The sequence below is a fragment of the Pleurodeles waltl genome, chromosome 3_1, assembly GCF_031143425.1.
Source record: "Pleurodeles waltl isolate 20211129_DDA chromosome 3_1, aPleWal1.hap1.20221129, whole genome shotgun sequence".
In the NCBI taxonomy this organism is placed as follows: domain Eukaryota; kingdom Metazoa; phylum Chordata; class Amphibia; order Caudata; family Salamandridae; genus Pleurodeles; species Pleurodeles waltl.
Genome location: NC_090440.1, coordinates 1,629,262,211 through 1,629,334,299, shown reverse-complemented (window position 1 = coordinate 1,629,334,299; position 72,089 = coordinate 1,629,262,211).

Sequence of the window (72,089 nt, the reverse complement as noted above, 5' to 3'; positions counted from 1 at the left end):
GCTGAATTTAAAAATACAGTTTTCTTTAATTGAATTATATGAATAGACTGTCAACTGTAATAATTCAAATGAGAAATATAGCTACCCATTTGATATTAAACTCAGAATTGCTTTACAACAATAATTAGACCACTAAGAATTGTCACTGCATAGTTCCTTAAAACAAATATCCCTATGGTGTTTACTCCAAATCTAATTTAATAAAAAAATAAAATTGATTGCATTTGAGAGTTGCTTTATGTTGTTGTAGGCCCAGTTATGTGTGCAAAGCTTGAAGAGCTACGTAGGAAGGCTAGCTAATTTCCCCTAACTCGTTTCTTGTATCGAAGTTATAATGTGATTGTAAAAATGTCACTGAGTAGCCATGTAAAATACTAGCTTTTGCTCTCGTAAATGGAGTAAATGACCATCTCTCATACAAGAGGCCACTTAAGCTTGTCAGTGATTTACTCAGTTTGGCTTCCTGTTGCAGTATCCACATAAGCTATCCTGCAGTGGTAACCTCCAAGTCTTTATATTCTTGATCTATTTCTAGTTTCACAGCCCACAGAAACCAGCTACTATGAGAACTTAAGTGTCTGAATATATGCATCTGCCTTTTCATCTTCAGTTCATCAGTGATACCATTGATATGTTTTCTGGGCTTCCTTCCAGGACACAGCCTGGATTTGGGTTTTCTAAACCATCAGGCAGTAATGACTTAGGGCTGATCTAGATCTTGATGGATAAGTTACTGCGTCACAATAGTGACGGATTTCATGTCAGCCGAAATCTAAATACCATTATATCCTATGGGATTTATATTTTGGGGGACAGGATATCCATCATTGTTGTGACTGAGTAACTCCTCTGCCGAGGTCTAAATCAGACCCTTAGTCTATATACCAGCCTTAGACAGTAAAACCTGATGGATTATAACCAACCCACAAATATTTGAACATTACTTGAGTAAACTGAGCACCAGGTTAAAATCAGTCTTGTGAGATTTCACAGGAATAGTTAGAGAACCAAAGCCATCTTTCTTAATGGATAAGCATACACAAGAATACAGAAAACCAAGAATATATTTTCAAGATTAATTAAAATCAAAAGCATATATTAGTGCACACAATATGGATAGTAACTATTATGAAATTAATTAAGATAGTAGTAAGGATACATATCAGGAGGCTGAGTAATAAAAATATTGTAACATTTTGATGGTATCATAAATCTTAATACCAATATATCCAACCCCACCTTTCTCACGGTTAAACTAAACTTAGCATCAAATGATGCCTACTTCGAGTTCTATAGATGGTTCACACATGCACACCTTTTCTGAACAATAGAAGCAATGTTCACCAAAGAAACAGCAGCTGTTGTCCCCACCTGCAGGTCGGCAGATAAGCTGCTTGAAGTCTGGATGCGCATTCCCTGTAGCCTTTAACAAGGAAAGGTGAATATGGCTTTATATGAACTTCAGTCTTGAATCCTTGGTACCAAGTTGCTTTCCATCTCATTACATTCTGTTCTAAGTTAAGTACATTGCCTGAGCATTGTTGAACATTTCCAATAGAAAAATAAAATGCAATAAAACCCTTGCAACTTTGTGATGACTTACGTTCTATGAAATCTTACTTATTGTTTATAAACAATAGGTGAGAAGCCAAGATATCAATTTCTATGAAGCCTTGTTCATTGTGTAAAAACAATCACTGGAAATAAAATACAAACCATACAGAAAAAAACGGAATATATATTCAAGCAGATTGAATCATCAAGTTAAAAAAATGTGCACTTATAGTTGTACATATATAATTCAAAATGGGAAACCTAAAAGAGAAAATAAGAGGGAGAGAGGGCGGAGCAAGATGGCGGAGCAAGATGGCGGCATAGACACAGGCTCGTAGACCTCTGGCCGGCCGCTAGAACAGGGCCCTAGAACATCCTGCGTGTTCCTAGAAATGACGTCTGAGTAATTTGGGCTCCCCATTCATCAGTGACTGTGTGACCTCTCGGACCTATATTAGGAGCCACTCACCACTTCTCCCGAACTCACGGACGGATTAAAGAACCGATGCAGCCTAATCTCATGGTGCTGTGCGTGCACTCCCTAGGTTGGGGATCCTGTCCGGAGGTGCTACTCCTTGAGGGAGAACCGGGAAGTGGTGTCAGCCTACTGCTGCGGGCCCGCTGGATGGGCCCCCACCCAGGATGACTCCATATGTGAGCCCTCACCCCTGCTGCTCACAGAGGCTTTTTGAGAGGTCTGGGTCAGCCTAGGCTTGTGGAGGTGAGGAGGGATTGCCAGGCCTCGAATGGTGCTCTGTGGCAGACGTTATTTCCACCCTCTCCTCATGTCACTTGCTTGGCTGTCACTTGCTTGAAGCAGGCATCGAGCGGGGCGGAGAGACCATGTTCCCACATCGGCCATACATTTCCTGAGTGGAGTATCACCTTGTGGGGTCACGCTAGGATCAATTGGGCCTTGTGCTGAACCTCAGGTCTGGTGGTGGTGTGGGGCCTGGCAGCACTGTGAGGAGTGGGGCCCCTGGCTGCATCACATTCCTGTCCTTGGGGCAGAGATAGTGGAGTTACATGAGCGCTACCTGGTGAGTGACTGGAAGTGACTGCTGGGGGAGGGCCCTGACTGTTTTTGTAATTGTTATAGAATTTATATAGCGCTTACTACCCCTGACGAGGCATTGAAGCACTTTTCAGCAAGTAGCACACTACTCCAGAACCCAAGAGGAATTAATGGTGGATTAGTATAGGGAAATATGATGTCAGTTTTAGTATTTTATGAGTTAATTTGAGCAGAGGATATTTGAGTTTATTAGTTGGATTGACTAGAGTAATGGAGGGATAGAGGAGGGAAGAATCCAGAACTGTTAATTGGGAGTTTGTAGTAATAGGATGAGGCTTGGGAAGAGTAAAGGAGAGATGGAGGAGGGAAGAGTCTGTGGAAAGGGTTAGGGAGATCATAGTAGAAGGAGGGGTTTTGGATGAGTCAAAGGTGAGATAAATGAGGGAGAATTTAGTAGGGTTGTTTGGGAGATAATGGTAGTAAAGTGAGGTTTGGGTGAGCTAGATGTGGAAGAGGCAGGAAGAGCTTAGACAGGGTTATTTTTGGAGATGAAAGTGGTAGAATGGGTTTGGGATGAGTCAGAGTGGGGATGGAAGATAGATTGATAGTGACATATCATATGGTGATGGGTAGACAAAGTAAAGTTTAAAAGAGAGTAAATTTATATTATTTTTATTTATTATAATTTTATTTACTTATATATACTTTTTTTATGATTATTTTATTTTTCTTCAATTTATTTATACATTATGATTGTTATTTGTTTTACTTTAATTTACTTATTTATAATTTGAATTTTATTTATAGATTTTATTTTATTTACTTTTATTTATTTACACACATATACACACACACACATACACAAAAAAAAAAATATATATATACACACATATATATATATATATATACACATGCATATTTAATCATGAGTAAATATACATTTGTTAAACAGGTTCAAAGAGTATGTGTGTAATTAATTGTTATGACATAGTAGCGATACATATTTCCTAAAGAACTATACATATCTAGAATATACAGATATTCAGATTAAAAATATTTATCAACACAGGCATATGTAGTCCATTGCTGTTTGAATATAGTGATTATGAAGTAAAGAGCCAACTCTTGAGTAGTCTACTGAAGACAAGATAGTTATCCTTGGATCTTATATTTGGGGGTAATGAATTTAATAGGTTGGGTGCTTGAACAGAGAAGGATGTACCACCCATAGACTTTTCATTGTATGGGGGTGTTCTAAGGTGGGGTGCCAATCTCGAGCGGGGGTTTCTTTGTTGAATGTATTTGTGTTTTTTGTTTATGATAAAAAGTGTTCCTGTTCCATGTATAGCTTTGTGGGTGATACAAAGCAGCTTGAAGGTGGATCGTCTGGCAATGGGTAACCAGTGTAGTGCTCTCAAGGCAGGGGAGATGTGGGCTTGTGGCTTTACATGTAATAGTAGCCTTGCAGCAGAGTTTTGAATACGTTGTAGTTTTTTCATAATAGATAGAGATGATCCATGGTAGAGGCCATTGTCATAATCCAGTTTGGATAGTACAAGAGAGATAGTAGCCTGCACCTTGTATAGAAATCCGAACTGGGGGAAGATGCGTAGTAGAGTCTTCAAGGTGATGAAGCTTGTTAGTGCTAATTTGTCCACTTGGGCATTCATTGTTAATTTGGAGTCCATGGTAATTCCAAGGTTTTTAACTTCCTTGGATAATTGATGAGTTGGTCTGAGATTGTCAGGCCAGGCACACAGTGGGCCATCATTTTTCCAGTCACCACATATGAGTCTTTCCGTTTTGGAGGCATTTAGTTTGAGATGGCTCCACGTCATCCACTGATCAACAGCTCTGAGGCAACTGAAGATTTGTGAGTTTTCAATGTCTTTGGGGGCATTCCAATTTAAGTAGTATTTATGTGTCATCTGCATAGTTGTGCGTTGAAAATTATTGATCAGTTCTGGTAATAATATCATGTAGATGTTGAAAAGCAAAGGTGAGATGATTTATCCTTGGGGGACCCCTGCTTTTGTGAGGTAGGGTTTGGAGGAGAAGGAGGGAGAAGAGATAGTACTAGTTCTGTTTTGAAGGTAGGATGTAATCCAGTCGAGAGCAGTCCCTTCTATGCTGGCTTAAGGAGTCTTTGAATTAGGGTGTCATGGTCAACAGTATCAAAGGCAGCCGAGAGGTCCAAGAGAAGTAGTGCAGCAACTCCATTGCGGTCGACTGTGTTTTTAAGATCATCCCAGATTGCTATGACTGCTCATTCAGTGCCTCTTCCTGGGCAGAATCCAGGTTGGTAGTCTTAAAGTATGGAATTGTCTTCAATGAATTGTGACATCGGGGCGAATGCTCCTCTTTCTATATGTTTGCCCAGGAAAGGTCCATTTGTGATTGGTCTGTAGTTGGGGGGGTCCTGCGGGTCTAGGTTTGTTTTCTTTAATAACGGACATATGTATGCCTATTTCAGGTCTTCAGGAAAAGTTCCCATAGTTAAGGAGTTGTTGATAATTCTTCTTACAGGTGTGGCAGCAGAAGCAGATAAAAGAATGTTCTTGAAGATGTGTGGTGGACAAGGGTCAGAAGGGCTACTGGAAGGCCTACTTGCTTTGACCAAATCCATTAATTCACATTGTGATATTTGTTTGAAGGACTGTAGAGGCCTGGTTGGTTTATTCTTAGAGGAGATTTTAGGAAGGGGGTTGGTGCTGATGGTTTTCTTCTGTTTTAAATAGGAGTCCAATGTGTCTACCTTGGTTGTGTAATGAGTGACCAGTTTGTTTGTGAAACTTTGAGTAGTGGGATTACTTTTCTCATGGAGGAGGGCCCCCACTGCCTTTTCTTAGCCCGGTGGGTCCACGCTGGTCCCCCTCCTGGATTACTAGTGGGTAGTGTGCACTTGGACCTAGAGCAGTGCCCTGAATTCCTCTGGGGCAAAAAGAGGTCTTGATCTCCCCGGGGGTCCCATTATGGCTAAGGTCGAACCGAGTAAGCAAGTGCAATCCAACAAGATAGATAATTATACTCACCCAGTCACCTCATAGGCAACAATGGGGCCGGTGGATACAGTGGTGGTGGACTTCGGTCTACGCTGTGCTGTTATTCGGAATATGTCTGAACGGGTCATTGTAATGGAAGGGCAAGTGGCTGAGCTCCAACAGCAAGTTAATGCAGAGGGGAGGTCACATAGAAATAATTCACGCTTCATCGGATTCCTGGAGTTGCAGGTCACAGGAGTCATCCTCGATACTTTGTTTGCAGTTACAGCGGTTCCTGGAGCAGTCTGCGGTTGATCTGGCGGTCAGAAGCTGAAGCAGAGGATGCAGAGAATTCCTGTAGTAGTTTTGCAAGCTGAATCTGAAGAGACACCCACAGGAGAGACCCTAAATAGCCCTGAGAGGGGGATTGGCTACCTATCCATGTATGCACCTATCAGGAGGGGTCTCTGACGTCACCTGCTGGCACTGGCCACTCAGAGATCTCCAGAGTGTCCCCACACCTTGGAAAACAAGATGGCTGATGCCAGGGACACAATGGAGGAGCTCTGGGTACCACCCCTGGGGTGGTGATGGACAGGGGAGTGGTCGTTCCCCTTTCCTTTGTCCAGTTTTGTGCGAGAGCAGGGACTTGGGTCCCTGAACTGGTGTAGACTGGCTTATGCAAGGAGGGCAGCATCTGTGCCCTTCAAAGCATTTCCAGAGGCTCTGGGAGGCTACCCCTCCCAAGCCTGTAACACCTATTTCCAAATAGAGAGGGTGCAAGACCCTCCTCCCAAAGGAAATACATTGTTCTGCCTTCCTGGGGCTGAGCTGCTTAGACCCCAGGAGGGCAGAAACCTGACTGTGAGGTGGCAGCAGCTGTAGCTGCAGTGCAAGCCTCAGAGCTGGTTTGGCAGTACAGGGTCCATGGTGGAGCCCCCAGGGTGCATGGGATTGGCCCCTCAATAACAGATTTGGAATGGGGGGACAATTCCATGATCTTAGACACCTCACATGGCCATATTTGGAGTTACTATTGCGGAGCTACATATAGGTATCGACCTATATGTAGTGCACGCGTGTAATGGTATCCCTACACTCACGAAGTCCGGGAAATTGGCCCTGGACAGCGTGGGGGCACCTTTGCTAGTGCAAGGGTGCCCTGACACTTAGTAACTTTGCACCGAGCCTTCAGTAAATGAAGGTTAGACATATAGGTGACTTATAAGTTACTCAAGTACAGTGAAAATGGCTGTGAAATAGTGTGTGCACGATTTCACTCAGGCTGCAATGGCAATCCTGAAGAAAGGTTTGTCTGAGCTCCTTATGGGTGGCAAAAGAAATGCTGCAGCCCATAAGGATCTCCTGAAACCCCAATGCCCTGTGTACCTACGTACCATATACTAGGGACTTATAAGGTGGTCCAGTGTGCCTATTGGAACTGGAATATGAAGTCACTAAACTATAGTGACTAATTTGGAAGTGGAGAGAGCATAAGAATTGGAGTTCTGATTAGCAGAACTTCAGTGACACAGTTAATCACTACTGACAACACACACATAGGCCACAAACTATGAGCACTGGGGTCCTGGCTAGCAGGATCCCAGTGAGACAGTACAGCACACTGACACACACTCATAAGCAGGCCAAAAGTGGGGGTAACCATGCTAGAAAGAGGCTACTTTCTCACAACTACCAGCTACGTTTTATCAGAAATACGCCAACTGCCTTGCATCTTGACTTTCATTGGTGTATCAGGAAGCCCTGCAGAGAGGGACTTTGCCTTGTTTGATGAAGGAAGCCATTACAGTCCTAAAGACCAAGGCCAGTAAAGACGCTACCGAGGTCTCTTCATACCATTATCTCTGATCAATGTGGATACAAAGATTCAGTAAAAGTTTGGTCACTAGGCTCTTAGGGCCAGATCTAGGAAAAAAACAAATTACGACTTGCAATTTGCGAGTCCGTGCGACTCGCACATTGCAACTCGCAATTTGGTATGCAGAAAGGTGTCTCAGACACCTTCAGCAACTCGCAATGGGGTCGAAAAGACCCACCTCATTAATATTAATGAGGTGGGTCGCATTTTGCGACCCTATTGCGAGTATGGGCACTCACGGGGATGGTGGCCTGCTGGAGTCAGCAGACCACCATGTCCGTGACTGCTTTTTAATAAAGCAGTTTTTTTTTTTCTATCTGCAGCCCGTTTTCCTTAAAGGAAAACGAGCTGCACTTAGAAAAAAAACGAAACCTTTTGTTTCGGTATTTTTCAGAGCAGGCAGTGGTCCATAGGACCACTACATGCTCTAAAAAATTATTTTTGTTTCCATTCACAAAGGGGAAGGGGTCCCATGGGGACCCCTTCCCGTTTGCGACTGGGTTACCATCCACTTCAAGTGGATGGTAACTGCGATTTCATTTGCGACCGCGATTGAATAGCATTGCGAGTCGCAAATAGGAAGGGAACACCCCTTCCTATTTGCGAGTCGGAAATGCATTTTGCGAGTCGGATCCGACTCCCAAAATGTATTTCTGAATAGCAAAGAGGCTTTTGCGCCTGACAAACGGGGATTTTCGCTGTTTGCGAGGCGCAAACCCTTTGCTACATCTGGCCCCTAGTCTATTATTATCTTAGGCATTGGTCCATGAGCTTTCATTCCTCGCAGGAACACACTATGTAATTTGCACATGTTGTCCTTAGTGCTCCATGCGCCAGAAGTCCTTGATTCCCTTGAATGGGAATATCTTTGGCATGTCTTATGCAGCCTAGAAATGGGTGAAGGGTTATCAACTGGGTTCAGCTGCTCTACCATGAGACAGTGGTACAGGTGAGGGTTGGCTGGGCAGTTTCCACAAAATTTCACCTTCAGCGCGGGACTAGGCAGGGTTGCTCCCTACCCCCATCACTGTTTGTGCTAGCTATGGAAACCCTGCCCTACCGACTGCGCTCGGTGAAGCAAGGTTGGGGGTGTGTCAGTAGGCAGCAACATGCATGTGGTTTCACAATACGCAGATGACGCACTGATTTACTTGCTTCAACCAGAGTATTCTGTCACTATCCTACTAGCGTTACTGGAGTAGTACAGGATGATTTCTGGCCTTCCTGTTAATAAAGCAAAATTTAAACTATTAACTTTGGGAATAGTGGGCAAGACTAGTTCTTCTATGCTCCCGGAGCGCCCCGTACAGTGGGGAACTATGGGAACCTCATATCTAGGTATCCACTTAGACCGATCTTTGGAGGGTTTTCTCTCCTTGAACATGGGACGCGTCTTGGAAGGCCTGCACTCCTCAATTAAATTTTGGAACACCCTGCCCTTATCCTTAATGGGCAAAGTGGCTCTTGTCAAAATGGTGGTCCTCTCACAGTGTTTATATGTTTTCTAGGGTGTGCTTTTCAATATTCCCAAATGATATTTTCAGGACGTGATAGGCTCCTGCTGGAATTGATATGGGTTTCTGGTAGGAAGCATGTGAGCTAGCTGTCTTACGTAGGCCATGGAACCGGGTGGGTTAGAACTGCCAGACTTAGGGGGTCATTACAACATTGGCGGTAAAAGCCGCTTATCGCCGTGCAGAAGACCGCCAACACACTGACACAGCCATGGAATTCCGCCACAGCTATTATAACCCACACCTCGGAATCCGACAAAATTTAGACACCCACACAAGTCCGCCACACCAAAAGTCAGTGATAAACTGGTGATAACAAAACCTCCACCGTTACGCCAACAGGAATACGCCCACACTATCACGACCCACGAATTCACGCGGCGGTCTTTCAACCGCGGTATTCCATTGGCGGTACACACCGCCGCGCTCAAAATACACACACATTTACAAAACACAACCACATTGGACAAATCGAAATACACACACCTGATGCACATACACACACCACTCCCACACACTCAATACAATATAAAACACCCACCCACATCACTCACAAACCCCTACGACAACAATTGTGACAGAAGGCCAGAGAGAGACCACCATAAACAACACTAGCATCCACAGGCACTCAACACCATCACTCACACAACATCCACGCACCTCACACAACACACCCCTAAATATCACCCCACACATCACAACACACACCACCCCACACATCACTCACACCACCCCATGGCACCGCAAAGACACCCCAGGAGGAGCTCCGGGTCATGGTGGAGGAAATCATCCGGGTAGAGCCACAGCTATTCGGATCACAGGTGCAGCACACCACCATAGCTAGGAAGATGGAGCTATGGCGCAGAATCGTGGACAGGGTCAACACAGTGGGACAGCATCCAAGAACACGGGTTGACATCAGGAAGAGGTGGAATGACCTACGGGGGAAGGTGCGTTCCGTGGTCTCAAGACACCAGATTGCGGTTCAGAGGACTGGCAGCGGACCCCCACCTCCTCCCCCACAACTAACAACATGGGAGGAGCAAGTCTTGGCAATACTGCATCCTGAGGGCCTCACAGGAGTAGCTGGAGGAATGGACTCTGGTAAGTCAAATCTTAACTACTTCATCCTCCACCCTACCTGCATGCTATCACATACCCCCACCCTCGCCCTCACCCCCATCACCCCAACTCCTCACACATGTCCCACTAACACAAACCACACATCTCAAACCCAAGCCCTACATGCAACACCAAAGCATGGGCACCCATCACCAAAGCATGTCCACTGCACATACCCATACACCCCCCCTAGACCATTATCACACAAGGTCCCACACAAGAATGGAAGCACTGGGGTACAGGGTGACCCACCCATTGCACACCATGGCACATACAGATGAAATAATCATGCCTTTACACCCCTGCAGGACCCCTGCTCAACGTCACCGGACAGGAGGGTCCAGACATGTCCACTCCACCCACAGAAGAGATCCACAGTGATGACAGCAGCTCTGTCCAACTGGATCTAGATTACCAGCCCGGCCCATCTGGGACATCGGGACAGTCGGTTCCCCTCACACTGGCACAGGCCACTACAGAGCTTCCCCCCTCTGGAAACACCAGCACACCACCCACCCAGCAGGCCCATCCCTCTGTCCCCAGGACACGTCAAACAGCAGTGTGTCCACCACTACAGGGAACCCAGACAAATCCACCAACCCAACAACACCGGGGACTTGGGGGCAGTGGTAGTGAGCACACGGTTCAGGGGACAGAGGCCCAGGCACACAGGGGAACTGGGAGGGCTGCTGTGCGACAGGGGGAGGACAGGCCCAGGGGACCCACTCTCCACAAGGCCCTCTCCAACATCATGGGAGCCTACCACCATTCCCAGGAGACGATGGCAATGGTACTGGCCAAGTTTCAGGAGACCCAGCGGCTGAAGGAGGAACAGTATTTGGCATCAGGGAGGAACTCAAGTCCATCAATTCCACCCTGGGCACCATTGTAGGGGTGCTGAAGAAACTCGTCAACACCAGGAGGTACACTGTGGCACAACAAGGGGCCCCTGACACTAGCCTGGATGATGAACTGCCCACCACCTCCGCCGGCACTAGTGGACAGGAGGCACCGCCACAGGACCACCACACCAGCACCCCACCCCTGCAGATGGAGAACCACCCCGCAAATGGTCCCTGAGATCCAGGACAAAGACAGAGAACAATGCCAAGACCCCTGCCAAGAAATGAGACCACCCTGATTGTCATCCTTCTGTCCCACTTTGTCACCCTGTCCATACTTAAACTGCCCTAGCTCCACTTCCTATGCCCCTTTGGACAATGCACCTGTGAGACTAATAGACTGGACTCTGCCATGGACATTCCTCCACCATTACCCCTGACCAATTTACAACCACCTCCACTATTTAGCACTTCAATAAACACCCTTAAATCACAAAACAATCTGGAGTCAGTCTGTGCTTTCGAAACTGTGTATTTGCAATAACTGTGGAAAAATGCTATATCCAATGTATTGTCAACATAACTATGTCACACAGCTCTAGTCCATGCGGAAACAAAGCAGAGGTCACACAGTGGGACCCACGTCTGTGAAATTGAAAGGGAAAGTGACAAATCAGGGTCCATACACTGGGTGAAAATGACAGACAGATGAGAGTTAGAAGAATTAAATCAGATGTAGCAGGCAGTGTTGTCTTCTTACCTGTGTCTCACTGGAAGTATTGCTGGATCACCGTGTTCCTGTTGTCTATGTCCTCTTCTTCTGCTTCCTCGTCTTCACTGTCCACAGGCTCCACAGCTGCCACAACACCTCCATCTGGACCATCCTCCTGCAGAAAAGGCACCTATCGTTGCAAAGCCAAGTTGTGAAGCATACAGCAGGCCACGATGATCTGGCACACCTTCTTTGGTGAGTAGAATAGGGAACCACCTGTCATATGGAGGCACCGGAACCTGGCCTTCAGGAGGCCAAAGGTCCTCTCTATAATCCTCCTAATTCGCCCATGGGCCTCATTGTAGCGTTCCTCTGCCCTTGTCCTGGGATTCCTCACTGGGGCCAGTAGCCATCACAGGTTGGGGTAACCAGAGCCACCTGCAAATGTCGAGGGACAACTGTTAGACACACACTAACTCTTAGGGACATCCCCAGACACCTAGTCACACTGTATGGGGTCCATGTCCTCACCTAATAGCCACACACGGTGCCTCTGGAGTTGCCCAATCACATAAGGAATGCTGCTATTCCGCAGAATGTAAGCGTCATGCACTGAGCCAGGAAACTTGCCATTTACATGGGAGATGTACTGGTAGGCCAAACACACTATCTGCACATTCATAGAATGGTAACTCTTCCGGTTTCTGTACACCTGTGCACTCCTGCGGGGGACCAAGGCCACACGTGTCCCATCAATGGCACCTATGATGTTGGGATATGTCCCAGGGCATAGAAGTCACCTTTCACTGTAGGCAAATCCTCCACCTGAGGAAAAACAATGTAGCTGCGCATGTGTTTCAGCAGGGCAGACAACACTCTGGACAACACGTTGGAGAACATAGGCTGGGACATCCCTGATGCAATGGCCACTGTTGTTTGAAAAGACCCACTTACCAGGAAATGGAGAACTGACAGGACCTGCACTAGAGGGGGGATTCCTGTGGGATGGCGGATAGCTGACATCAGGTCTAGCTCCAACTGGGCACACAGTTCCAGGATTGTGGTACGATCAAGTCTGTATGTGACAATTACATGTCGCTCCTCCATTGTCGACAGGTCCACCAGAGGTCTGTACACCGGAGGATGCCTCCATCTCCTCACCTGCCCCAGCGGACATGCTCTATGGAGGAGAACAGCGAGCAGAGAGTCAACCAACACTGAGGTACGTAAACACAACTTTATTCTAAAATGTTTGAAAATCGATATATGGCTATATTAGTGTTTAAGCAAGGCCTAGATATGTGTGACGCAGTAAAAATTAATGCCATGTGGCCCCCTGAAATGGCGGCTGCCTGACCTGTAATGTGGGACAAGAGGATATGAGGTAACTGCGCTGGCGTTGTACACCATCGCGGTAGGCCGTCGAAGACCACGGCGCAATCCTGCATTGGTTAACATTGGACCCTATGGGTCCCAGCAGCCAATGACGATGTACGCCGGCGGTGATGGTACGCACCGCCGAGGACGTGACTGCCATTTTCTCTCTGTTCACTCACCTGATCTTCGACAGGAGAGGACCTACACTGCAAGTGCTGCTGTGAACTCAGTCTGGAAGAGACAATGGCTCATGTGTCTGGGGAAAGTGCCCCTGCCTTCAGCACGGAGGAGTTGGAGAAACTAGTGGATGGGGTCCTCCCCCAGTACACGCTACTCTATGGTCCTCCAGACAAACAGGTAAGTACACTGTGAGTATGCCGAATGGGCGATGCCTCTGTGGAGTGGTGTTGATGAAAGATAGGGGGGGGAGAATGAGGCGTGCATGATACGACGGTGAGTGCATGTGCGTCATGGCCAGGGTAGGGATGCGGGCCAATGACTGCGACGGTGCGGACAGTTATATTTTCTCCTTTTCCCCTGTACTATTCCTGTAGGTCAGCGCCCACCAGAAGAAGGATATTTGGCGTGCCATCGCAAGGAAGTCCGGACCCTGGGGGTCCACCACAGACGGAGCACCCACCGCCGTAAAAGATGGGAGGACATTCGCCGCTGGAGCAAGAAGACGGCGGAGGCCCAGCTGGGGATGGCCTCCCAATGTGGGAGGGGTGCCTGTCGCACCATGACCCCCCTGATGTTCCGGATCCTCGCGGTGGCCTATCCGGAGTTGGATGGGCGCTTGAGGGCATCACAGCAGCCACAAGGGGGTGAGTACACTCTCATTCTGCTGATTCACCGTGCATTGTAGGTGTCTGGGTGGGGGAGGTGGGCTGTGGGTTCCCCTAGGCCAGGGTGAGTTTAGTAGGCAAGGTTGCTTCTTAAGGCAGGCCCTGTGGCACTCCACCCCACCTGTGTTCAGAGCCAACTACACCTAGTCAGGCTCCTGTGACTTCCATGTGTGCAGCAATCGGGCATAGGCCTTGTACCCCATGTCCCTGTGATTAATTAGGGAACTCTAAGTGCACGGCGTAGTGCAGGGGGCTTCTGTGTCTGTAGTGTCCACCAATGGTAGCGGTATTGCATGCACTCAACATGTCTTTCTTCTGTCCCCCCCCCCTTTTTGTGGTCTCCCTGTTCTTGTGTGCATTAGCATCATCAGGCAGAGGAGCAGTGCCACCGGAGCAGGAGGGAGCTGCATCCCACATGGCCCTGGAGGGCGACACAACGGAGTCAGAAGCCACCAGTGGGACAGAGGGCGAGGGGAGCTCCACGGCAGGGACAGGAGCTGAGATCAGCGACACGGATTCCTCCTCTGATGGGAGCTCCCTTGCTGTGGCAGGCCCCTCTGTGCCACCCGCATCAACAGGTACAGCCGCCACCCCCCTACCAGCACCGCCTCCCAGCAGCCCCTCAGCGTGTGCCCCGTGGCCACTCACCCAGGAGGGTGGGCATCTCCTTCGCCCCAGGCACCTCAGTGAGGAGGCCATTGACCTCCTCAGGTCCCTCACTGTTGGGCAGTCTACCATTGTGAATGCTATCCAGGGTGTAGAGAGGCAGTTGCAACAGACCAATGCATACCTGGAGGGCATTCATTCTGGTGGGGCAGCCCAACAGCGAGCTTTTCAGACTCTGGCCTCAGCACTGATGGCAGCCATTGTCCCTGTGTCCAGCCTCCCCCCTCCAACTTCCTCCACCCAGAACCAAACCCCTGTACCTCAGCCTATCCCAAGCACACCATCAGGCCAGCATGCACACACCTCAACACACAAGGGAAGCTCAGGCAAACATAAGCATCACACATCCCAGAGGCACTCACGCAAGCATCATACACATACAGACATACCAACATCCACTGCCTCCACTGTGTCCCCCTCCTCCACGTCTCCCTCCTCCCTCCCAGTCTTGTCTCCACTCACACCTGCATGCACTACATCTTCAGCCACTACCTCCATCACCTGTACACCCACCACCACACCCCGCTCACGTGCAGTCACCACCCCACTACCATTCACACATCCCCTGTGTCCTCTCCCAGTGTGTCTGTGAGCCCACCTCCCAAGGTACACAAACGCAGCCACACACCCACCCAACAGCCATCCACCTCATGACAGCCTCCAGCCCATGCACCTTCACCCAAAGTCAGCAAATGTACACCTCCTACAACCACTACCTCTTCCTCCACTTCCAAACCCCCTCCATCTACCCATCCCAGTGTGTCCAAAAAACTTTTTGTGTCCAAGCTTGACCTCTTCCCCTCACCTCCCCCACCCCTTCAGCCGCCTAGGGCACACCTTTCCAGGTCCCAACCCAGCACCTCAGCTACAACGTCTGCAGGAACAGTGGTGCCAGTAGTAACCGGCTTCTGGAGTGCGCCAAACAGCAGGGTAGCCAGTGTGCCAATGAGCCAGACCACGGACAGTCCCCCACCTCAAAAGCACAAAAAGTTGGCCACTGCCCGGCAGGATAGAGGCAAAACATCTACCACCAAAGCCTCTCCCAGGGGTACAGTTGGGAGTGGGAAGACTGCTGCGCCACCATCCAAGGTGGGGAAGGGGCACAGAAAAACAGGCAAGTCGGCGAAAACCTGCACGGCGGACAAGACCGCCACCAGCACCATTTCATAGGACACCGCCACCACCAGCACCACTGCCAAGGACACCTCCGCCACAAGCACCGCTGAACAGGACACCGCCGCCACCAGCACCGCTGCCAAGGACACCGCCGCCACAAGCACCGCTGCACAGGACACCACCGCCGCCAGCACCGCTGCCAAGGACACCGCCGCCACAAGCACCGCTGAACAGGACACCGCCGCCACAAGCACCGCTGAACAGGACACCGCCGCCACCAGCACGCTGCCAAGCACACCGCCGCCACAAGCAACGCTGAACAGGACACCGCCGCCACAAGCACCGCTTCACAGAACGCCACCAGCACCGCTGCCAAGGACACCGCCGCCACAAGCACCGCTGAACAGGACACCGCTGCCACAAGCCCGCTGAACAGGACACCGCCGCCACCAGCACCGCTGCCAAGGACACCGCCACCACAAGCACTGCTGAACAGGACACCGCCGCCACCAGCACCGCTGCCAAGGACACCGCCGCCACAAGCACCGCTGAACAGGACACCGCCGCCACAAGCACCGCTTCACAGAACACCGCCGCCACCAGCACCGCTGCCAAGGGCATCGCCACCACCAGCACCGCTGCACAGGACACACCGCTGCCACAAGCACCGCTGCCAAGGACACCGCCACCACAAGCACCGCTGAACAGGACACCGCCGCCACCAGCACCGCTGCCAAGGACACCGCCGCCACAAGCACCGCTGAACAGGACACCGCCGCCACCAGCACTGCAGGCCAATGAGCGCCAAAGCCTCCGATGCTACTGAGGCCGCCACAAGCAGGATGAATCACTCTGGGCACAAGGCCCCCTCCAGAACCAGTGGTGTATCACATCCACTACGTCAGTCCTTGGCAGGATGAAGCACTCTGGGCACAAAGCCCCCTCCAGAACCAGTGGAGTATCACATCCACTACCTCAGTCCTTGGCAGGATGAAGCACTCTGGGCACAAAGCCCCCTCCAGAACCAGTGGAGTATCACATCCACTACCTCAGTCCTTGGCAGGATGAAGCACTCTGGGCACAAAGCCCCCTCCAGAACCAGTGGAGTATCACATCCATTACATCAGTCCTTGGCAGGATGAAGCACTCTGGGGACAAAGCCCCCTCCAGAACCAGTGAAGTATCACATCCACTCCCTCTGTCCTTGGCAGGATGAAGCTCTCTGGGCACAAAGCCCCCTCCAGAACCAGTGGAGTATCACATCCACTACCTCAGTCCTTGGCAGGATGAAGCACTCTGGGCACAAAGCCCCCTCCAGAACCAGTGGAGTAAGGCATCCACTTGAGAGACTGTAGCTTGGCACTCCCCAGGATGGAGCAGTGGGCAAACCACCCACTGTAAAGACTTATGAGACTGTGGCTTGGCACTCCCCAGGATGGAGCAGTGGGCAAACCACCCACTTGAGAGACTTGTGAGACTGTGGCTTTGCACTCCCCAGAATGGAGCAGTGGGCAACCCACCCACTAGAAAGACTTGTGAGACTGTGGCTTTGCACTCCCCAGGATAAAGCAGTGGGCAACCCACCCACTGTAAAGACTTGAGAGACTGTGGGTTTGCACTCCCCAGGATAAAGCAGTGGGCAACCCACCCACTGGAAAGACTTGTGAGTCTGTGGCTTTGCACTCCCCAGGATAAAGCAGTGGGCAACCCACCCACTGGAAAGACTTGTGAGACTGTGGCTTTGCACTCCCCAGGATACAGCAGTGGGCATGGAGCCCCCTCGTGGATCTGGCGTCATGCACTCATCCGGCTGAGGTGCCCACCCTTCCCTTCCCCCTGAGGTACCTGTTGTCTTTCTATCTGATGCCCCAGCAGTGTTCTCTCCGTTTTGATCGGGTATTGAGTGTGGGTCTCGCCCATGCATTTTGGGCCCAGTGGTCCACGGACTATAATGGTGGAATACCTTGGACTTGTATTCTTGGTGTATATATTTGTTTATAGTATAAATATATATATATATATTTTTTGAGTACTGTTTTTTAATAGATTACAAACGTTCAACTCATTTCCTTTTGTCCTTGCATTCTTCCAGGGGGGTTGGGGGTTGTAAATGTAATGTATCAACATGTCCTTGTGTGTGTGTTGTAGTGGGTGAGGGTGGGGGTGGGAGTGTTGCGTGTTGCGTGTTGCGTGTGTGTGTCACTCTTTCCCCCCCCGTTCCCCTGTGTCGTAGGTGCAGTACTCACCGTGGTCTTCGCCGCCGTCTTTGTTGTTCCTGGTAGAGGAGTAAGAAGATAAAGGCTGGGAGTATCTGGAGCTCGGGTTCCATGGAGTCCTGGTTCCTCGTGGGGTGTGTAGAGGTGCGTTTTCCCTTCCAAGTCCTGTTTCCGCCGTGTTTTTGTTCACGGTGAATCCGCCCCCTGGAAAAGGTGCCGGATTGGACTGTTGTAATACAGTGGGTGGAACCTTGTCTTCCGCCTGTCTGTTGGCAGTTTGTAAAAATGGCTGACGCTGCATGTGATATATGGCCAGCATTCCTCAACGCCCCAATAGAGTCTAATACACTGGTTATGATGTTATGTATGGCAGGGGGCAGATGCCTGGTCTCCTTTATGTATCGTGCACTCAGGGGAGATAAGCCACTCAGTCCTCTGCGTGTACAGAAGTGGCGTGCAGTGCTGGGAGAACAACTTACAGATAAGGATTGGGACAGAGAGCACTCAGCAGTTCAGACGTCGTCCGCAAACACTAGGTTCAAATTGATCCAATTTAATATAGTGCAGCAGGTGTATTTGACCCCAGCTACTCTGTGGGTGATATACCCAGGTCGGTCCACTGCTTGCCCTAGATGCTTAGTGGAAGGGGCAGAGTTCTTTCATATGATGTGGAGTTGTACATCACTGGATTCTTAATGGCAAACAGTAGTCAATCGCTTAAATTTAGCCACAAGTTGGATGATACTTAGGTCTCCCACACTCTGCTTACTTGGCCTACTCCCAGCTAAATGAAAGAAGGGTCTGAGTAGGAAATTTCTAGTGTTGAAGCGGGTCCTGGTAAAATGACGTATCGCAGTGGTTTGGTTGGTACCATCACCCCCGAGGTAAATAGGTGGCTGAAGGATATAGCAGAATGGACAGTGGCAGAGGAATGTTGTATGCATCAATGCAGATGGGGTGACAAATTGGCGGATGATCTACAAGTGTGGGCCACAATGCTAGCTGACTTGTTGGACCCCAAATACTAGATCTCCGTAGAGTGTCAGACAGTGGGATGCCTGTGTACTTGATTTACTGACTGTCGTGGGGTGGACCCGAGCAGGGGTGCTTGCGCTATTGAAATGGCATGCTATGATCTTACTTAATGCGTTATCTCCAATTATGTATGCATGTGGGGTGGAACGGTTGTGGTGCGGGACATGTTTTTCTGTTGCTCTGTTTCCTAGATCTGTCGGAACAAAACTCCTCTTAATTGATGTCACTCCTGGGTAGGGAGGGTGTGGGGGTTGGGTGGGAAGGTGATTGGATTTGGGTTCGGTTAGTGCTGATTTGTGTTGAGGATACAAAGTTTTGACATGTTCTACTGCCAATAAACACATGTCAGGTAATGTGCAGAATACTAGGGGGAGTGAGAGGTGGGGTGTTTCATTGTCATCCTTTATAATTTATATTTTATGCCCAGTTTTCTTTAGCATGGGCGATCTCTGTGGTTCCACCTACTGCATGATGGAAATAACATGAGTTGTATTGTCGCTTTGGATGTGGAATTGTATGGTGTTGGAATGTCAATAAAAACATACATGTGAAATAACTAAGTCCTTGCACAGAAGAAGGTAAATTAAAGATAATAAGAGTAGTTAACAAACAAGTTTTTTGTGCTGGGGAGGTAGAAGTAATGCACACATGAAGCTCATTACAAGGAAAGTTTTTTTTAAAATGAAATGTGGATGCTATGCCTTGGGTGGAAGGAAGAAGAAGAAAGGTGCATTTGTAGTTAGTAGGTTCCAGAATATGTGTTTGTGCCTGCTCTCCGTCATGTCCATGGCTGCACGCCTTGTCTTACACCTGAGCCAGTCATGCTGCCTGACTTGCCCGCCGATGCTGAGCAGGTTAGGAGTGAACAGTTAGCATGATATGTGCTGTAACCCAGCACTGGAAGAGATGGAAGGTGGTGTCAGGAAGCAAGACTAGAAGCATAACTTACAGCTTAAGACTTGGTGAGCATGGGTGAGTGATAGTCCAAACCCACCTTCGCTCAGTCCATTTTAGGAAAAGAAAGGCTAGTAGCGCTTACAGAGAGCCAGCACTGCCTGGAGATAGACTTTGCATGCCTGGAGGACACCCTATGCAACATCACCCAACATCAGACTACTTTTTCCAGCAGGCCATAAACTCCCACATAGTTTGGAGACGCAGATGTCATCTTGGATTTCTGAACAGAACTTTCCTTGTGACCCATGGCATTTGTAATTACAAATTGCAAATATTGTTGCAGGCAGGACCTTGCTACACGGATCTAGATTCCCTTCTCAAAGAACAGTTGCTACCTTTGGAGTTGTGTGAAGGACATTGACAATACAGAGAAGTATAGTGAAAGTTGATTAGTGATGTGAAAACAAACCTTGAACTATCTGAACGTTTCATGTGAACTTTTAGGAAGACTGTAGGATTGTTGCTTATCACTTAAGGTTATCATGTGGTGGGACAGGAAGGATTCTTTTGTCAGCACTGTGTTGCATTTGCTATGTATTTTTGATTATGTGTAAGTTATTCAGAATTCCAATAATGTTCATATGAATTGCCAAGGTAGCAATGTTGTGATATTAATGTTTGCTAATTACTTAAAGAGACACCCAAGTCAAGTAGATACAATAACTCGTATTGCACAGAGAGTGCATAGTGCCGAAGTCTGAGGTAGTTATCCTATTCATGGAGAGAAGCACTGATATTTACGATACTCTTTTCTTGCATCTTTAGTTTCAGGAATAACTAGTTCAGCATCAAAGTACAGAAAGGTGGTTACACAGATATATCACCAAGGTATTTGCATTTACTTTTACAATTAAATGAGGAACTGTTATTGCCAGTTAAAAAAAAAAAAGAGAAAACAAATAATTATTAAAATACAGTGTTGACCTTGTAAGTTAGCTAGAAAATCAGCATACAGCAAGACTGTTACTGGAATATGTTAAACTTTTTGTGGACAATTACGTCCATTAATCAAAACAATTGGAGATCACACTTAAATATGAAGAGGAGTGGATTCATCATACATCCCTACTTTGGACCTTTCTCAGTAAAGTCTGTTGTTTTCAACTCTCCAGGACAACCTAATTGAACTTGTGCTCTAGCCAAACTACGATACATCAACAAAAATTTAGCAGTCCCTATAACCATAAGAACTAGGGCAGTATCACTAAAGCAAGCAAAGTCGTTTACTGAAGGGAAGAAAGGAAGTGGGAAAGAGAAGAAACTATTAAAAAGAATGGGCTAACGCCTTTTGTATGAGCATAAATCATTCATTGCATAACAACAAGAGGTTTTGAAAAAAGAGCAAAAGTAAGCCACAAGCAGACAACAGACAATTGATTTTAAAATGAATAAAACATAAAAATATGTTTTTTTAAAGTGTGAAAATGTCGTGGCGGCGCAGTGCTAGAGCTAACAAGGAAGGTGCACAGTAATTTAATATACATGTGCGCTTGAGATTCATACAAAGGAGCAATAGCCTGTAACACAATGCATTAGTAATGTATCAGAGCAAACAGAAATCGAGATAATGCAAATATCAGTATTTTACGGAGTCTTTATTGTATAAAGATGTTTACGTTTCTGCCACAAGGTTTAACTGGCCAGGGCTGGAGTCATAACTCACTTGAAAAAAGCACAACCAAGAGGTGGCCTAAATGACATATAAAGAATGTGAGGGGTTCAATGCAAAGCACATTGTGAACGTTACTGCGTCTGCGCGGCAACAGTCGGTGCGCCAATTTGATTTTCCTTTGTGGAGCAAAGTCTCTTTCAGTGATTCACTTTGGAGAAGACGACTTGACTATCCTTTCTTATTAAGATGCTGATCTGTTCCTCTCCAGGCCACTGCCTACTTTACCCTTGATTTAGCTCTAAACCTTGTCGCTGGCAGTTTGGTTCCCCACAGACCATGGAATGTGCAGTGACAGATTCACTCAGAAAAAAATAGCCCTATGAAACGGCTCAGCAGTTTCAGCAAAGCTGGGAGAAGTCCACAAGTATCAAATCAATTATTACGCACTGTAAGCAGTTCCTATCCTCTAAGAATTGGCTTTCACTAGACCAGTGCCACCGTCTGCCCTCTTCTAGCACTCGCTTCATGCAGGCCATCGAGCAATCGTGCTCCGAAGCCACGGTCCCTATGAGCGATCCGGGAAATGTAGTAGCCTCTAGGCCAGAGGCTCTAAGTGAGAGAAAGACAAAAATGCCAAGCTTTGTCTATACTCGATCTTTAAAAACCTTTGCCAAAAAAAGCTCAAAAAACCATCTGCTGCCAAAAGCAGCCATTACGTTGTGGATCACTCAATATCAGCCCGGGGTGCGGGGGGAGGTAATAGTAAAGAGGATGCTCAATTAAATCTAGTAGAACAAAACATATAGGGGCATATTTACAAGGAACTGGTGCATTGGCTCCGATGCACCAGTTTCCTAACAATAGCATGGTAGTTCTGTATTTACAAAACAGCGCACCATGGCACACATTAACAAAATAGAGTCAAAATGTTTGACGCTATTCTGGCGTTTTGCTGGACTAGCCCCAAAAATGTTGACGATAGTCCAGCAAAGCTCGGGGAGGCCCATAGGAAATAGCCTACCATCACTTTAACGCCTGCTCTGGGCAGGCATTAAAAAGTGATGCTAGAATAGCGCATGACATCTTGTAAATTTCACAATGGCATTTTTTTGGGGGCCTCCCTGCGTGGGAACACTCCCCTGCATACACAGGCATAATGTGGCAACGGTTTACAAAATGGGGCAATGCTAGCATTGTACCACTTTGTACATATGGCGCAGGATGAGAGCCTGTTTACAGGTGCCATAGCATTAAACAAATGAAGCTACTGTAGCGCTAAGGGGCGCAAGGGGCTTGTAAATATGTCCTCTAGTTGGCACAGGGACTGGCTTCTACTACCATCCCCAACTAAGCCAACAGGAACCCTCTGCAGAAACTTTAGTGTGGCCCTCAGTGTAAGGGACAGACTCATATTCAGCGTTTCCCAACAGGCTCAAGAAAGCTAGTACAAACCCCTATCCCTTCTCAGGACTCAGACCCCACCTCGTGTTCGCCAACACACACACAGAATAGAGATCGAAGGCGCTACGGGCCCCCAAGTAGCTCTCACCACTCAGAGTAAGCAACCACACGCCACTTCAGGCATTTCTCCCACAAGGGTCCCAAAACAAATCTTAGAAAACTTCAGCGACCAGGTCGGTAGTAAAATTCATCAACGAATTGCAGGGATCCACTCAAGCTTTGCTTCACCCTGTAGAAAGAGAGACAGATCTCCTCAACTATGACACCAGTATAGCTGAATCTGGCCCCTGGCTTCAAGAAGGAAACTACAGTGGACCTCTGAAGCAGTCCTTCCTCCTGAAAGTGTCCCTTTCAGGATCTTACAGCCTCCACCTCAAACAGATAAACAGGCTTTTCTTTGTAGCTGTCATAACCCTCAGGCCATCATGAAGCTGGCATGTCACTGAAATAGCATCAATCACGGCCAACCTGCAAATGCAGCTAAGTCTCCTATCCGAAGGGAGGGACCAGGCAAAGGAAGCTTCAATGCAGGGCCTTCAATTTTCAGTAGGTAGTCTAATGCCAACCATATAATTCTCTTTACGCCATTCTACTGCTGCAGAGATAGCTCCAATGTCCTAAACAGAGGCAACTTATTAAGGGTGATCGGGGCATTACCCGGCCTCAACAAAGTGCTAACTCCAGATCTGCTTCAGTAGACAATGTTCCATTCCCGAACCGGGAGGGTACAAGAAAACTGACAAATATCCGCGTGGGCAAGCAGAACCGTTGTCAAAGCAATCATAGCAAAAGAGGCCTTACAGTCAGACTGGGGAATTCTCATTGTTGAAGGGAAGGCAGAATGGTGTCCAAGTGTCTTTGAAATAATGGGCGACACCAACATGTCCTTAACCCAGAGGCAGCTTTACCTCGACCCACTTCTTAGATCTGCCACCGGTCCAAAGAGCAGCCTCAGCCAACAAAGCCTAGGACTAAAAATACAAATAAATAATTACAATAACAGGGGATTGCGCTCTAGGCTGGCAAACAACTATCGATCCAGCATTATCACTGGCCCAACTGAGCCCTCGGTGACATTCCTCTTTGCGGTGCTTAATTTGTAAATTAGGAGGTGCCGGTGCTCAAAGCCCTTCTCTGAAACACGAGGCTGCTGTAATTAAATCTGCCAGCACTGAACACGGAGGCAGCACAATCCTGAAGCCATCTCGGACCTCTTCAATCCATTTAGGGCCACCTCTGCCCCTTCAGCTCATCCTGCAACTTTCTACTTTCTCCCTTTATGACGCTTTTTAGTTTTTCCATCTTCTGTCTTTCCCATACGTGTCTTTTGCTCGCAGCAAATGCTTGAGGCAGAAGAATAAGCGCCGGCCCTCACAAATAAGTGCCGGTGCTCAGCACCGGAAACAACAAGCACAAATTAAGCACTGCTTTGTCATGGGTTCTGCAGGGAGCCGCACAGATAATTTCGACCTTTTCGTCATAGGATAAATGCTCTGCTCTTATTGTAAGTAAGCAGGGCAGATTAATCAGTTGGAACATCGCTGGCTTGCATGCGAAATAGGACGATAAAGAATGGGTCACCTACATCAAATCACATTCAATCTGCTGTTTCCAAGAGGCTTGGACTCGAACGCGTCTCGAACTAGGAGGTTTCTTCACTTATTCTGCACCAGCAATCGAAGAAAACAAGGGAAGGACAAAAGGAAGTTCAACAACCTGGGTTGCTCTGAGCCTTCAAGTATCAATGCAGGAAGAAAGTAAACGGGTAAACGGCAACAACATCCAACATTTGAAACAGCCACGACTCATGGGTCCTGGACATGTTCAATGTTTATGTACCACCAGGAAAACAGAGAGATTACTTACCAACACAAAACCTTCTATGCCCCTACATTGATAACGCACTTAAAGGAAACCATTCACCATTAACATTCAATTAGCACTAGGAGGAAGCTCTGCTTTCACACTAACTTAGTGTGTGGGGACCTTAACACTAAGCTAGGCACATCTATGTTTGACCAAACCAAGCTGGTGGTCAGGGAGGTTCCCCCTATACCTTGGTTGGTTCAATACTTTCTCTAGCTGAATAACCTTCTTTCTGTAAATGGCCACACTCCCTCAGATCACCCGGCGCAATATACTTTCAGATCTGGCAAATGGGAGAGTCCAATGGACTTCAGGCCAGATTTACAAGGCCCTAGTGCCACCAGAGCATCACTTTTAGTGATGCTCCGGTGCCCCTGTGCAGTACGCCACACTTACAAAGTGACGCTAAGCCACTTTGTAAATATGGGCCCCTCTGATGTAGTTTTCTGGCAGAGGGGCGTGCAAAGGGTGTTGCTGTGGGCAGTCCACCGTAACACCGGTTGCTTTTGACCCTGCCACAGATTTACAAGCAGGAGTAAATCTGTGGTAGCACCAAAAACTAACGTCACCCCAGGGACGGCGTTAGCATGGTGAAACGAGGAGGAGTACTCCTTATTTTCTGCTTTTTCCATGTGTGCTGCATTCAGCAGCACACATTGAAAGAGCAAAAGGCCATGAATGATTGCATATGTGCAGGAAGGTGTCCCTTTCTCGATATAAACAATCATTCAAAAATGGGGTTTGATACTTTTATGTATGCTGCATTCTGCAGCACACATAAAAGTGCCAAATCACCATTTTAGATTGTTTATGTGCAGGAAGGGACACCTTCCTGCATATAATCATACCCCTCAACGCAAACACCCTTGTACTAAGGTGCAAGGATGCCTGCATTGGTACTGGCAGCTAAATTTAGCGCCGGCGCAGGGGGAAACAAAGGTGTGCGACTATTTCAGTAAATACGGCACATCCTGCATTTCTAAAGTTGCGCAGTACAGTGCTGCAAATTTTGGTGCAGCACCGTGCTGCTTCACCTTTTTGTGAACCTGGCCCGCTATTTTGATTAACGCAGAGTCATGGAGGCACATCATTGACATGACAGTTGCCAGAAGATTTGAAAGCACCCATAACCCGCTAATTGTCACATTCATATTTTATCCTCTGGCCACATTTACTAGGAAACTCTGCTGCAAAATGGCCTCAGGAAACCTCTGAGTAAAATCCAGTATGAAACATATATCTTTGCACCCTTATTGCAGCAAAAATACTTATGGCAAAGCCTCTTAAAACTACTGGCTCCAAATAAAAGGGATATTCTAGATGAGAAGGAAACATCCAAACTGGATATTATAAAGAAATTAATGAGAGGAACCTGCCTTGTAGAAAATTGATATTGATCAGCCAAGGCTATTCCTGGTACTAGGCCTCCTCCTGTGAGACTCTACGCAGACTGGTATGACAGTGAATGTGCAAAGTTGAAGCAGGCTCTAATTGTCTAAGATCAAGACACCACAAAAATGAGTGGAAAGCCTGTCTGTAATCGCTGAGACAGAAATACAAGTGCCTTATCAAGTTAAAAAAAGAGCCATATATATTTCCAAGCTTAGGCAGCCCTTGAGAAAGCTCTAAGAGACAAGGACAGCATTTGCTTCTGGAATCTAATCAACTGGAAATGTTTTGACCCAGTCATTGCACCCACTGCCTGGATCAGATACTTCACAGAAATGTATAAAATCACTGCCCACAGCACTGGCAAAGCAATGTCCCCACCCTTTGTGGTGTTTTAAGAAAGATCTTGTGGAAGCAGAGATTTTATTGATAAAATGTTGAATTTATACGTAATCATATTTACAGACTAATGTGTGGATTAATTTGGTAATAATATTATGCCGATGAAAATGTGACTAATTGAATGGCCACCATATTATGTAAGGCCTAAATTTGCTCATGCTAACTTAAGCGAATTAAATTATTCTGGCCCTCATTCTGACCCTGGCGGTCGGCGGAGAGGCGGCGGTCGGACCGCGAACAGACCGGCGGTATTAAAAATGGCATTCTGACCCTGGCGGGAACCGCCAACACAGCCCGCCAACTTAACACTCCGACCGCCACAGCGGTACAAACAAACAGCGCGGCGGTTCCCGCCAACAGCCCGGCGGCAGACAAAGTACCGCCCACCCTATTACGACCCACCAATCTGCCACCTTTTCTGGGGCGGGAGCACCGCCGATAAGAACACGGCGGAAACAGACTACGAACGGGAAAACGCTCACCTCTACGCACTCCACGGGAGATTCCGGCAGTATGGAGCCAGAGTTGCAGGTCATCCCCGCACTCCTATTCCTCCTCATATACCAGGAGCACGCCCGGCGGCGCGGAAGACATCGGTGAGTACTGCACCTACGACACAGGGGAGGGAAAAGATTACCGGCACACACCCACCCACCCACACCCACTACAACACACACATCAATGCATTCCCACAGATCACTGTCACAACCCACAAACCACCCCCCTCCGAAATAATGCAAAGACCAAAAGAAGAGATCAGAAACGGGCAGATATATTGAAATAAACTATGTACAAAATATATACAGCTACTAAATGTAGTCCAACCACTGTCCGTGGATCACAGGGGTCCTGTGCAAAGGGGCAAGGCCCAGTCCCACGACAAGAACTCCACGGAGAGAACACTGCAGGGGCATCAGAAAGAAAATAGGACAGGCACCTCAGGGGGAAGGGAAGGGGGGGCACCTCAGCCACTTGAGTACACGACGCCAGATCCACGAGGGGACTCCATGACCACTGGGCCATCCTGGGGAGAGCAAAGCCACAGTCCATACAGTCCATACAGTGGGTGGCCTGCCCACTGGGCCATCCTGTGGAGAGCAAAGCCACAGTCCAAACAGTCCATACAGTGGGTGGCCTGCCCACTGGGCCATCCTGGGGAGAGCAAAGCCACAGTCCATACAGTCCATACAGTGGGTGGCCTGCCCACTGGGCCATCCTGGGGAGAGCAAAGCCACAGTCCAAACAGTCCATACAGTGGGTGGCCTGCCCACTGGGCCATCCTGGGGAGAGCAAAGCCACAGTCCATACAGTCCATACAGTGGGTGGCCTGCCCACTGGGCCATCCTGGGGAGAGCAAAGCCACAGTCCAAACAGTCCATACAGTGGGTGGCCTGCCCACTGGGCCATCCTGGGGAGAGCAAAGCCACAGTCCATACAGTCCATACAGTGGGTGGCCTGCCCACTGGGCCATCCTGGGGAGAGCAAAGCCACAGTCCAAACAGTCCATAACAGACCCCACTGCCACTGGAGGAGGCAAGTTGGCCAGAGGACATCCTGCAGCCCTGCGCAAGATAGATCCTGCCCTGCCACGTCTGCCAAAGGGCCAGCGGTTCTTGCCTTGAAGGGCCCAGTCCAGCGGTTCTTGAGACGGCGGGGCCCAGTTCAGCGGTTCTTGCCTTGAAGGGCCCAGTTCAGCGGTTCTTGAGACGGCGGGGCCCAGTTCAGCGGTTCTTGCCTTGAAGGGCCCAGTTCAGCGGTTCTTGCCTTGAAGGGCCCAGGTCAGCGGTTCTTGCCTTGAAGGGCCCAGGTCAGCGGTTCTTGAGACGGCGGGGCCCAGTTCAGCGGTTCTTGCCTTGAAGGGCCCAGGTCAGCGGTTCTTGAGACGGCGGGGCCCAGTTCAGCGGTTCTTGCCTTGAAGGGCCCAGTTCAGCGGTTCTTGAGACGGCGGGGCCCAGTTCAGCGGTTCTTGCCTTGAAGGGCCCAGTTCAGCGGTTCTTGCCTTGAAGGGCCCAGGTCAGCGGTTCTTGCCTTGAAGGGCCCAGGTCAGCGGTTCTTGAGACGGCGGGGCCCAGTTCAGCGGTTCTTGCCTTGAAGGGCCCAGGTCAGCGGTTCTTGAGACGGCGGGGCCCAGTTCAGCGGTTCTTGCCTTGAAGGGCCCAGTTCAGCGGTTCCTGAGACGGCGGGGCCCAGTTCAGCGGTTCTTGCCTTGAAGGGCCCAGTTCAGCGGTTCTTGCCTTGAAGGGCCCAGGTCAGCGGTTCTTGAGACGGCGGGGCCCAGTTCAGCGGTTCTTGCCTTGAAGGGCCCAGGTCAGCGGTTCTTGAGACGGCGGGGCCCAGTTCAGCGGTTCTTGCCTTGAAGGGCCCAGTTCAGCGGTTCTTGCCTTGAAGGGCCCAGTTCAGCGGTTCTTGCCTTGAAGGGCCCAGGTCAGCGGTTCTTGAGACGGCGGGGCCCAGTTCAGCGGTTCTTGCCTTGAAGGGCCCAGTTCAGCGGTTCTTGAGACGGCGGGGCCCAGTTCAGCGGTTCTTGCCTTGAAGGGCCCAGTTCAGCGGTTCTTGCCTTGAAGGGCCCAGGTCAGCGGTTCTTGAGACGGCGGGGCCCAGTTCAGCGGTTCTTGCCTTGAAGGGCCCAGGTCAGCGGTTCTTGAGATGGCGGGGCCCAGTTCAGCGGTTCTTGCCTTGAAGGGCCCAGTTCAGCGGTTCTTGCCTTGAAGGGCCCAGTTCAGCGGTTCTTGCCTTGAAGGGCCCAGGTCAGCGGTTCTTGAGACGGCGGGGCCCAGTTCAGCGGTTCTTGCCTTGAAGGGCCCAGTTCAGCGGTTCTTGAGACGGCGGGGCCCAGTTCAGCGGTTCTTGCCTTGAAGGGCCCAGTTCAGCGGTTCTTGCCTTGAAGGGCCCAGGTCAGCGGTTCTTGAGACGGCGGGGCCCAGTTCAGCGGTTCTTGAGACGGCGGGGCCCAGTTCAGCGGTTCTTGAGACGGCGGACGGTCTATGGCCAACTGCTAATTGCATGGTGGTGCCCTCCTGGGCAGCGGGGATGGTGCTCCTTCACTGCCCACCTGGGCTGTGGGTGGTGGGGCCCTCCTGGCCAGCTGGGCTGGGTCCTCCCTGGGCAGCGGCTATGGGGGTGGTGGGCTCTCCCGGGGCAGCGGCTATGGGGGTTGTGGGCTCCTCCTGGGCAGCAGGCCTGCTGCCTGACCTCTCCAACTTGCTGCCCTTGCCCTCCTTAGTCGTCGGCCTGTGGCTCTTGCCTCCCTTTGGAGCTGTGGCTGGTGACTGTCTCTGGGTGGTGTCCGGGGGGGATGTAGAAGGCGGGCTCCTGCGGCGCCCCTTCCGCCTTCTGCTCCTCTTCCCAGGGGGTGGGCTGGCTGTCCCCTTGCTGCTGGGTGAAGATCCAGACATGCGGGCTGGCGGGCTCCAATACCCCTGCACCCTTGTCAAGGGGGCTGCAGGGCTGGTGGTGTCTGAGGTGCTCTTCTTACCCCGACGAGAAGGAGGGGGGGGCTCAGGGTCAGGAAAGAAGTTAGTAGTGGCGAGGAAGAGCTTCTTGGGACAATGGAGAGTGGTAGGTACAGTGGGAATGGGAGTGGAGGGAGAGGATGTGGTTGTAGGTGAGTCACGTTTGCTGTCTTTGGGTGCAGGTGCAGGAGGGATAGGCTGTCGTGAGGTGGATGGCTGTTGGGTGGGTGGGTGGCTGCGTTTGTGTGGTGTGGAAGAGGGGGTGACAGACACAGTGGGAGAGGACACAGGGGACGTGTAAATGGCAGTGGGGGTGGTGACTGCACGTGTGCGGACTGGAGTGGAGGGTGTGCTGGTGATGGAAACACTGGCTGATGGTGAGGTGAATGGAGGTGTGAGTGTAGACGTCACAGGGAGGGAGGAGGGAGACGAGGAGGTGGGGGTCACAGAGGTGGTAGTGACTGTTGGCATGTCTGCATCGGAATGTTGCGTGTGTGAATGTCTGGGTGATCTGTGGTGCTTATGTTTGGATGAGCTTCTCTTGGGTGTTGAGGTGTGTGCAGGCTGGTCTGATGGTGTGGGTGGGACAGGCAGAGGAACAGGAGACTGGGAGGAGGGAGTTAGTAGAGGCAGGCAGGAGACAGGGACAATGGCTGCCGTCAGTGCTGAGGCCAGAGCCTGGAACGATCGCTGATGGGCAGCCTGACCCGAATGAATGCCCTCCAGGTACGCATTGCTGCGATGAACCTCCCTCTCCACCCCCTGGATGGCATTCAAAAGGGTAGTCTGCCCAACAATGAGCGTTCGGAGGAGGTCAATGACCTCCTCACTGAGGGCAGCGGGGGTAACAGGGGCAGGGCCTGAGGTGCCTGGGGCGAAGGAGATGCCCGGCTTCCTGGCAGAGCGGGCACGGGGCGAACGCGGAGGGGCTGCTGGGAGGGCGGAGATGGTGCGCTGGGTGGCGGCTGTACCTGTAATGGCGGGGGGCACGGATGGTGCCACCCCCGCAAGGGAGCCCCCTTCCGAGGACGTGTCCGTGTCGCTGCAGGCTCCAGTCGTCCCCGTCGTGGAGCTCCCCTCGCCCTCCGTCTCACTGGTCCAGTCTGACTCTGTGGCATGGCCCTCCTGGGCCATGTGAGATGCAGCTCCCTCCTGCCCCGATGCCACTTCTCCTCCGCCTGATGATGCTGATGCACACAAGCACAGAAAGACAAACAAAAAGGGGGGGGGAGAGAGAAATAAAGGGATATTGAGTACATGGATCTCCGGTACAGTTAGCGGACATGACAGACACAGATGCCCCCTGCACTAAGTTGCGCACTTGTGGTCCGCTACGCATTCCGTGGAACATGCCCTACACGCCTAGAGTTGTCAACTGCACCCATGGATGACACGGCCCAGGGATGGCTGTACTGACACACTACTGAGGGTGGTGGCTGGGGACACAGGGGCTTACGGGGGTGCCCAGCCTACAGATATCGCCCTGGCCTAGGGGGACCCACAGCCCTCCTCCCCCACCCAGACACCTCCACTGCACGACAACAGAGTAGATGATGCTTCTACTCACCCCCTTGTGTCTGCTGTGCTGCCCTCACGCGCCCATCCAAATCAGGGTAGGCCACCGCCAGGATCCGGAACATCAGGGGGCTCAGTTGACGGCAGGCACCCCGCCTACGTTGGGAGGCCATCCCCAGCAGAGACTCGGCGGTCTTCTTTGTCCCGCGGCGGATGTCCTCCCACCTCTTGCGGCAGTGGGTGCCCCGTCGATGGTGGACCCCCAGGCCCCGGACTTCCTTGGCGATGGCACGCCAAATCCCAATCTTCTCATGGGCGCGGACCTATGTGACACGTACAGGGAGGGAGAAATACCACGTTCAAGTTACTCAGCATTTTCCTTTCCAGTGGCCCAACGCCCCCCATCCCCGCCAGGCCCCCCGCCAGGCCCCCCGCCATGCCCAACGCCCCCCATCCCCGCCAGGCCCCCCGCCAGGCCCCCCGCCATGCCCAACATGCCCCCCATCCCCGCCAGGCCCCCCGCCATGCCCAACATGCACCCCATCCCCGCCAGGCCCCCCGCCAGGCCCCCCGCCATGCCCAACATGCCCCCCATCCCCGCCAGGCCCCCCGCCAGCCCCAACATGCCCCCCATCCCCGCCAGGCCCCCGCCAGGCCCCCCGCCATGCCCAACATGCCCCCCATCCCCGCCAGGCCCCCGCCAGGCCCCCCGCCATGCCCAACATGCACCCCATCCCCGCCAGGCCCCCCGCCAGGCCCCCCGCCATGCCCAACATGCCCCCCATCCCCGCCAGGCCCCCCGCCATGCCCAACATGCACCCCATCCCCGCCAGGCCCCCCGCCAGGCCCCCCGCCATGTCCAACATGCCCCCCATCCCCGCCAGGCCCCCCGCCAGCCCCAACATGCCCCCCATCCCCGCCAGGCCCCCGCCAGGCCCCCCGCCATGCCCAACATGCCCCCCATCCCCGCCAGGCCCCCGCCAGGCCCCCCCGCCATGCCCAACATGCACCCCATCCCCGCCAGGCCCCCCGCCAGGCCCCCCGCCATGCCCAACATGCCCCCCATCCCCGCCAGGCCCCCCGCCATGCCCAACATGCACCCCATCCCCGCCAGGCCCCCCGCCAGGCCCCCCGCCATGCCCAACATGCCCCCCATCCCCGCCAGGCCCCCCGCCATGCCCAACATGCACCCCATCCCCGCCAGGCCCCCCGCCAGGCCCCCCGCCATGCCCAACATGCACCCCATCCCCGCCAGGCCCCCAAGCCAGCCAGTGGCCCCAAATCCAGATAGAATTACACTCACTTGTTGGTCTGGAGGACCGTAGAGTAGCGCATACTGGGGGAGGACCCCATCCACAAGTTTCTCCAACTCCTCGCCAGTGAAGGCAGGGGCCCTTTCCCCAGTCGCAGCAGCCATTGTCCCTTCCAGACCGAGGTCACAGCAACACTTGCAGTATAGGTCCTCTCCTGTGAAAGTTCAAGTCGCAAGTGGATAAGTAGATAGAAAATGGCGGTCACGTCCGCGGCGGTGCGTACCGCGGCGGTGCGTCCCGCCACCGCCGGCGCCCTTCGCCATTGGCTCCTGAAACCCATAGGCTTCAATGTTAACCAATGCGGCTTCGCGCCGCGGTCTTGGCCCGCCGCCCGCCGCGGTGTGCCACGCCAGCGCATTGACCTCACATCCCATTGTCACACTTCACAGGTCAGGCAGCCGCCATTTCCAGGGCCCACATGGCTCAATTTCAACTGCGTCACACAGGCCTAGGCCTTGCATAGCCACTCATACACGCCATTCACTGCATAGAGAATCGTATACTGTGCTAGCTGTGAGTACGTACCTGTGGGTTGCCTGACTGTGTGCTCCATGTTGTCCTTCCTAGGCACCGTCCGCTGGGTTGGGCGAGGAGACGGATGAATCCTCCCGTGTACCGACCGCTGGTGGACCTGTCGACAATGGAAGAACGCCACATTATCCTGACCTACCGTCTTAACCGTGCCACTATCCATGAACTGTGTGCCCGGCTGGAGCCCGACCTGATGTCCCCCATCCGCCAACCCACAGGGATTCCCCCTCTGGTGCAGGTCATGTCAGTACTCCATTTCTTGGCAAGTGGGTCATTTCAGACAACAGTGGGAATTGCTTCTGGGATGTCTCAGCCCATGTTTTCAAAGGTGTTATCCAGAGTGTTGTCTGCCCTGATGAAATCCGTGAGGAACTACATCATTTTCCCTGAGGTGGGCGAACTGGCTACAGTGAAGGGTGATTTCTACGCCCTTGGACATATTCCCAACGTAATTGGTGCCATTGATGGGACCCATGTGGCTTTGGTTCCCCCAAGAGACAGGGAGCAGGTGTACAGGAACAGAAAAAGTTACCATTCAATGAACATCCAGGTGGTGTGTTTGGCTGACCAGTACATCTCGCATGTAAATGCCAAATTCCCAGGGTCAGTGCATGACGCCTACATCATGCGGAATAGCAGCATCCCTTACGTGATGGAACAGCTACAGAGACACCGTGTATGGCTAGTGGGGGACTCTGGGTACCCCAACCTGTCGTGGCTACTGACCCCAGTAAGGAATCCCCGGACCAGGGCAGAGGAACGGTACAATGAGGCCCATGGGCGTACTAGGAGGGTGATCGAACGCACCTTTGGCCTCCTAAAGGCCAGGTTTCGCTGCCTGCATATGACCGGGGGATCCCTAATGTACTCACATAAGAAGGTGTGTCACATCATCGTGGCCTGCTGCATGCTTCACAACCTGGCTTTGCGCCGCCAGGTGCCTTTCCTGCAGGAGGATGGTCGAGACGGTGGTGTTGTGGCAGCGGTGGAACCTGAGGAGAGTGACGAGGAGGAAGACGACGGGGCTGAAACAGACAACAGGGACAGAATCATTGAACAGTACTTCCAATAGGACACAGGTAACATTTCAAAGATAATTTAGTAAAAGTTAACTACTCTGCAGCATCTCTGCTGCCTGTCTATTTGCCCCAGTGTATGATGACTGAGTTTTGGCTTTTCCCTCCCTATTTCAGATCTGGGGTCCCCACTACGAGTCCTGTGCTTCGTTTCCCCATGGACTACAGCTTTGTGGCAGCTGTTTGTTGACTTCACCATGTACAAGGACATATTTGCACTGTCATGTCAATTACAATCTATTGAAATCACAGCCAGACTCCTGATATTTTGGTGCAAAATAGGTGTTTATTGAAGTGCTCAAAATGGGATGGGTGGTTTCAAGTGGGTGGGGGCTATGGTGAAGGAATGTCCATGGCAGAGTCCAGAGTAACAGTCACACAGGTGCATTGTCCAGAGGCCTGTGGAGAGATGGAGCATGGGCAGTTCGAGGATGGACAGGGTGACAATGTGGGACAGTGGGATGACATCAGGTGGTATCCATTGCTGGCGGGGGTCTTGACATCCTACTCTGTCTTGCGAGATCTCAGGGCCCTCTTGCGGGGTGGTTCTTCTCCTGCAGGAGGTGGGGGTCTGGTGGGCTGCTGCTGTGCGGGGGCCTCCTGTCCACTAGCGCCGGCGGAGGTGGATGGCTGTTCTTGGTCCCGGCTAGTGGCAGGGGCCCTTGGGTGTTGTTCAGTGTCCGCCCTGCTGTTTACGAGGTCCTGCAGCAGCCCTACCATGGTAACCAGGGTGGTGTTGATGGCTCGGATGTCCTCCCTGTACCCCCGATAGTGTTCCTCCTGCAGCACCTGGATCTCCTGGAACCGGGCCAGTACCGTCGCCATCGTCTCCTGGGAGCGGTTGTATGCTCCCATGATGGTGGTGAGGACCTCGTGGAGAGTGGGTTCCCTGGGCCTCTCCTCCCCCCCCTGTCGCACAGCTGCCCGCCGAGTTGGCCTGTTTCCCTGGGCCTCTGCCCCCTGGCCGGTGTGCCCACTACCACTGCCCCCAGGTCCCTGTTGTTGTTGGGGTGGTGGGTTATCCTGGGTGCCCTGTAGTGGTAGACACACCGCAGATTGACGCGCCCTGGAGACAGAGGCATGGGCCCGCTGGGTGGGAGCTGTGCTGGTGTTCCCAGAGGGGTTAGGGTCTATAGTGGCCTGTGCCTGTGTGAGGGGAACCGACTGTCCAGAGGTCCCCGATGGTCCGGGCTGGTCATCGGTGTCCAGATCGACAGAGCTGCTGTCATCGCTGACGGCCTCTTGGGTGGGGGGTGTGGATAATTCTGGCCCCTCCGCCGCGGTGTGTTGACGGTCGGGTCCTGCAGGGGTATAGAGGTATGGTTATAGTTTCAATGTGTGGCATATGGGTGTATCTGTGGGTTCCCGTGTCCCCAAGTGCTGGCATTCGTGTGTGGGGGCTTTGGTGAGGGTGGCTTGTGGGGGGGATGTGTATATGCATTGGGCATGCTTTGGTGATGGGTGTCCATGCTTAGTGGACGCATGCAGGCCTAGGTTTTGGGATGTGTGGGTTGTGATGGTGAGACATTGGCGGGGAATAGGTGTGCTGGGGGTGGGGGTGAGGATGGTGGTGGGGGTGAGGATGGTGGTGGGGGTGAGGGTGGGGGTGAGGATGGGGGTGGGGGTGAGGGTGGGGTTCGAGGATGGGGGTGAGGGTTGGGGTCTGATTTGGCATGCAGGTGGGGGGGAAGCAGTATTAAAGCTTCAACTTACCAGTATCCATTCCTCCGCCGACTCCTGCGAGGCCGTCAGGATGCAGGATGTTCAAGACTTCCTCCTCCCATGATGTGAATTGTGGGGGTTGAGGTGGGGGTCCTCCGCCAGTCTTCTGCACGGCGATGTTGTGCCTGGATACCATGGAACGCACCTTCCCCCGTAGGTCGTTCCATCGCTTCCTGATGTCTTCCCGATTTCTGGGGTGCTGTCCCACTGCGTTCACCCTGTCGACAATCCTCTGCCATAGCTCCGTCCTCCGGGCAATGCTGGTGTATTGGACCTGTGTGCCGAACAGCTGGGGCTCTACACGAACGATTTCCTCCACCATAACCCTGAGTTCTTCGTCTGTGAAGCGGGGTTGTCTTTGGGGTGCCATGGGGTGGTGTGTATGATGTGTGGGGTGGAGTATGTGTATTTAAGTGAGTTGAGTGTGGTGGTGTGTGTTGTTTTGTGTGTGGATAGTGTGTGGGTGATGGTGTTGAGTGGCTGTGGCTGTTATGTTTTGGATCCTGGTGTCTCTCTCTTGCCTTCTTTACGATTTTGTAAGCGTAGGGGTTTGTGGGTGATGTGGGTGGGTGTTTTATATTGTATTGTGTGTGTGGGAGTGGTGTGTGTATGTGTATCAGGTGTGTGGGATTCAAATCGTCCAATGTGGGTGAGTTTTGTTCGTTGGTGGGTATTCTGACCGCGCCGGTGTGTCCCGCCAATGGAATACCGCGTTTGAATGACCGCCGCGTGGATTCGTGGGTCGTAATGGGATGGGCGTATTTCTGTTGGCGTGGCGGTGGAGGTTTGGTCACCTCCACCTTTCCGCCGACCGCTGGTCTGGCGGTCTGTTGTGGCGGTCGGATTTTCGGAGGTTTGCCTTCTGCGGGTCAGAATGACCGTGGCGGGTTTCCGCGACCGCGGCGGGATTATGGAGGATTTCTGACCGGCGGTAGGCGCCTTTTACCGCCGAGGTCAGAATGACCACCTCTGTCTTTACAAGAGAGTGTGTTTTCTTAACTAAAACAAATAATAGAAATAAATGTGTATTTAGTGACCTCTGCTGGACTGAAGTAGAAGCAGATGAAAGGTCATTGTGTAATGCAAGCTGTATAAAATGTTTCTAATGTGTTCCGTAGCTTGACTGACTTCATTGTTTAGGGATAAGTTTTTAACTTGTATGTTTTTCCTGGAGGGTAAAAGAGATGATGGGGAAAACTATTTTGTAATCGTTCTTCCTGGGACTACGTATTTTGGTGGAGTGGAAACAAAGGATCCACAGATGAGGCGGAAGAAGAGGAAGTCCAGAATATAAAATGTATTAGTTTAGGTTTTGTCAAAGGAATAACAGCAAATAGAAAACTTGGAGTAAACTAATTTTACAATTTTTATATCTGTTAATGTTCTGATTGGTCATAATTTTCTCAACTAATGCTTTAACCAATCATTTTCATTTAACAAGTTTAATTTAATGTTCAGTCACCATTGTTCGGGGGTCCATTCCTCTCTTTTTGTTCATTCAGTTCTTTCGGATCATTCTTTGAGTGATTCTGTTTTGGGATTCTCATGTATTCTGAGACCTAGAGTTTGCTATTGCTTATGAAGAAGCTTAACGCTTAAATGGTTTAGTGTATCTTATAGTCCAAATTCTAAACCATTACCACTGTCCTTAATCTGCTTTTATCCTGATGTTGATGCCTGATGCTGTCCCACTGACAAAGTAGACATTGTTGCTGATTTCTGTAGCATTGGGTAAAGTATGTAATGTGAATTGTTATTTGTCTTTTGTTTTTCAGGTACCAGCTGCAAGGATTTATATACTGCTGCTTATTCATGTATTTTGATAGAGCCTTAGCTAGATGTTTTCTAAATTTGTGTTACTAAAACTTTTACATGAAGCCCAACATGTCAATGCTAATTACTGGTTAGTGAGGGAGGCGTTTCTCACATGCTCATGATTTGTTTTTGATATTTCTTTGGCTTATCATTAGTCAGGTGTACTTCATTTCTCTTGCTCAGATTCCATTGCTATGGTTTTGTGTTATAACCAGTGAGATAATTTGTCTATTTGCGTTGATTAAGTTCAGATATTTACAGCATATGAATCAGCCTTTGATATTCCTCTATATGTATCATTTGTGTTTGAGAATTATTTTCGTGACTTTAGCGTTGTTAATATAGGGAAATAAAATTATTAACTTCTAAATAAACTGGTGTGCTTATTGAGGTTGAACTATTTTACATTTTACTATATTACATATGTTATTTGTGATGTTTATGACGTATTTCAAATGACATCCCCTCAAAACAAATTTGGTTCGGCTCATCCACCTAGTGTGAAATCCACGATGTAGTCTAAAGTATAGTTAGGATTTCTCCGCGCCTTCATTTGGAAAGTCCTGTAGATTCCCTGTCAGAGCTCCATAATTGGAGGAGGCTTGTTTACAAATTTACAGAAGATGAAATCCTCACAGCTATCTTGATCCAAAATTCCAAAAAAGGCCCCAGGCAAAGTAGCCAGCAACGTCTATTGTAAGGAACCCTTAAATGAGCATTAGTGTTTACATCAGTGTTCTGTACAATTTGGGAAGCTGGGATGTTGCAGGTCTTGTGGAAATCTGTAATTATAGTTACCCTCCACAAAAAGGGTACACAGAACGATCCAGCTAACTATTGCCCATTCTCATTGTCAGATGGCGCTGGGAAATATGTGGCAATACCTTACTCTAGCAACACAAAAGGATGATGGACGGAGTGTTGAAACTTTTCAAATACTCACCCCCAGTCACAGATCTGGGTTTAATCCATTGTTCTTTTGCTCACCATGCCACCCCAGTTTGGACCCAGCCATATGCAAATCAGTTTTGAACAGTCCAGCCCGAACTGCCAGGCCAGGTCCCCCCTGGACAGGAAACAAGCATCCTAGGACCGGTTTCAGGGTATCACCCTTCATCAGCTAGCCTAGCTTGAATCCAGTGGCACAGTGAGCAAGGGACCCATGTCAGGGCATACCCTTCCCACTTAGGGTAACTTTAGCAACACAAAAGGATGATGGACGGAGTGTTGAAACTTTTCAAGCACTCACCCCCAGTCACAGATCTGGGTTTAATCCATCGTTCTTTTGCTCACCATGCCACCCCAGTTTGGACCAAGCCATATGCAAATCAGTATTGACCCTGTTCCCCATGGAAACAGTCCAGCCCAAACTGCTAGGCCAGGTCCTCCCTGAACCGGAAACAAGCATCCTAGGACCAGTTTCAGGGTATCACCCTTCATGAGCTAGGCTAGCTTGAATCCAGTGGCACAGTGAGCAAAGGCCCACATCTAGTATGAGACAGTTTACTCACTTCCTTGGCTCGAGAGGACACATCTAGCTGGTTGTAGCCACTGCTCATTTCCATCCCCCCTCAGCCAACTAGCTGTGGGATTAAATTGTTTGCAGACACATTTTCACCAAGCAAGTCAGCTTTAGAAACAGGATAGTAATGACAACATTGCGGGTGCACCAGCGATTGGGCAGAAAGTAAAAAAAGAAATTACCTCAGAAGCCCGCAGTATCCGGAAGGTCACTTGGGCCAGCCACTAATCCCCTACTGGAGGGAGTACTTCATCCAAACTCCAGAGAACAGCCGAAGCCCGAAGGAGAAGAGAGGAAGTGCAACCTGATGATGTGAGGATTCCTGCTGACCAATGATAAACAAGGTAAGGAGAGTGACCGGAGAAGCAATCCAATGGTAATTAATGGGAAGTTTGTGGATGGGTTTTTTCAAAGACAAAAAAATTGGCCACAGAGCAAGCACTGTGCAGGCGAAACCTAAAAATAGATGATATTTTTCTGAATTTTTAGACACCAAAACAAGCAACATCCACAAGAGGGTCCCAGAAGTATAGATTTTGAAATAAAACATAAATCTCAGCTTTTTAGTCCAAAGTGCAAAGAAGCATTTGTAAATGTAAAGTTTGAAAACTTTTGAAAAAGTTATGTTGGGTGGCTAATTCCGACAAAGAGAAGATCGGCGGAGGGGTGGCAATAAGAGCAATTGGGCAGTAACCTGGTCACCAAAGCAGTCTTAAGTCCACTTCCACACTTTTCATCAAGACCCCAATAGACTTCAATGGCTGGTGTCTGTCTTTGGCAACCAATCTGAAAGCAAAAAACACTCCCATCTCCAGCAAACTCAAGTGCAATTTTTGGCCATCGAGGAGCAGTCTCTTGGGGTCGATGATCATCAGCAATGCAAAGACTGTGGCAACTGACTTGCTGGAATGGGCTACTTAAGATTTGATGGCCCTGATGTTGGTTCCAGGGGGGTCAGTCAACTTTTAATATGGCTTGTGATCCTGGGCACTTCAAGATGCGTGGAGTACATCTACAAGGTCACCCTGTCACTAATACTCAGGAATTTTCGTATTTGGTTGTTGTTTTTGATGCAAGGGGATATTGGGGACCCAGTACTGCCAAAGTGCACAAGAGATTTTTGAGTTTGACCGAGGATATTATTAACATAGGCTCCTGCATTGGTAAAAAAACAGTGGCTCCTCTGCTGGAACTCTACAGAAGAAAGTGTCTCCCTACCCTTACCTATGGGTTGAGTATATGGAGTTATTCCAATATCAGTTCCCTTCAGTGTGAACAAAACGGTGCTCAGGTGGATCTTGGGTGTTCCACCTGCATGCTCAACCTTCATCACGCACCAGTAACTTGTGGATGATACTATTAAAATGACCCCACTGGTCTTGTGGTTCTCACTCTGGGAGAACCCATATGCTGCATTTAATAGGGAGATCATCATTGATTGCCTATCTTGTGAAAGAGGACTGAGGATCCCCTGGCTCAATATATCAAGACGGAACTGACAAACCTGGGGAGGCCGTCCCTCTTTTCTAATCCTACTGCCATGACAAAATCCAATCTGGTTTGGGCGAGAAACAATTTTAGGGAGATGTAACAGGGAGCGAAATGAAACCACAAAAATGACTGTAAGGGAGTACACTGTGCTCCAAACCACACCAGCCTTCGCGCCGTATCTAGAGAGGGTCCACAGTACCAAGGATATAATGCTACTAACCCTATTCAGATTAGGTTTGGTGACACAGCACCTTGGTTTTACACTTGGCCAGTATGATCCAGCTAAAATGTTAATATGACATGTGATGACTATTCCGCACAGAGTCTGCTTCATTTCACCTTTTATTTGCCAATTTTTTTTTTTTTTTGTTCTAAAAAAAGTTTTTTCATTCCAATCATTGGAGAACAAGGAATTAGAAGTTGTGGTGCTGTCCTGTCCTGTATTTTTTTTTTTTTTTTTTGCAACATCGTAACTCCCCATCTAATTGTGTAAATATCTGTTCCTTTCTAAAATATGCCATTAACAGAAGGAAAGCTATGTTGTTCTAATTAGTGGGGATTTTTCTATTGGTCCAACCTGGACATATGTCGATCACCAGGCCTAAATACCTACATGTACATATGTAACACATGGGATGGATGGCATGTATAATCACTGTGCTTCTAGCTGTGTCATCACAACACCCCTTGTACATAGTCATATCAACCCTACCAACACGACCAAGACTTCAGAGACTATGTAGTCAGTCAATACCATTCCTAGGGTAACGTCATGGCTGAGCCCACAACTACTCTGACACAACCATGTGGGACATATATGAATGGGGAAATACACACATGCATACAACACATGTGGTATGACTGTGAACATAATGGCGAATAATTCCACAGTGACGGGTGAGGGAAGATGCATGGGCAAGTCCGTTGTTGGTAAAACTGCCAGTGCAGTGTATCCTTTGCGGTTGGCAGTATGAGTCACATGTTGGGATGGTGGGTGGAAATCTGTCTTCTCATGGTAGCTCTGTGGGGCACTTAGTACAACATTGCTGATGGATCAAATAGAGTCAGTGCCAGTTGTGGGGTACATTGGGTGTGACAGGACACGCTGCACTTAGCCCTGCAAATCAGGCAGTGAAAAGGACAAATGGCTAGGGCATGGGACTCCCTGACACCACATCACCGCCATGCAAAGGCTGGCGGAAATGCGGAAACAGACCTGGAGGGTAGCATTGAACGTAACACTGGTCTGGTGTCACAGAGCTGCTGGAAACCTGCCAGACCATTGGCCCATGGGGCATTCCCCATTGACAACAGTTGTCACTACCATCTTTGCTGCTGGGGGTGGTCAAATAGACAATGGCAGTCAGGTGCCCATAGGACTGATGCCCTTAAATTGAGGGACTAGTATGACTCCCTGCAGAATCACCATCAAACTAGCTTCAGGCCCTGACCTAAGTTCAACTCCTGTCAACTGGCTATGTCCATAGACTCATTTACCATCAGGCACTGTCACATACATAATGATGGACACAGCAGAAATGTCATACTCATGCTGGCTATCCCTAGGTCTAACCCTGTACATGTGTCAAATTAGCTGCACTGCCACCATGCTGCACTGGAGGGCTGCATTGAGAGGGAGGACATAGGTGTGTAGGAAGGCAAACCCAACTGCACAGACAGAAGATGGAATTGAACTCTGCTAGGTCCATGAGTGCTATGCAATGTAGCACACATACACAGACATCAACGCGAGGAGCCATCAATGGTAACAGGAGCCTACTGTCCTTGTAATGGCATCCCTGGGGTGGTTCAAGGTCCCAGTACCGCATGGGTGTATGTGAAACATGTAAGACTGGGACAGGGGGAAATTGCCATGTGTGGTGGTGTGGCATGAGCACAGCAACCCCCATTGATAGGCATCACCATGCAAATGGATGCATAGGGAGGGTTGACAACGACAAAATGGTGTCAAGTCACGAAAAGGATATACATCACAACTAGAAGATATGACGCAGCCAATTGCGCCAACTGGGCTCCCCTTCATGTGACATGCAGGTGGGGCATAGGCTGATAGACTGCAATCATAATATACAGGAACCATGTTTGGGAATTAAGATGACAATGAGTCTCAAATAGCAAGTCAGTGACATGACACATCAACTGCCACAACACAGATAGACTGATTTTACATATCATTGCAGAGGATGATGGCTCTCCTGCGGATCTGCCTGTCCTGGAGTACCCCGATGACCTGGATGACCAGCTGACAACCATCAGCAAAAAGACACTCCAAGAAGTCCTCGTAACCCTCCAGACACCACCTCCAGTCGCAAGGGGAGTATTAATGTAGCAGCCATCCCAGAGTCCCCACCTAACACCCCAGTAGTATGGCCTGCCAGCACCGACACAGCTGAGGACTCCGAGGACCCACAGACCAGCTTCGAGAGGACAGTGGTAGGAGACCAACGGGAGCTGGCCAAAGTGGTGCGGGTGGGGATGCAAAGTATGGCAGCCAGCCTCTAGGGTATGCGCATGTGCATCGTTACAGCCACTGAACAGACTGCAGCCAACCGAGGCACACATTCCCCAATGCATGGAGTCCAGCAGTATCTGAGGGACAAAGCTGCTGCCATGAGGGAGAGGCCACAACAACTGCCCTCCCAAACTGGCATCAGCGTGGATGGACTTCATGCACTGGGAGCTGGCCTCCGTCAGGGCAGACATGGCTGACTACCACAGGAATGTTGCTGTTATTCTAAAAAATCAGCAGTTCCTCCTTGCTGCAGTGATGCCATATGTTGTTCCACAGATGGCAGCTGCTGGGAATTGGGATTCTACATCTCCAACCAGTGAAGTGTGTGTGGCCCCCTCTACCTCACCACTACCACCATCAAGGGCAGAGGAGACACCACATACATCGGAGGATGAAGATGTGGAAAAGATCATCTTCACCCATAGGAGTTCCCGGTAGCACTAGCCATGCCACATGGGAAGTGTTTTCCTTTGTCCTGTGCTTGACATCATGCCAGTGTTAACACTTTAACTAACCAAGCATGTCCCATGACATGTCCCTCAACCCTGCACTTGTGTTGTGTCACAATTGGGGTCACAGACCTGGTCATTGTATATATTGCACTATGACTCTTGTAAATAAACACCACCTACACAACCAGCATGTCTTTGTGTATTGTGACACATCTACTATGCTTAGGAATTGTGATGCATGTAACATGTCTTTAGTCACAGAGTGTCAGTACAAGAGTGCAGGAAGATGGTGGCACATATCTACGCACAAGGTACCTACATGATGAACGACAATGCTGGTCTCATCCCTGGGAGTACCAGTAGAACACATTGGTGTGAAACAGAGGTGCTTAACCTCATCTGTAATTGGCAGTGGTCAGTTTAGCATGATAGATATAAAATGTAGGCTGTTGTCAGATTGCCCAACATTCCAACACAGGACCCAAACAATGACAGCTAACTTACCACACCTACTTGTCCAATACAAAGTTAACATAGTCACCTTGAGTGGTGGGTGCACTAGATTGCAGATGAATAGACAAGTAGATGTGCAGTAGCTGCCAATGTGACAACTCAGTTGTAAATCGGTGATGAACATGTCACGAGAGGCATTTGGAGGCAGGACGGAATCCCTAGGACAACACACACTTTTCACTCATGGGAAGACCCTGGGACCCATGCATCTGACACATGAAGTAAGGGAGTACCCAAAGATTTTTAATGAGAATGAAACTACACTAATTTGAATGTAGAAAACCCATCCTAACCTAACCTATCCTAACTATTCTTAACCAGCATCTGACCCTTTCTACCCTATGCTAAACTTACCTAACACATTTAACAACACACTATAAATATTGAACCCCTAGCCCCCTTATATTAGGAGACACATGCAGGACCCTCTAAAACTTGCTATAAAACATTAAAACAAATGAGGAGGGAAGGGACAGAACTGGGGTTGACAGTTAGAAAGCCAATTATAGCTTTGCCCTCTTGAGGGTTTTATTTTATGAACTTAAGTCTTTGCGTGTTTGCTGTTACCTCCTTCTCCAAACTGTCCAACCTTTTCAGGACCAGTGTCACATCCCTCTGTAGATCTTGGATCAGTGCCTGGTCGATGCCAGCAGCAGGTGTGGGCTGTGGTACAGATGTAGACGGTGTTGCAGCTGGGGCTGTAGTGGTGGTGACAGTTGTGCCCCCCTGCACAGCTGAGGAGCTTGGTCTTCTTCTTGTGCCCACTGGCAGTCTGGAACCCCTTGTGTGAATGCCTGCCATTCCCCGGTGGCTCTCTCCCTGCAATAGCGGCGTGACATCCTGCGGAACCCAGATTCCACTGCCAGGATGTGTCTATAGCGGACTGCCCTCTTCTGGAATGCCTGCAGTTCCTCACTGTTCATGTTGGCAGCTGTTAAATTGTGTCAGGCAACCATCAGTGTCAGCATTGTGTGGAGTATGTTCAGATTATTAGTTTACACTCTACATCTATTTGCATATGCACTCCAACTCAGATTCCGTAAAAGACAATTGCCCTGATAAATGCAACGTCAACGCTGCCTTAGCATCATTTCATTGACACCAAAGCAACGCCCATGAAGATTAGGAAACAAACCAAATTAGGTGTGCATTGATTTTGTGCCATGTGTACTAGTGCAAAGACAGCGTCAACTTCACATAGATCAGGCCCAAAATTCCTCAACATCTGTTTTCAATTTTCAACCATACATCACTAGTAACTTGAATATGTTATTGGGAGTATGGGATGCAGTTGGTAACCATAAAGGGTCAGTGCTGATAGGTACACATGCAAGCCTGATCAATATGACTCTCACTTACACTGTGAGCATGACATCTACCTACAAATTTGTTGTTCCTCTCCCACTGTGTTTAAGGGGGGATGGCCAAGCAAACCATCGTCTCAACTGTCTTGGTCATCCACCAAGGCATGCCCACTGATACATGGAGTCAGGGAGTGGACCATATGTTAGAAGGGCTGCCAACTAGGAAGCTGGTATCCATAGGTCTATCACATCTACATTCATGTGTCCATGTGTAGACACCCATCAATACCTGATCTGCCAATACAATTCCTTTCACACCCATATCCATGCAGGCACGCATCTGGCATTGACCTGCATGCGCGCCTATTACCTTTCACATAAGTGTTACGTAAATGGAGTGCACAATATGGAGCCCCATGCTTGGGGACTTTTGCCCACCCAGTCCTACATATACATCACAATACAGGAATGCCCTAATTTTGGTTCTAAATGGTGCATCACTGTGTTGTGAGAATGACGGAGTGTCCCAGTGCTAATATTCTCAAAGGGTTGCACTTCTCAGTCACATATGGCCCTACATGTGGCTTGTCATCACCTTGTTTACACAATGCTGCCCATTGAGCACCACAAGCCTCACAAGATATGACTCTCTGCTCGTGCATGGGGAACCTTGAAATGGGACACAATGTCACCATCCAGCCTACTTTGACATCTGATCATTTGACAGCTTATCACATCTAGCACTGTGTACAACACACATGACTCACTCACACCAAACCCTGTATTACTTCACAGGACACACATTATCACACTTACTGGATACATCTGGGTCCTCAAATCTTGCCACTTTGCTCATGGTTTAGGGGGCAACTCCACCTGTAAGATATGGATGGAAAACCGTGCTTAGTGTCATATCACTGGCACTACTAGTGGACAGAACTTTACAGTATGTACTATTTTAGAGGAATGAGCAAGTTATTCAGGTGTAAAACAGTGCAACAGACACATCACTGCAAACTCACAATGACACTGACACTCAGGTGAGTGAGAGTCACATATCTGCACACTTACACTGGGCCTGAGACTCATGTAGTGCTACACCCTGCAACAACCATATGTGGCCAATCTATAGAAGATGAAACTCCATGTATGAGGAGGGGTTGAGTGACATATAGATGACACTTGCATTTGCAAGACAATTGACTCAGGTATTCAGGCTTGTCCTGCAAGGCACCCAGAGGCACTTTGTGATGGACATGCGGCTCAATTATTAGTCTGCAATGATCATGCGTTGAGTAATCCATGACTGATGTGGCAAAGTTGTCTGATGGTATCAAATGTCCCATTTACATTGCCCCCTAAGGCGGGTAAGCCCCCTTTGATAACACAATGGCAGGGATAATGTTTGTGAAATTATGACAATGTTGAGCTATACATTCATTGCCCTACTTTGTTGACACAGTCCAGTTAAATATGGTAGGCTGGTGGTGTCTTGGCATATCATACATTAAACTATGCTGGGGCGCAGGTGTCGTCATGGCCCCTGAAATGTGTGACTTAGTGATGGTTGTGCATGACTCACCAGACATCTGACCTGCATTGGTATAATGGTAAGATATGTGAACTCCATGTCTAGACTGGCGCAGTTATACTTCATTCTGGTTGAATGCAACCTGTCCACAAGCATTGCATGCAGCACTCCAACACATCTGCTACTGTCATTCAAGAGCAGTGAACAGTAAATAGTATGCCAATGGGAGACTCACCAACAGGGCCATCGATCACCACACCAAGATGATGAAGCAGGTCCTGCTCCTGGCCACCAGATCTGCCCAGCGATGCTTCAGCTGGTGCTCATTCCTGGTGTTCCGAAATACCCTCTTCAGGTGGTGAAGCATCTTGCCCCACAGCAGCTGCCTTGCCTCTGTCCTGTACCCTTGAATTACCCGGCCCCCATCGCCGACATCAACTGCAGGTAGTGCGCTACCAGCCAAACAAAGCCTCCCAACTCCTCTCCCATCCTAGTTATCCTCCCCCTACCAGACATATTAGCCAAGTACAGGTTGAACAAAAGTATTAAAGTGATAAAATAAAAAGAATATAAAGGAAACTTAAGGCCCCAAAACTAAACCCAACTTAAAAGCTATCCTGGACAGACACCCCACAAGGACAATTATACACAAAAAACACACACATTTAGGGCCAGATGTAGGTAGGTTTCCTTTTGCGAGGTGCAAATTGCGAGTCCCAGTGACTCGCAATTTGCACCTCGCAAAAGGAAATGCAGAAAGGTGTCTCAGACACCTTCTGCGACTCGCTATGGGGTCGCAAAGACCCACCTCATAAATATTTATGAGGTGGGTCGCAGTTTGCGACCCCATAGCGAGTCTAGGCACTCACAGGGATGGTGGCCTGCTGGAGACAGGAGACCACCATGTCCGTGACTGCTTTTCAATAAAGCAGTTTTTTTTTTCTCTTTGCAGCCCGTTTTCCTTAAAGGAAAAACGAGCTGCAAATAGAAAAAATACCGAAACCTTTTAGTTTCGGTTTTTTTCAGAGTAGCAAGTGGTCCATAGGACCACTGCCTTCTCTGAAAACATATTATTGTGAGCATTCACAAAGGGGTAGGGGTCCCATGGGGACCCCTTCCCGTTGGCGAATGAGTTGCCATCCACTTCAAGTGGATGGTAACTGCGGGTTGATTTGCGACTGCTTTCGCGGTCACAAATCAACCCTACATCACGGTGCGACTCGCAAATAGGTAGGGAACGCCCCATCCTATTTGCGAGTCTGAAACACATTTTGCGAGTCGGTACCGACTTGCAATATGTGTTTCAGCATAGCGTGAGGGCACTAGCGCCTCGCAAACTGCGTTTTTGGCCGTTTGCGAGACGCTAATGCCTTCCTACATCTGGCCCTTACAGTCTCTGGGACAAAGTACAGACAAAAATATAAAGAACATGACAGGAGGGATACCACAAGATACTAAACACAGGAAAATCACACCACCAACTCCAGAACACAACCACACAGTCAAAAGAGGTACAGACTGTAAAGAGAAAGTGAAAGTACACCCACTGTACCATGCTTGAAAACCAGATTTCCTATTACATCACTTCCTGTCCCCATGCGTCACGTTTTCTGTTATGTGTGTATTTATTTGACGCATGTGATATTTGTGTGAATATTTTGGACGCATGACCTACATGAATCGAGTTCACTGAAAATCAGCATTGAGAAGACTGCGAAGGTGGAATTCACACTAAGGGCCCATGTGTCATATACTTTGCGTTTGCGGATGTTTTAGATGATGATTGCGTGATTTTGTTCCATTGTTCATGGATGCACCCTGTATCAACATACAAATGAAATGGGCTGTGCTGCAGTGTGGCATATTGTGAATGGCCACATTTAGTATTCCTTGCAACAATGTGATGAGGGTGTGATTGGTCTCTGACACCGATGTGTGTGTTACAGAGTCTACAACATGCAAATAGTTGCACGTCGTGCATATGTATGCATGGGTGACTACAGTGTATCCACATATGTATGGCAGTCAGTACAATGCAATATTTCTGGTTTGAGATTTTGAATTGTGTTTACTTATGTGATGTGTGTAGTTGTCTTACAGAGCATAACATTTAAGACATACACAGCTCAGGCATTGCTGATGATGGCTGATCAAGGCTACCTAGGAAATGTTACCCGACAACTGTCTCCGTATGTAGATTTTGAGTTTATGGTGACTTGTGTGCGGCCAAAACATATGTCTGACAAGTGTACATCTTTAGTACATACTGTGATTGACACACTCTGCCTACATTCCACCCAGATTATGTTTTGTCCATAAATGTTTGATTATACTCACTACATTTAGCAGTGGTTCTTGTTTTTCTGTGGTGGACCTGCAGCCCTAGCTGCATATGTTCACATCCATTCTGATGTGCATTCCACAGATATGTCCATGCAAAGTGTGAGGTCAGTATTGGGCCCCATGGCAGTTGCAGGACTGATTGTCATGGATGTACCATACAGGCCCAAATTCTTCCATTGCTTGTCATACCTGGGCTAATCATGATGACCATTGTTACCATTGATGTCCCCCCTTGTCACACATGCTCCATGCAGCCATTGCAACTCTCACACTGAGTAGTGACAGTGGTCTATTCCAACATTACTATCTTTCTAAATTTTGAAATCCACTGCCCCATGTGTGGGCCCCTTGTTTACCTCCTATTTGGACATATTGTAGTTGTGTGTGATGAGCTATTGATGAACAAGTTGGCGATGTGGATATAATTCATATGTTGTGTTCCATAGATTGTGTCCCTCATTTGTCACATTCAAGTGATGAGGCTATTTGTGATGTGTGTGATGGTAGAAGTACAATCGTATGCATCACATGTGATGTGGCAACAGTACTTTTCAAATTAGTATTTGTAACATGCTCCCTGAGGTTAGACTCACAGTCCTAAGGTATATTGTTAGACCTGACAGCCTTAGGGTGGTCACCCCTAACTTTTTGCCTGCCTCCCTCCACTTTTTGGACACTGTTTTTGTTGGCTTTTAAGACTCTGCGTACTTTACCACTGCTAACCAGTGCTAAAGTGCATATGCTCTCTCCCTTAAAATATGGTAACCTTGAATCATACCTGATTGGACTATTAATTTACTTATAAGTCCCTAGTAATGTGCACTCTATGTGCATAGGGCCGGTAGATGAAAGGCTACTAGTGGGCCTGCAGCACTGGTTGTGCCACCCACTTAAGTAGCCCCTTTCCCTTGTCTCAGGCCTGCCGTTGCAAGGCCTGTGTGTTCAGTTTCACTGTCACCTCGACTTGGCATTTAAAAGTACTTGCCAAGCCTAAACCTCCCCTTTCTCCACATATAAGTCACCTCTAATGTGTGCCTGTGAGAAAGTAGCCTCTTTCTAGCCTTGTTACCCCCACTTTGGGCCTGTTTGTGAGTGTATGTCAGGGTGTTTTTACTGTCTCACTGGGATCCTGCCAGCCAGGGACCAGTGCTCATAGTGAAAACCCTATGTTTTCAGTATGTTTGTTATGTGTCACTGGGACCCTGCTAGTCAGGACCCCAGTGCTCATAAGTTTGTGGCCTATATGTATGTGTTCCCTGTGTGGTGCCTAACTGTCTCACTGAGGCTCTGCTAACCAGAACCTCAGTGGTTATGCTCTCTCATTTCATTCAAATTGTCACTAACAGGCTAGTGACCAATTTTACCAATTTACATTGGCTTACTGGAACACCCTTATAATTCCCTAGTATATGGTACTGAGGTACCCAGGGTATTGGGGTTCCAGGAGATCCCTATGGGCTGCAGCATTTCTTTTGCCACCCATAGGGAGCTCTGACAATTCTTACACAGGCCTGCCACTGCAGCCTGAGTGAAATAACGTCCACGTTATTTCACAGCCATTTTACACTGCACTTAAGTAACTTATAAGTCACCTATATGTCTAACCTTTACCTGGTAAAGGTTAGGTGCAAAGTTACTTAGTGTGAGGGCACCCTGGCACTAGCCAAGGTGCCCCCACATTGTTCAGGGCCAATTCCCCGGACTTTGTGAGTGCGGGGACACCATTAAACGTGTGTACTACATATAGGTCACTACCTATATGTAGCTTCACAATGGTAACTCCGAATATGGCCATGTAACATGTCTATGATCGTGGAATTGCCCCCTCTATGCCATCCTGGCATAGTTGGCACAATCCCATGATCCCAGTGGTCTGTAGCACAGACCCTGGTACTGCCAAACTGCCTTTCCTGGGGTTTCACTGCAGCTGCTGCTGCTGCCAACCCCTCAGACAGGTTTCTGCCCCCCTGGGGTCAAGCCAGGCTTGTCCCAGGATGGCAGAACAAAGGACTTCCTCTGAGAGAGGGTGTTACACCCTCTCCCTTTGGAAAATGGTGTGAAGGCAGGGGAGGAGTAGCCTCCCCCAGCCTCTGGAAATGCTTTCATGGGCACTTTTGGTGCCCATTTCTGCATAAGCCAGTCTACACCGGTTCAGGGACCCCTTAGCCCTGCTCTGGCGCGAAACTGGACAAAGGAAAGGGGAGTGACCACTCCCCTGACCTGCACCTCCCCTGGGAGGTGTCCAGAGCTCCTCCAGTGTGCTCCAGACCTCTGCCATCTTGGAAACAGAGGTGCTGCTGGCACACTGGACTGCTCTGAGTGGCCAGTGCCACCAGGTGACGTCAGAGACTCCTTGTGATAGGCTCCTGCAGGTGTTGCTAGCCTATCCTCTCTCCTAAGTAGCCAAACCCTCTTTTCTGGCTATTTAGGGTCTCTGTCTCTGGGGAAACTTTAGATAACGAATGCAAGAGCTCATCCGAGTTCCTCTGCATCTCTCTCTTCACCTTCTGCCAAGGAATCGACTGCTGACCGCGCTGGAAGCCTGCAACACTGCAACAAAGTAGCAAAGACGACTACTGCAACTCTGTAACGCTGATCCTGCCGCCTTCTCGACTGTTTTCCTGGTGGTGCATGCTGTGGGGGTAGTCTGCCTCCTCTCTGCACTAGAAGCTCCGAAGAAATCTCCTGTGGGTCGACGGAATCTTCCCCCTGCAACCGCAGGCACCAAAAAGCTGCATTACCGGTCCCTTGGGTCTCCTCTCAGCACGACGAGCGAGGTCCCTCGAATCCAGCAACTCTGTCCAAGTGACTCCCACAGTCCAGTGACTCTTCAGTCCAAGTTTGGTGGAGGTAAGTCCTTGCCTCACCTCGCTGGGCTGCATTGCTGGGAACCGCGACTTTTGCAGCTACTCCGGTCCCTGTGCACTTCCGGCGGAAATCCTTTGTGCACAGCCAAAACTGGGTCCACGGCACTCTAACCTGCATTGCACGACTTTCTAAGTTGGTCTCCGGCGACGTGGGACTCCTTTGTGTAACTTCGGGTGAGCACCGTTTCACGCATCCTCGTAGTGCCTGTTTCTGGCACTTCTTTGGGTGCTACCTGCTGCTGAGAGGGCTTCTTGTCTTGCTCGACGTCCCCTCTCTCTCCTGGTCCAATTTGCGACCTCCTGGTCCCTCCAGGGCCACAGCAGTGTCCAAAAACGTTAACCGCACGATTTGCAGCTAGCAAGGCTTGTTGGCGTTCTTTCGGCGGGAAAACACTTCTGCACAACTCTCCACGGCGAGAGGGATCCGTCCACCAAAGGGGAAGTCTCTAGCCCTTTTCGTTCCTGCAGAAACCTCAGCTTCTTCTGTCCAGTAGAAGCTTCTTTGCACCCACAGCTGGCATTTCCTGGGCATATGCCCATCTCCGACTTGCTTGTGACTTTTGGACTTGGTCCCCTTGTTCCACAGGTACCCTAGATTGGAAATCCATCATTGTTGCATTGTTGGTTTGTGTCTTTCCTGCATTATTCCTCTATCACGACTTCTTTGTCCTTAGGGGAACTTTAGTGCACTTTGCACTCACTTTTCAGGGTCTTGGGGAGGGCTAATTTTCTAACTCTCACTATTTTCTAATAGTCCCAGCGACCCTCTACAAGGTCTCATAGGTTTGGGGTCCATTCGTGGTTCGCATTCCACTTTTGGAGTATATGGTTTGTGTTGCCCCTATCCCTATGTGTCCCCATTGCATCCTATTGTAACTATACATTGTTTGCACTGTTTTCTAAGACTATACTGCATATTTTTGCTATTGTGTATATATATCTTGTGTATATTTCCTATCCTCTCACTGAGGGTACACTCTAAGCTACTTTGGCATATTGTCATAAAAATAAAGTACCTTTATTTTTAGTATAACTGTGTATTGTGTTTTCTTATGATATTGTGCAAGTGACACTTGTGGTACTGTAGTAGCTTCACACGTCTCCTAGTTCAGCCTAAGCTGCTCTGCTAAGCTACCATTATCTATCAGCCTAAGCTGCTAGACACCCTATACACTAATAAGGGATAACTGGGCCTGGTGCAAGGTGCAAGTACCCCTTGGTACTCACTACAAGCCAGTCCAGCCTCCTACAGTGCCCTAGGTAACCCCTAGAGCAGGGTGCTGTGTGGGTGAAAGGCAGGACATGCACCTGTGTAGTTTACATGTCCTGGTAGTGTAAAACTCCTAAATTTGTTTTTGCACTACTGTGAGGCCTGCTCCCTTCATAGGCTAACATTGGGGCTGCCCTCATACAGTATTGAACTGGTAGCTGCTGATCTGAAAGGAGTAGGAAGGTCATATTTAGTATGGCCAGAATGGTAATATGAAATTCTGCTGACTGGTGAAGTTGGATTTAATAGTACTATTCTAGAAATGCCACTTTTAGAAAGTGAGCATTTCTTTGCACTTAAATCTTTCTGTGCCTTACAATCCACGTCTGGCTGGGCTTAGTTGACTGCTCATTGTGCATTCACTCAGACACACCCCAAACACAGGCTACTCAGCCTCACTTGCATACATCTGCATTTTGAATGGGTCTTCCTGGGCTGGGAGGGTGGAGGGCCTGCTCTCACACAAAGGACTGCCACACCCCCTACTGGGACCCTGGCAGGCAGGATTGAACTGAAAGGGGACCTGGTGCACTTCTTAGCCACTCTTTGAAGTCTCCCCCACTTCAAAGGCACATTTGGGTATAAAACAGGGCCTCTGCCCTACCTCATCAGACACTTTCTGGAGAAGAAACCTGAATCAGAAACTACATCCTGCCAAGAAGAACTGCCTGGCTGCTCAAAGGACTCACCTGTCTGCTTTCTACAGAGGACTGCTGCCTTGCTGTTGGCCTGCTGCCTTGCTGAACTCTTGTCTGGCTGTGAAAGTGCTCTCCAAGGGCTTGGATAGAGCTTGCCTCCTGTTCCCTGAAGTCTCAGGACCAGAAAGACTTCTCTTTTTCACTTGGACGCTCCGTGCGCCTAAATTTTCGACGCACAGCTTGTTCCGCGGCGAGAAAAACGCCGCACACCGACGCTGATCGACGCTGATCGACGCAACGCCTTCGGGACGACCGGAACTTCGACGCACGGCTTCGCAAGGACAACACCGCCTGACCCCCAGAGAAGAAATCGACGCAACGCCTGCCGTGAGATCGAAATTTCGACGCGCAGCCCCGCAGAACGACGCGCAGCCGTAAAACAAGCAGGAAAATCCACGCACAGACCCGGGGCATCTGGTAATCCCCGCGATCCACAGAAAGAGACTGTCCGTGCGCCGGAAAATTACGCACGACTTCCCCGCGTGAAAAATAACGACGCAAGTCCGTGTGTGCTGGGGAGAAATCGACGCACACACCTTTTTTCCACATATCTCTTATTCTGTGGCCGTCTGAGGAGATTTTCCACTCCAAACCAGGTACTTTGTGCTTGAAAGAGACTTTGTTTGCTTTTTTAAGACTTAAGACACTTTATATCACTTTTCAGTGATATCTCTACAAATTCACATTGCAACTTTATTTGTTTTGACCTTCAATTATCCTGATAAATATTATATATTTTTCTAAACACTGTGTGGTGTATTTTTGTGGTGCTATATGGTGGTATTGTATGATTTATTGCACAAATACTTTACACATTGCCTTCTAAGTTAAGCCTGACTGCTCGTGCCAAGCTACCAGAGGGTGGGCACAGGATAATCTTGGATTGTGTGTGACTTACCCTGACTAGAGTGAGGGCTTTTGCTTGGACAGGGGGTAACCTGACTGCCAACCAAAAACCCCATATCTAACATTGGTGATCAGCGGTGAGGATAGGACTTGTATTTGTGCAGTGACATACAGTAGCTAAGTATTTCACTACCTACCCACAGTTGAAAGTAAACTTGATTTTTATCTCTTTTTGCAAATTCGTTTTTTTCCTGACAATTTTCAAAAACGAAATCCTCACTCAACATGTCTCTGACTGGGTCTCAGATAGGAGACTTTGACCTAGTCCTGTTGGATACATATACGGTCAAACAACTAAAAGGATTATGCAGGGCAATGAGGGTACCCACCCAAGGGCCTCCAAAAAGGAGGACTTTAAAGTGGCGCTGAGGGCCTGGGCAGAAGCCCATTTAGAAGAGGATGATGAGGAAGAGGAGCCAGAAAATGGCCCCTCAGAGGATTTGTTACTATCTGTGGATGGCCACTGCAATTGTGCCCCCTTCCAGACCAGGAAGCAGTGTCTCTGTGAAAGCCTGACCGCAGAGGAAAGGAGAGAGGAAAGGGAGTTCCAATTGCAATGGCAAAACTGAAAATTGAGGATCAACAGAAGGAAAGAAGGGCAGAGAGAGAAGCCAAGCAAGCCGAGGCTGAAAGAGCAGCCAAACAGATTGAAGCTGAAAGAGCTGAAGCTGCAGCTGAGAGAGCCTTGGCTGAAAAGAAACTGTTATTGGCTCATTAACTGAGTCTCAAGGAGCTGGATCTCAAGGCAAAGCATTATGAATCCAGCAATAATGGTGGCAGCATACTGACAGGACCTGCTGGAGAAAAGAAGGTTTGTATACCCAAAAATGTGGTGCCCAGTTTTGTGGTGGGAGATGACATAGATAAATGGTTAGCTGCTTATGAAGTTGCACTAAGGGCTCATGAGGTTCCTGAAGGGCAATGGGGGGGTAGCTATGTGGGGTTATGTACCGCCATTGGGGAGGGACACACTTCTCACACTGGATCAACCTGATCAAAACACATACCCACTTCAGAAAGCCATTTTACTTACCAAGTTTGGGCTGACCCCTGAGGGATACCGTCAGAGGTTCAGGGACAGCACCAAACAAACCACACAAACATGGGTAGATTTCTTTGACTTCTCCAGTAAGGCACTGAATGGATGGGTGCGGGGCAACAAAGTAGATGATTATAAAGGTTTATACGACTTGATTCTGAGAGAGCATATGCTTAATACTACTTTTAGAGAGTTGCGCCAGCACTTAGTGGATAGTAAGCTGACTGATCCCAGGAAGCTTGCTGAGGAGGCGGACCTCTGGGTTAGCACCAGAGTGTCCAAGAAGGTACCTGGGGGGACACCCACAAAGGTGGTCAGGGTTCCCAACAGAAGAAAGAGGGGGGAGATAAACTTACAGATAAGGAACTCTCCAAAGGCCCCCAAAAGAATTCCCAGGGAGGGGGTGGCAACCATTCCTTTCCCAGATTTGGGAAAAAGCCAGGGACATATGATGGGTCAGGAAAATCCAACCCCAAATGCATGGAGTGTTACCAGTATGGTCACTATAAAGGCGACCCCCAGTGCTCCAAGAGCGCGCCGTCCACTACCGGACAGACACCTGGGTTGACTAGTGTAGCGCTCGGGGGGAGATGGACCCAGAAAGCTTTGGGGAACAGGTAGAGATTTTCCTAGTGTCCCTGGGAGAAGGAGAAATGGTGCCCAAAGCCCACATGCCCCAAAATAATTCCAAGTACAGGCAGTGGGTCACCATTGATGGGCAGAAGGTGGAGGCTCTGCGTGACTCAGGAGCCAGTATGACTACTATCAAGAGTCAGCTGGTGTCAACAGAGCAGATAGTCCCTAATACATTCCACCAGGTCATAGTCGCTGACAATCGTGAGAGTCACTTACCGGTGGCTCTGGTTCCCTTTGAATGGGGAGGGGGTCTCTGGTACTCTGAAAGTAGCTGTGATTCCTGCCATGCCTGTAGATTGTCTGTTAGGCAATGATCTTGAGCATACTGCTTGGAAAGAAGTGGAGCTCAGATCTCACCTGGAGATGTTAGGGTTACCTGAGTGGGTCTGCATGACCACACGGTCCATGGCTGACCGAGAGGGAAGTCAAGGGCATCTGGAGCCTGGAACAATGGCCCAGAGAGCTGTCAAGAGGAGGGGCAAGGGGCGCGGGAAACTGGCCCCAGAAGTTCCCGCAATGGTTGACGGGCCTTCTGAGGAGGAGGCTCCCGAGCAAACTGGGGAAGACATTGCCACCCTAGGTGACCTACCTGAGCTTGCTGGCTGGCAAGTTGAGGGTGGACCCACCAGGGAGGAATTCTGCAAGGCGCAGAAAGAATGTCCCACTCTGGAGGGTCTGAGGAAGCTAGCCTCAGAACAGGCGGCAGGTGAAGCCTCTGGCGATCACCACATATATTGGGAGAATGATCTCCTCTACAGTGAGCCTAAGGTTCCGGCATTTGGGGCAGCGCGTACGCTGGTGGTCCCCCAGTGTTACCAAACCTTCCTACTGGGTCTGGCTCACGACATTCTCCTGGCAGGACATTTGGGGCAAGGCAAGACCTTTGACAGGCTTGTCACCCACTTTTATTGGCCCAGACTGAGGACAAACTCAGATAAGTTCTGCAGATCTTGTCCTACCTGCCAGGCCAGTGGTAAAGCAGGAAAAAGGGTTAAAACCCCCCTGATTACACTTCCTGTCGTTGGCACCCCCTTTGAAAGGGTGGGCATCGACATTGTTGGACCATTGGACCCCAAAACTGCCTTAGGCAACAGGTTCATCCTGGTTTTGGTGGACCATGACACCCGTTACCCAGAGGCAATCCCTCTGAGGACCGTAACTGCACCGGTGGTGAACAGAACTCTGATGGGGATATTTACCCGTGTGGGATTCCCAAAGGAGATAGTGTCTGACAGAGGCACTAACTTCATGTCTGCATACATGAAGTCTCTGTGGGATGCGTGTGGTGTAACCTACAAGTTCACCACACCCTATCACCCCCAGTCTAATGGTCTTGTGGAGAGATTCAACAAGACATTGAAAGGCATGATTGGTGGCCTCCCTGAGGCCATGAGGCGTAAGTGGGACGTCCTCTTACCATGCCTTCTCTTTGCTTACAGAGAGGTCCCCCAGAGTGGGGTGGGGTTCAGTCCCTTTGAGCTTCTCTATGGGTACCCTATCAGGGGACCCTTAAGCATTGTCAAGGAGGGGTTGGAGAAAGCTCCAAAGGCACCCCCTCAGGATGTGGTCAGCTACATGTTGGCCCTCCGCAAAAAGATTACCCGCTTCTGGAAAGAGGCCCAAAGTAACCTTGAGGCCAGTCAAGAGGTAATGAAACGCTGGTATGACCAGAAGGCCACCCTGATAGAGTTTCAACCTGGAGACAAAGTGTGGGTAATGTAGCCAGTAGAGCCTAGAGGTCTCCAGGACCGCTGGTCTGGCCCATTTGAAGTAAAAGAGCGGAAAGGGGAGGCCACTTACCTAGTGTACCTCCAAACCCCTAGGAGCCCCCTAAGGGTGCTCCATGTTAATCGACTAAAGGCTCATTTTGAGAGGTCTGAGGTCAACATGCTTCTGGTCACAGATGGAGGAATAGAAGAGGAGAGTGAACCTCTCCCCGACCTCCTCTCTGCACAAGAAGGTGATGGGTCAGTGAAAGGGGTCATTCTTTCTGACTCCCTGACTCTAAACCAGAAAGGAGACTGCTATGAGCTGTTGGAGCAGTTCTCCCCCCTGTTCTCCCTTACTCCTGGACTGACCCACCTCTGTGTTCATGACATTGACACCGGTGACAGTCTCCCTGTGAAGAAATTCTTTTACAGGTTATCGGATATGGTGAAGGCCAGCATCAAGGAGGAGGTCTCCAAGATGTTAGCTCTAAGGGTTATCGAGAAATACAGTAGTCCCTGGGCCAGCCCAGTGGTGTTGGTCCCTAAGGCTACTGCCCCAGGTGCGAAGCCAGAACTCCGGTTCTGTGTGGACTACCGGGGTCGCAACTCAGTCACACGGACTGATGCTCACCCCATCCCCCGAGCTGATGAGCTAATTTTCAGGCTGGGTGCTGCCAAGTTCCTGAGTACGTTTGATCTTACTTCAGGGTACTGGAAAATCGCCCTGACTGAGGGGGCTAAAGAAAGATCTGCATGTTCAACCCCTGATGGCCATTACCAGTTCCGAGTGATGCCGTTTGGATTGAAAAATGCCCCGCTACCTTCCACCGGTTGGTTAACGGGGTCCTGGCTGGCAAGGATGCCTTCTGTGCAGCCTGCCTGGATGACATAGCTGTCTACAGTTCCAGCTGGGAGGAACACCTGCTCCACCTCAAGGAGGTGCTTCAGGCCCTGCAACAGGCAGGCCTGACCATCAAGGCTAGTAAGTGCCAGATTGGGCAGGGTTCCGTGGTGTACTTGGGACACCTAGTGGGTGGTGGCAAGGTGCAGCCAGTCCAGGCCAAGATTGAAACTATCAAGGCCTGGCAACTACCTAGAACTCAGACTGAGGTAAGAGCCTTTTTAGGCCTCACAGGATACTACCGCAGATTTGTCAAGGGCTATGGTACCATTGTGTCACCCTTGACAGAACTCACTTCCAAGAAACAACCTAGGTTGGTGAATTGGGCAGAGGCTTGTCAGAAAGCCTTTGACTCCCTGAAGGAAGTCATGTGCACGGCCCCCGTGCTCAAGGCCCCTGACTACTCCCCGGAATTTATTGTGCAGACAGACGCTTCAGAGCATGGCATAGGGGCAGTCCTAGCACAGCTAAATGAGGAGGGCCTAGACCAACCAGTAGTCTTTATTAGCAGAAGGCTATTACACAGGAACAGCGGTGGAGTGCTATTGAGAGAGAAGCTTTTGCTGTGGTCTGGGCACTGAAGAAGCTAAGACCCTACCTGTTTGGGACTCACTTCCGGGTTCAGACAGACCACAGGCCCCTCAGATGGCTCATGCAGATGAGGGGTGAGAATCCAAAACTCTTGAGGTGGTCCATTTCCCCTACAGGGGATGGACTTTACGGTGGAACATTGCCCAGGGGTTGACCACGCCAATGCTGATGGTTTCTCCAGATACTTCCGCCTTAGCGATGAGAGCTCCCAGGAGGTCGGGTAGCTCTCCCCACTTTCAGCTGGGGGGTGACACATGTTAGACCTGACAGCCTTAGGGTGGTCACCCCTAACTTTTTTCCTGCCTCCCTCCACTTTTTGGACACTGTTTTGGCTGGCTTTTAGACTCTGCGCACTTTACCACTGCTAACCAGTGCTAAAGTGCATATGCTCTCTCTCTTAAAACATGGTAACCTTGAATCATACCTGATTGGACTATTAATTTACTTATAAGTCCCTAGTAATGTGCACTCTATGTGCATAGGGCTGGTAGATTAAATGCTACTAGTGGGCCTGCAGCACTAGTTGTGCCACCCACTTAAGTAGCCCCTTTCCCTTGTCTCAGGCCTGCCATTGCAAGGCCTGTGTGTGCAGTTTCACTGTCACCTCGACTTGGCATTTAAAAGTACTTGCCAAGCCTAAACCTCCCCTTTCTCCACATATAAGTCACCTCTAATGTGTGCCCTAGGTAACCCCTAGGGCAGGGTGCTGTGTGGGTGAAAGGCAGGACATGTACCTGTGTAGTTTACATGTCCTGGTAGTGTAAAACTCCTAAATTCGTTTTTGCACTACTGTGAGGCCTGCTCCCTTCATAGGCTAACATTGGGGCTGCCCTCATACAGTATTGAACTGGTAGCTGCTGATCTGAAAGGAGTAGGAAGGTCATATTTAGTATGGCCAGAATGGTAATATGAAATCCTGCTGACTGGTGAAGTTGGATTTAATATTACTATTCTAGAAATGCCACTTTTAGAAAGTGAGCATTTCTTTGCACTTAAATCTTTCTGTGCCTTACAATCCACGTCTGGCTGGGCTTAGTTGACAGCTCATTGTGCATTCACTCAGACACACCCCAAACACAGGGTACTCAGCCTCACTTGCATACATCTGCAATTTGAATGGGCCTTCCTGGGCTGGGAGGGTGGGGGGCCTGCTCTCACACAAAGGACTGCCACACCCCCTACTGGGACCCTGGCAGACAGGATTGAACTGAAAGGGGACCTGGTGCACTTCTTAGCCACTCTTTGAAGTCTCCCCCACTTCAAAGGAACATTTGGGTATAAAACAGGGCCTCTGCCCTACCTCATCAGACACTTGCTGGAGAAGAAACCTGAACCAGAAACTACATCCTGCCAAGAAGAACTGCCTGGCTGCTCAAAGGACTCACCTGTCTGCTTTCTACAGAGGACTGCTGCCTTGCTGCCTTGCTGAACTCTTGTCTGGCTGTGAAAGTGCTCTCCAAGGGCTTGGAAAGAGCTTGTCTCCTGTTCCCTGAAGTCTCAGGACCAAAAAGACTTCTCTTTTTCACTTGGACGCTCCATGCGGCAAAATGTTCGACGCACAGCTTGTTCCGCGGTGAGAAAAACACCGCACACCGACGCTGATCGATGCGACGCCTTCGGGACAACCGGAACTTCGACGCACGGCTTCGCAAGGACAACGCCGCCCGACCTCCAGAGGAGAAATCGACACAACGCCTGCTGTGAGATCGAAATTTTGACGCGCAGCCCCGCAGAATGACGCGCAGCCGAAAAACAAGCAAGAAAATCCACGCACAGACCCGGGACATCTGGTAATACCCGCGATCCACAGAAAGAGACTGTCCACGCGCCGGAAAATGACGCACGACTTCCCCGCGTAAAAAATAACGACGCAAGTCTGTGTATGCTGGGGAGAAATCGACGCACACACCCTTTTTCCTCGTATCTCTTATTCTGTGGCCCTCTGAGGAGATTTTCCACTCCAAACCAGGTACTTTGTGCTTGAAAGAGACTTTGTTTGCTTTTTAAAGACTTAAGACACTTTATATCACTTTTCAGTGATATCTCTACAAATTCACATTGCAACTTTATTCGTTTTGACCTACAATTATCCTGATAAATATTATATATTTTTCTAAACACTGTGTGGTGAATTTTTGTGGTGCTATATGGTGGTATTGTATGATTTATTGCACAAATACTTTACACATTGCCTTCTAGGTTAAGCCTGACTGCTCGTGCCAAACTACCAGAGGGTGGGCACAGGATAATCTTGGATTGTGTGTGACTTACCCTGACTAGAGTGAGGGCTTTTGCTTGGACAGGGGGTAACCTGACTGCCAACCAAAAACCACATTTCTAACATATATGTTGTGGAGACTGAAGAGACCAAAGCAGGATTATTTGAATTAGTGTGGTGTTTATTGACAAAATGTACAAGGTAAGTTAAGTGATTTTTAACTGAAGAAGTTATCAACTATGTGCATTCTGCGGTGTATCTCAGCAGCTATGTTGTTCTATTCCCCTTCATTTCCTTCACCACCATCCTCCTCCTTCTCATGCACGTCATCAACCTGTTCATACAAGGGGACGTTCATCCCCACAAATATGTTGTGCAGGATAGCACATGCCATTATGATGTGTGAGGCATATAGGAGCCTGCCTCTTGACTTCAGGATGCCAAATGTCCTCTCCACAATATTCTGTGTCCTCCGATGTCCCTCATTATATGCACGCTCTTCTGCTGTGCTTGTGTTGGGAAATGGGGTCATTATCCATGGCTGTATGCCATAACCATGATCCGCTGCAAAAGATTAAAGTAGTAAGTTGTTGTAAAGGCTTGCAACAGGTTTGCCATGTAGCATGGCAGTTGATATTTTGAGTTGGTTGTGACTTATATGTGTTTGTGGTATGATGTGAGTTCCTGGCCTGTGTAAGGTCTTCTCAGCACTGGGTTGTTAGACATGACAATCTTGAGTTTGGCTCAAGGACCTGGGACATATGATTTGGATTCCTAACTGATGGTCAGTATGTATGCACCATGCGTTGTGTCTTACACCTTTGTAACAGTGTGCTATCACTACAGGGGACATGACACATCCTCACAAGACAATGGGGTCAGATGTGGTGGCAACATGGTAGCACTACAGAGCGTGGACATCCCATCAATTTTGACGTGTGTCATTGCAGATGATGTGCACAACTTAGGCCCATTGAAATGGGTGAAAATGTACAGCACTTTTTCAACACTGGCAGCACTGTCCTGCAACATTTTGACTATTCAAGAATGCCCCATGTGTGACATGTTACTAGGCAACCCTTTGTTGTCCCCTACGCCACTAGCTCAAATGCAGCCATGCACCTACGCTACCAACCTTGCACCAGGGTACTTGGCTAGCTGCCCTGTGAGGAGGATGTATTTGTGCAGGAAGGGACACCACCCTATACAAATGCTGTTTTGATGGACAATTGGCTCTTTCTGTGTGCAGCAGTATGCAGCATGCATTGGTGGCACATTCATATGAGTTCAAAGCAGAGTCTACTTCCTTATTGCAACCTGTGAATGGCACCCCTGGGGTAGTGTTTGAAGTTGGCACTGCCTCAGGTTTTAGGTGACACCTACATCTGAGTCAGCATCATTATGTTATGTATCTTGTGGTGACAGACCTGCAGCAACACACATTCCACTCCCCTTCCATTCTACATACTGCATGTGAGGGTGGCCGATTTACAAAGTGGCTTCAAGTCATTAATAAATGGTCATCTGCCAAGCTGTACATACAGTGCAGTCCATGACAATGGCACTGTGGGCATTTACATAGATCCCTTGGTTATCCAGAGTGGCAGCTAATGTTTGTGGCAGCCATCAGGTGTCCAAGAGTGTGTATCCCATTGTTTCAGGATGATCAACATAACTGCCAGTGTCTCCTATCTTCCAACACATGATTCAGCATTTATACTGTCAACACATGCACAGTGCAGCCTATGGGATGGAGCTCAGCTATTTAGCAAATGTGTCCCTTGACACAGTGCATATGAGGTCAGTGATGTCCTGTATTCTCCTACAGGGTCCCACTAAGACTTCCATGATCTGCACTGTCTGACAGTGACTCTGCCTCATGGTGGGCCATTTATTGTTTATAGTACAGACATGATCGTATTGTGGGACAGTAAGTGGTGCATGTGAGGTGGCCCTACAGTAGGTGCGGTGCCACTTATCACACATTTGGCACATGGTATGTGATGGGCATTGACCTTGTATTCCTATGTGTGTGTGGGAATGCATCAGGCAGATGTCTATTCACAATATAGGTAAGTCAGGTATGTGTTGATGAGCTGTAGTTTGTATAGGCAGCAGTTGTCTGGCATTTGATGTTTGTTCTGGCAGTGACTTGCACGGCATGATTTGATGGATCTGTGCCTATATGAGACTTACGTAACATGAGCATGGTGTATGCCATCGGCATGGCTGTGCTATTCTTTGTTTGGTATACTGTGTGTGAAGTGTACATAGTAGGCAACCTGTGGGCACTTGTAGTGGTCTGTGTAGTTCTTCTGTTGGCAAAGGGTACATATCTGCACCTGTCCTTCACATGGTGTGCCTGTCAAGTAGTGGGTATATTACGTACAGGTGGGTGTATGTGTTTGTGGTGTGCACTGAATGTGCTGTACTGCAGTATGGTGCATATGTGTTGTTACCTGCACATCTGTGTTACCCTGGCCATGTGTTAATGTAGTGGTGTATGTCTTGTGTGTCCTACAGGATTGGTGTGTTGTGTGTATATTGCTAGGTTTGTTGACTTACCCACAAGTAGGCCATTTCCATATTGTCCATCCTGGAATTGTTCATTGATCCTGCTGTGCCGTAATATGAAGGTGTCATGGACACTCCCAGGATATTTGTCCAAAATGTTTATGAATAGTCCCCGATGGTCCACTATGTCCTGCACATTAATGGAATGCGTGTGCTTGCGATTCCGGTATAAGTGCTCGGTTGCTGCAGGTGGTACGAGCCGGACATGGATGTAGTCAATCGCACACATGCAGGAAGCCATGGATTTGGTAGAACCCTTGTTTTGTCTCCTGCTGCTTTAGCTGGCTGTTGGGGAAGCTGATGTAGCAGGGTTTTAAGGCGATTATAGCGTCTAACACCTTTGGCAGGAACTCAGAGAGTCGGGTTTAAGGCCACAATTAATTTGATACCTTGAAGTACTCATTTAAGTAGTCCCATTCAGATGTTAGCAGGACTGAGAGTTCAGCCTGTAACTGTGTATTAGCCAATAGGACTACTATCCTTTTTACAACAAAAATGACAATTTGGAACTTTTACTGTTAGAACATATTAAAGTACATGTCCTACTTTATAATATATAGCTCCCTACCTTAGCACTCAATAAGCCTTCCTTAGGGGGGACTTTCATATATATTGTTAAAGAAAGTGGAGATAGGTTTAAATGGGAAAGCTGAACTAACAGTTTTAAAATTGCTCTTCCAGTCTGTTGTGGCAGGTTAAGAGTCATTTTGTACTTTGTCACATGCAGTGTCGCACAATTGGTGCTGTAGCCATGGGTGGACACTCTGACTTACATACCCTGAGTCCCCCTGGTACCTTATACTAGGGACTTATAAGTAAGTCAGCTATACCAAATAGGGGTTGCCAATTCAGCATACATTTTATGATGATTTACAACACTGGCACTCAGGTATGGTGAGCAGGCCACAGCGCAGTCTCTGAGTTGAAACTCCAGCAGCATCAGTCCAAACCTTTGGGGGTGATCATGCAAAATAAGGCTTTTTCTTACAGTGAATTAATTTGGTTTTGAGGCAGCATTGAAAAGCTACACCTCAGGAGAAGAGCACTGTGATCCTGCCCCAGCAGACTTTGGCCCAGATTTACAAGAATCTGGCACATCAGTACTGATGTGCGAAATTTCTGCACCCCCCCCTCCGCCCTACACCATGGGGCACGATAGGCCAATAGCGTCAACATTTTTGACGCTATTGTGGTGCTTTGCTACACTAGTGCCAAACATGTTGACGCTTATGCAGCAAAGTGCAAGGAGGCCCATTTATTTCAATGGGTGCATCCTTTTAATGCCTACTTTGAGCAGGCATTAAAAATGATGCCAAAAATGGTGTAATAAATCTGTTAGATTTTATTGTGCCATTTTTGGGGGCCTCCTAATGCCGGAAAGCCCCCCTTGCGTACATTATGTCTGGTGCAGGCATAATGTGGGGCAAGGGGTCACAAAGTGGTGCAATGCATGCACTGTGCTACTTTGTAAACATGGTGCAGTAATTTTTGCCTAGTTGAGCCACAATAGCAAAAAAAAACATGAAAATAATATGGCACATGGAGGCGCTATGCCTTGTAAATCTGGCCCTGTATATTTTGCCAAAATACCCCTTACATTTTTAATGTTGATACCTCTAAAAATAATAAATTTCTTAAAGTGGTGCAAATATTTTCAGTGGCCATCCCTCAATTAAAATATTGTTACTGGGTCTTCGAGCTTGTTCCACCAGATCCTGAAACACTAATTGGACTTTGAAATTGGACACTACTAACATTCTATGAATTGACAGGGATAGGTTCACCTATGGAAAAAAGTAAGTGAACTCCTTAGTATTTTGGACACAAAAGTAGACACCAAGGATATAGTATGAAATCGCTCCTCAAGCGTGACCCTGATCCTTGGTGGGAGACAGTCAAAGCTGCTAAGGGAGTGTACTTAACCAGGGGAGTAGCTTGTTCACTAAGATTGGGGATGTGCGAGCTTCAGATTTCCCAACAATCATGCTGGCAAATAATATAAAAATACATTAACCAACACACAGGATGCAGGAGAGGGGCTTTAGGGGCAGTGGAAAGGGAGAGGAATGTGGATTGGGAGATATACTACCTGAGGGAAAGCACATTATTTAGTGAAATAACCTACTGTTTGGAAGTCCTTCCAAACAGAGAGGGGGAGGGCATGTGTGTGTTTTTGTCTATCAAAATCTCTGGTGAAATGTGACAGACACCGCACCGCACCATACCAAACTGAAGGAACCTGAACCAAACTATTTATCACAAAATATATTTATTAGGGGCGTGTAGCACCCCAACCAACCCCCTGTAAACTTTGCTCCTGTACTTAACCTTTATTGTTAATCACTGGCAGAATGACACTAGTAGGAATTGGGTCTCTAATTGGCAGAGGTATGCACCCTGTCCAAGTAGGGACCACAATCCTATTCAGGGTAAGTAAGATACACACACTAAGTTACCTGCGCTCACCCTTTGGTAACTTGGCACAAAGCAGTCAGGCTTAACTTAAGAGGAAATGTGTAAAGTATTTGTGCAACACACAGAGAAACAAAATGAAAACACCACAAAAAAGACTCCACACAGGTTTCGAAAATTAGTGAATATTTATCTGAGTGAAATGAGAACAAAACAACAAAAATCCAATAAGTAGAAGTTGAGATATGAATTTTTAAAAATTAAATCCAAAAACAGTGCTTAGAAGGTCAATAGTGACATAGGGTAAAATGGGGTCACGGTAGACCGGAGCAAATCCAAAGTTCAGGCTGGTCTCAATGGCGCACGGGTTGGACACCGTTCCAGGTAGGTCCTGCTGAAGTTGTACCTCCCCACAAACAGCCACTGGGCGTTATGCATGGCTGAGCTGGAGCCTCGCAGTCAGTGTGGTGAATTAAGTTTACTCGCACTGAGTCTTTGTGCGAGAGACAAGGTTCCTCTGCAAACAGGCCCTTTCCCATTTGTAAAGAGCCCAAAAGCTTGACTTGAAAAGCAAAAAGCGCAGAAAGACTTAGGACTGGAGAGGTGCCTCTTGGGGGTTTGAAGATGATTGAAGACAGATCCAGGAGCTGTAGCAGGTCTGTTGGAAGAAGTCTTTTGTGTCCCTGAGAATTCAGAAAACAGGAGGTAAACCAGCAAGCCCTTGTAGACACTGTGGGTTCAAGTGAGATTGGTCCAGTCCTTGTCCTCAGCAGGGCAGAGATCTGCAGGCAGCCGGGCTGCTCAGCAAAGCAGTGAAGCAGTTACTCAGAATAGTCAGTCAAACAGAGTGGCAATCCTTGTAGCACAGCAGTCCTTACTCCAGCAGAGTTCTTCCTAGGTCCAGTATTGTGCTGATTTGGTGGGGTCAGAGACCCAATTCTTGTACCCAAATGTGCCTTTGAAGTGGTGGTGACTTCTAAAAAAGGTATTTGAAGTGCAGTGCACTGAGATCCTTTCTTCCTAGCCCTCGCTCCAGACAACCAGTAGGGGGTGATTAGCCCTTTGTGCAGGGACAGTCACTTCCCTATTTAAGTGTGTCAGCTCCCCTCCACCCTTCCTGCCCAGGAAAGCCCATCACAATGAAGATGAATGGATGAATGTAGATGAGTGTTCATACACTCCTGACCTTCCTGTGTTTGTGGCTGTCTAGAAGGAATGCACAAAATATAGCTGTCATCTACCCCAGACTTGTTTTGGAGACAGACTGGAAAGCACGCAGAGCAGTAAGAACAGAGAAATGCCCACTTTCTAAATGTGGCATTTCTAAAATAGTAATGTTAAATCCAACTTTACCACTAAAGAGGAATTATCATTACCATTCAAATGATATGAAACATGATGTGTAGCTACTCCTTTCTGATCAGGAATTACAGCTTAAAGGTGTATTAAAGACTTCTCAATGCTGGATTATGATAGGCATAGGCCACACAGTAGTTAAAACGAATTTGGGAGTTTTGTATTAACAGGACATGTAAAACTTAAAGGCACATATCCTACCTTTTACTTACATAGCACCCTGCTCTATTGGCTACCTAGGGCCTACCTTAGGGCTGATTTAAATGCCATGTCGATGTGGTAGTAAAACTATATACACAGGGTCTACAATGGTAGGCCTGAGACTTTTTTAAGGGCTACTGAAGTGGTTGGGACAATCTGTGCTTCAGGCCTACCAGTAGCATTTCATTTACAGGCCCTGGGCATATGGTATACCAGATTTAAAAGGGACTTATAAGTAGATTGAATATGCCAGTTGTGAATACACCAATGTTACCATGTTTAGGGGAGAAGCACATGCACTTTAGCACTTGTCAGCCAGACTTGCGGTGGTGCTTGGACCGCCGCCGAAAGGGGTGGTCTGACCACCCTATTATGACCGTGGCAGATTACGAGTCCCCTGTCCGCCAGCCTTTGCATGGCGCTAGCCCCACACCATGCAAAGGCTGACGGAAAGAGGGTGCCGGGGGCCCCTGCACTGCCCATGCACTTGTCATTACAGGCAGTGGAAAGTGCAACAGGTGCTATCGCACCTGACGCACCGCCACATTGCCACCGGCTCAGTTATGAGCCGGGGTCAATGTTAAGGCCCTGTGTTCTGCCCACTGGCCCAGCAGGGGAACGGCATGATGGGCGGAAGTGAGAATGAGTTTGACAGGCGGCGGACTCATAATGAGGGCTTCAGTCTGCGTACACTGTTCAGTACTGCAGTCTTATTTTAAAAACACCCACTGCCAGCAAATACACATTTGCCATGTGCGCACTGTACCACACTTCACCCTTTGTGTACAAGGCAGGGGTACACATCTTATACCATGTAGAGGAATTTCCCATCCCACCGTAGGCCTTCTGTCCTGCACTGAGCTGTTGATGCACACGTTGCTCAATTGATTTGAGAATTATGGTGCAAATAAAATCTTTATGATAAACACAGCAGAAAATATTTTTTTTATATTAAAACCTAGTAAAGCTCTGAAATTCAGATTGGGCATACTGCCAGTTGAAACCTTTACTAAAAATTGGCAAAGTAATAACGAGGCATCAGCCGCTTGAGACTGTAAACAAGGGAGAGACAAATCCCTGCTCCAGTAACTATGTTTCTAAGCACAAAGTCCTTGCCAACTAGAAAACTAGAAAACAGGTCCTAAGACCTTTATTCATAAGTTACAAGATAAGGCAGAAACTGTAAGGCAGCCCTGCTGTTCTGCCTCCACCCTGACTTGACCTTCTTTATAGGCCTGTTGCTTCATCTATTTATGCTGCCTGGAAAATAATGAGGTATATTCACTAGACTCACACCAGAGGCAGCCAACTGTGCAAGCAGCGCCGCCATGGAGTTTCCGACCCCCTTCCCGCCATCCTGTTTCTGGAGTTTTTTTCCGCCAGGAACAGGATGGCGGGAACGGGTGTTGTGGGCCCCCTGGGGGCGCCCTGCACTGCCCATGCCACTGGCATGGGCAGTGCAGGGGCCCCCTAACAGGGCCCCAGCATGATTTTCTGCAGGCTGCTTAGCAGACAGTGAAAATCGCGACGGGTGCAACTGCACCCGTCGCACTCCTGCAACACCGCCGGCTCCATTCGGAGCCGGCTTCTGGGTTGCAGGGCCTTTCACGCTGGACCGGCGGGCGCTCCTTTGGCGGTCGCCCGCCGGCCCAGCGGGAAAGTCGAAATGGCTCCCGCGGTCTTCTGACCACGGAGCGGTCTTTCGACGGGGGAATTTTGGCGGCCGCCCGCCAAAGTTGGAATGAGGGGCTATATCTTAAAAAATGTACATCTATAGTTTAAACTCTGAAATGTCACAGATTTTTAGCAAGATCTAAACATTTATACTGTCTCTAGCAAGATCTGTTTATCTATGCCCCTGGGCAGGAAGCATTAAGGTTTACCTAGGATGAGCTTATAATCATGACTCTGAAAATATAATACAGAAACATGTTTTTACACATGCAGAAAGAGTCTAAAAGTATTATCCTGGAGATGTCCAGCTTCTTAAATTGAACTGTAAACTATTATGTAATTCTGAATTTATATATGGATGGGAAGGACTATGCTCCCTCTCCTAATTTTTGGTGTTGAGTGCGCAAGCGCTCTGGCCTGTTGTAATCTTTCTGTGGGCTTTTAGTCACACCCATGTCAAGCCCATCACTTTCATTGGTTTGTGGGCTTGCCTTTTAAAATTCATTTGATTTAATTTGTAAGGCATGCATACATCATGCCTTTTCTGGTGTTTAGCCCTCCTTGAGTGCACCGGCCAACTACTGAAAACATATGAGACTCCTTGTTTTCCGCATGATTTCTGGACTACTTTTTCTTTCCTACACAGCGCGATCTTGCTGGGCAGTAATCAAGCTCTTTCCATGACTAGTTATATAAATGAAGATATCCACAAGATCGCAAAAAGAAAGTCGCTATTGCCCGGATATGTGGCTGTGTCCATAACATAGGTGCATCCCTCAACCTGGTCCCAGAAGCGCCTCACTGTCTGTGTAAAATGTGCATTCTCTGCCCTCCCGCGCTGTTGTGAAATATATTCCGCTATTAGTTGCCATTAAGTATATTTGATGTACATATTGTGGTTATTTTATGTTTATGCCTTTTTTGTGGGGTGGTTACCATTGGAGTGATTTAGCCCTATGTTATTTAGTTCATATAGTCTATTTTATTTGAATGAGTGGATGTGAAGGGTATGTTTGGATTATGAATGTGATGTACCCGTTAGGAAAGGGACAGTTTGCAGGTCCCAAAATTTAATGAATATTCATTATGTGATACCATTGAGTACAATACAAATTATATGATAATAAAATTATTTAGGTTTCTTATTGTTTGTATGTTTTTGAATATTATATATAGGTGTTCAGTTATGCTTGACTCATTATGTAACATGGAGGGATTCCACTTTTGAGGAATCATTTTAGTAGGTGGGTTGTTGTGTTTCTATTTGGTATATAGTCCCTGTCCCGTTGCTATATCTTGGTAAAGTCAGGGAATTCTTTTTCTTTTGTATGTCTCCTGCGCTGCTTGCCCCTCATTCCACCAA